We start from the raw sequence: 72,089 nt of genomic DNA, 5'->3' as shown, positions 1-72,089 counted from the left end.
TTTCAAAGTTTCTGGGTTTGAAGTTTGGTTGAGCTTCACTTTCTGCTGTTTGTTACTGTTTTATCAAGCTGTAGCTGACTCTTATTTCTAGCTGTGCTTCTCAAAATCAGAGGTTTATTTTCTTCTTCTTTCTGTTTTTCTGCTGCTGAGGTACCGACTGATCTCATTATAATGTGATCTTAACTTGAATTAATAGAATACCTGATGCAATGATAATTGTTGTGTTGAATTGATTTTATTTGTTTTATTAACTTGAATTAATAGAGGTGATTTTTTTTTTGGCAGAATAACTGTTGGGTTGTAATCTTCATATAGAGCTATGGGTGTAATAGTTTTAACCCCATCACTGAAATAAATAGATACTGAATTTGTAATTAATTGAGGTGTTTATTTACATGATTCGATTTAGCGTATTTGAACCAACGTGTAAATCGTTTTCTTTAAGTTTGGTAGTTCCTTAAAATTAAGCATGACTTGATCATTTGAGTAATATTGGGATTCTATGAACAACTCCAGCCCTGCAAGAATCGTGTCATGTGACTTATCTTTACATGAAAAATTGACTAAAAAAAATTGGAACTTCAATATATTGTGCTGGAATATTTTTTGGATTTTGAACAGTGTTTTCGTTCAGATTTATATTTACATGAAAAATTAACTAAATTTCGATTACTTTTGAAACTGTGATTATTTTTCAATTAGTACATCTGCCTATTTGTGAATTTCACCTTAGAACACTTCTGGGCCGAGTTTTATAGTTATTGGGCTTACACAAAGCCCATTCTCTATTATCTTTTTTTAGACTTTTTGGATGCAATATCTAGCTTTGATATCTGTCCCTTATTTTGCCTTAAAATGGACAAAAACCATGATCTCTTCGGTTAAGTTTAAATTTCTAGTTAAAAAATGGATTTGATTCATGTGAGCTTGAATGTTGGTCCACGATGTAAATAGAGTTTACTTTGATTGATTCACTGGTTGGGCTTACTCAATGCAATTGCGCCCCTTTTCCATTGTCCATAATATCAGACAACCTTCACGTGAGGTTCCAATCTAGAAAGGATTAAACCTTTGAATATTCCACGTTGCTTTAGGCGCGCTTTTGACTAATTGAATCTATTATCGTGATTGTGTACACGTTCGCGTGACATAATTATAATTTTTTAGAATAAATCAAAGTACGCGTTCGCGCGACTTTGGCCAAACACTCTTGATAATTAATAAAGCGTGATTAATTGTGTACACGTACACGTAACATGATTTAAGCGCCCCAAATAAAACAGATTTAAGCACATGTGATCCGTTTCAAAGATAAACCCATAACGTATTAATTAAAAACGGTAAAAGGCAAAATGCACATAGGTTCTAAAATACGTATTTAAACAATTAATTAAGCCAAGTATGATTAAAAGCGACCGTGCTACGAAATCCGGGAGCACCTCACACCTTCTCCCGAGTTAACTTAATTTCTTACCCGGCCTTCTATGTTCACAAACCATAAATAGAGTCAATTTCCTCGATTTAGGGTTTTAAAATAAATCGGTGACTTTGGAGACCATAATAATTATTCCAAGTTGCGACTCTAATTAAATAAATAATTCCATTTCGAATAATGGTAATTTAATTGGAAAAACTCTCTATTCTTCGGGAAAAGGGAAGTGTTACAATTTCAAGTAATAAATTAAATATATAAAGATATAATTTAAGTTATTATGTAGTAATTTTAATTAAAAAAATTAAACTTTCATATTAAATACAAACGATAAAAATAGCTCATAATTTATAAATGTACACGAAATTAGTCCTCTACAAACACCTTCAAATCAGTAAGGCAGCTCTAACTCCTTTTTATGATGAGCAGGTACTTGAGGAGCACGATATGTCATGTATCTATAGAAAGATAAACCAAAGCAGAAGCTCAAAACTAAAGCTCTAACTAACAATTCTATGTTCAACATGTAAGCAAGAACCTGCATTACTAATCCGAGCAATACGTCTATTCCCCCAATATCATACGCTATGTGCAAGAAGTGGGCATATATATAGAAATATGTGGTGCAGCATACTAATAGAGCGAGATACCCATAATTGAACTCCAAAAGGTGATGCAGGGCTGCTGCAATTATCATAGGAATGACCTCGATCATAAATTTCGCCTTGGCACCAATTAACCGGAAAGGCATGTCGCGATGCCAATAAATGACCGTGAAAAACGCTATCATATGAATTATACAGCCACACACCGGGACAATCGTGTCAAAAATAAAGAAGATCATGGAAACTTTTGGATCACCCATTAATAGCACGAATGCAGCGACCATGCTCAGCATGGAAACATTACTAAAATGAAGCCAATATATGTCATTACGCTCTCTGAGAAGCCCTGAAAGAAACACGGGAAAAACATATTCAGCATCTCAAAGAAAGTTAAGTACAAGATCGAGCACACCAAGACTATGAACCAGCACAATTGTAGAGTGCAACTTTTCACAAAAGAAAAATCACCACTTCAAAGTCCAAAGAGAAGCAACTTATCGTCTCCAAACAGTATCAGCAAAATAAATTGTGGCATTAATCTGCCACCCAAGCTAGGAAAACACCGTATACAGCTAGTCATTTTTATCTGAGCATGGTTAACCAGGATCTTCATAAGCGACTTAGGAATAGACTTGTAACAACTGACAGAACTTTATTTTAAAAAGAACTTCAAAGGAAATCCTATGACCAAAAGGTAACGGCAGAATCATGCACCTAGGTGATACACTATTATTACCTTCTCTCACAGAAAATATCATAAGCTAGGGGTAACGTCAACGACAAGACTATAACACACTGACTACATTGTCAAACTAATACATTCCTTCCTTAAGTTCCAGCTCTCTTGTACAATCTGTAATTTGTCCAATAGTGCACTAGAGAAGTGTTTGTACACCCCACTTCAGTTTGCTATTTTATCTTTAAAAGCACAATTTGAAAGATGCTAGGATTGATAGTACACCCTGCTAGTATTAACACTACCAAATTAACAATCTGTTGGTATGCGATATATTTCAAAATTTCAAGTCAAGAACGCCAATCACTATGTAAAAAAGACTTACTACTACTACCGGTTGATGGAACATAGTCTTTATCCGGAAACACCCTCTTTATCTTATTGAAAATGGAAACCACAGTCTTCAAGCTCTGCCTGCCCTTCTCACAGGTAACGGTTGCAATGTCGAGGGACAAGTCACGGGGAGAGGCACACAGAGGGAGAATATCACCCATATGCTACAGTTAGATAGATACTACTTTCACAGATTTTAACAGCTGCAAAAAAAAAAAAAAAAAAAGCTACATTCAGTCCTCTCTATAATAGCATAGCTATATAACAACACTTCACTATAAAAGTCAAGCCTTTTCCGGAACCAAATTTCATATTATGTTATAATATATATTCTCTATAACAGCACTTCGCTATAACATCCAAAAATATTCGGAACAAACGAGGCTGTTATAGAGAAGTTTGACTGTAAATGAGGGGCAAAAAACATAACCAATATATAATAACTCAAATGATCATACCGATGAAATATTCACAATTCAGTTAGAGATTTATGATCCGAAATTAACTTCAAAATCAATCAAATTACCAACCACAGTAAAAAATAAAAGTTCCAAACTTTGGAACATGTTTAACAAAATACAAAAAAAAAACTAGGAACCAAAGGTTGTATTTTGAATGTAAAATAAAAAAGATAAAAATAGTTATCCAAAAATATTGTAGCAGAGCATAGAATCAATGATACCACTTCGGAATATCTATTGTAGGGTACAATTAATTCTTATAATTGGACAACATGTTAAACAAATTATACAAATTGCAAAGCTATGATTTATTTATTTATATAAAGATAAAGAACAGAAATTGCAGAAACCATAAACCAAGGTTGAACATAAAATTCCAAACTATTATATATTGAATTAATTACCTGTGTCCTGGACTAAACGATCAAAACCCAGCAACCTGCAACTGTTGAGAATGTTAAAAGAGGGGAAACGAAGAAAGCTGTTGAGATATTTTTGTTCTTTTTTCCGCAAAGGTTGTAATAAAGTGTGAGAAAAAAATCGGTAGATTTGTACTAGCAAAAAAGGGTTCAGATTTAAATATAAGTGAAACGTGTCATCCTATGAAACTGGAACAATTTTGGATTCGGATTAAGAAAGATAAGTACTTCAACTCAACTTGGGATAACAATAATATTTAGAAACAATTACTCCAAATTTGAAAATAATTTAGCTAAATTTTTAATTTTACCCTTAATTTTTTTTTATAGTTACACAAATATTCTGGACTCCTTTTTGACTTATTTAGGACCACAAATACCAATTTTTTTTTATTTTTTCTTAAACTATGTACATAGTCAAACATATTCACATAAATTGGAACGGAAAAAATATTAAATGACAAAAGAGTCATTCTCTAGAGTCCTTTTTTATAGGGTTAAAATTAAAAATAAAAGTTTATGTATTATAAAAATTACAAAAATTATTTTATATGCTTATATACAATAAATTTAGATATTTATGAAAAATATATATTCACAAAATAATCTCATAATTACGTAATCTCGTATTATAACTCTCATATTACAGTTTTGGTATATATAATAGTAGCTATAAATTTGAAGTTATGAATTTAAAATTCTAAAAGAGATAGTTTATTGTGTTATGAATAAATTATTTATATATATTAAAATAGATTTTTAAATAAAAATATAAGATTTGAATTAAAACTACTGAGTTTTTTAATATAATTTTCCGCAAACCAAACGAGCCAAACGAGTCTTAAGGAATATTTGGTATGGTGTATTAGAAGAAATAATAATGGTGCAAATTCTGTACTTAGTTAGTTAGTTATCGAGCATTTAGCTATTACAAATTTGGAATATGTAAAATGAAACTGCATGCAATCACAAATAAAATTTCAAGAAAAATAATACTCCTTTTCGTTTTAATTTATGTGAACATATTTTTTTTTAATTCGTGCAAAAAAGTCTCTTTTCCATATTTGAAAATAATTTACCTTCATGCAATGATTTATAACCACACAAAATATGTGTCTTTGGAGCTACTAATTTTTAATTTCTTGGATATTCATTTTTATTGTTCAAATTGTGAAAGAGACGTACGGATGTCTGCTAAAATAGAAATATACTATGTTAATTTGCAACAAAAGCAAGAGGTTATGTATCAAATCATTTAAAAAAAATAAGTTAGGGTGCAAATTGTCAAAACTATAACACATCAGGGGGGGCAAAACGCACTGAAAAATGATGCGTACATATGCACCCATCAGATCAACGATCCGAGTTGGTTCATCAATCAGCTCAATAAGTTTTTAAATAAATGGTACGTGATATGAATTCTGATTAATTTAGCCAGTGAATACCGAATATCAAATAAAGCAACCAAGAAAAAAACATGGTAAAACTTCCTAAGGTAGGGAAGTATATTTACTCCCTAATAATCAAGATAAAAACAATAAATTACAACTTACAAGTAGCCACGCAGTGTGATGAGATATTGAAATATACGCTATGGGTCTCTCACAGACATATACGATTGTAGATATTGAAGGAAGTTAGTCCACATAAGTTATATATGTGGTATAAATACATATAAAAAATATATATGACATATTGATGGAATTTTTACATTGTAAATTATCACAATATAATATACTTGAAATATACTAAAGGTAAATTTTTTTGAGTTAAAACAAAATTGTACAGAAATAAAACTCAAAAAACTCAAAAATAATAGTACTAAAATTCTCATTGTGCAGAGGGAATTATTTTTTAGATATTCTTCTTTCAGAATATTTGATATATTTGGGTAAGTGTTATTTATGAAAGAGAAAAAAGAAATTATGGAAGAGTGAGGGAAAAGGAAATATAGTAAAAAGTGTATTAATGTATATGGATCCCTTAGTTAATGGTTAGCAACGTGAAAGTGCTAAAAAAGTAAAAACAAATGTGCCCTTTTTGAAATAAATAAAGTTTACTATCATTTATGAGAATAGTTTTTGAAAATGGAGTAACCATGTAAAAATCTCTATTAATTATAGAACTGTCAAAACAGACTAGCTTAGCCCAAGCCTCGCGAGCCTTTGAATTTGTTGGGCTAGGACTGGCCGATCCACCATTTGAATGGTCATTAAAATGGCTAGCCCATCCCACTCCTAAGAGGGCCATGGGCTAGCATATGTCCGCCCTTCATTTTTATTTCTTTTTTATAATATGTTTTTCAAATCTTTAAGAATTTCTTTGTGTCGTAGTCCCCTAATCACGTGAATAACTCATGTTTGCATATAGCTGTATAAGAAACTTAAACTCAAAACTGGCCGGAAATGCCCATTTTGAGCTCGCTCAGGCGGATGTTCCCGCTGATCTTTACTTTACAAATTGTCAGCTTCTGTCTTTCCATACGGAGTCTGGCACTTTTCTTGTCTGTTTTGTCTTTATGTGGCTGGTCTTTCTTTCCCTTTTTCTGATCGATATTTGACTATGAATCTCGTAATTAAAATGTAAATTCTCTATATCTTTATTTCTTTTTTTACGTTAGATGAATACTTTTTAAATTTTTCTTTTTTCAACTTTCTGATTACTCCAATAAATTTATATGATGAGGACTTTTAATTTGGATGTAGGACCATTCGCTAATTTGATCATCATAGTTCATAAAAAATTTAAAATACATGAAATTTGCAAGTGTTATCAATTTTTTTTGTGTGTTAAAAATTGATCTTCTCCTACACTGATGAATATTGTAATTGTTAATAATGTATTATAGTAATTCAAACTAATAAATGATAATATTTTCTTTTGAAATCATTATTGACTATTTTAAATTTTTCTAGTTCTCTATTAATGAAAAAAGAAGAACTAATCTTGTCATACTACAAATATGTCATAAATATGGATTATTATTATTAATAAAAATTAGGAAGAAAGAATGAAATAACATGCACAAACCTAACGTCCACACGCTCAAGTTATTTCATGGCTACAACTTGTCTGATTTCCTTATTTGTCTTAATATATTACTAGTTCCTATGTACGTATATTCGCACGCAGTATCCCGTTTAAATCATTAAAAAAATACCAATAATTTTGTCAATGTATGAGATTAACACAAGATTTCATCTTAAGATTCAAACATGGTAATGGCAAGAGAGAATACATAGTCACAGTTTTAATTGAATGTAAAACCTTAGAATTAGTGACATGGGTGACTATTAATGTATATAGCAACTTGCAATAAGGATATGAATCCTTGTGGAAATATTTTGATGCTTATAAAGTTCATCACTATATTTGTGAGAATGTAAGATATGTAATTTTACTCAATTTTCAAATATTCAAATTTTAATTAGTTAGATATGTATAAATATCGGTTCTAAACACATAAATAAACATATAACTGATACAATTATATGATTAAAAATGATAGAAATTATATTAAAAAAATCAAACAAAAAACTAACAAAAATTAATTTAAACATCTTTAACCAAATAGTAATTTACCTTAGAAAGAACGAAATGGCTCAAAAATGCCCTCCTTTCACCTATGGGTTCAAATTTACCCTTAATGTTATTTTTAGTAGGGCTGCTTAACGGGCGGATTGGGCGGTTAATTACTCTTAATGGTTTGGCTTAACGGTTATCGTCTTTTAAATGTATTAATCCACTAGCCACCCGATAAGATATCGGGCGGATTGGTAACGGTTTAGCTCTTATCGGGCGGTTATTGGGCGGTTTATCGGCCTAATTCAATCTATATTGCGTTCATTAATTTGTTTGTTGACCGCCTAGCATACAAATTCAGAATAGAAAATTACACATTGAGTCCAAACATACATGTCTGTCAACGCCTACATAAGAATGATGTAGTGTGTCATGTGTTGTAGAGTGAAAAAAGGTTGTAGCACAAAACTATTGTTCTTCTATTAAACATAGACAACAGGCATTAGCTTTAAAAAAATAAAAGCAGAGGTGAACCATAGACAGCAGCTTAAACAATCTTGTTATAGGGTGGGAGAATAAGCTAAGCTAAGCCAAGCCTGGATCTTCTGATGCATAGTATGTAAGGGTTCTGATTATTTAGGAATTAGGCGTTAGAATTTAGAGATGGAGTACTGGAAGAAGTGGAAGGGTTTTTGATATTTTATATATATATATATATATATTCTTAACGGGTTAACGGATTATCCGTTAAGAAAATTGAATAATCCGCCCCCAAACCGATAAGCTGTTAATAAAAAAAATTTAATCTGTTCCCCGTCCGTTAAACCGTTAACCCGATACCAATAAGCCATTAAGCTTCAGTTTCGGTTTGATTTTCGGTTTCGGTTCAGTTTTGAACACCCCTAATTTTTAGGCTTAAAAATGCCCTCTCATAACGGAAATATGACATGGCATTGATGTGCATTTTAATTAAACATGTAGAATTTATTTAGTCTGAAAAATAGTGACGTTTATTTTTTACTAAAAATTGAAAAAAATGAAAATATTTTTTTTTCCAGTTTTTACAAAAAAACTGCTTTAAAAAAAGTTGAAAAATATTTTCTAAAATAATATTTTTGTAAAAGCTGGAAAAAAAATTGAAAAGCAATTTTCTAAAGCAATGTTTTTGTAAAAGTTGAAAAACAATATTTCCTCTTCTACCTTCTTTGTTTGTCCATATGTTTTATGAGTTCATTTTATATATATTTTAGTTCTTCTAATGAGTCAATATATCAAAACTGAAATATATTTTTTTTCTTTCAGTTTTTAGTAAAAAAAACATAATTCATTAGTCTCGTAAAATGTAGTATTTATTTAGGAATAGATTGGCTTTCTGAGTTCTGGAAAATGACATTTTAATTAAACATGTAGCATTTATTTAGTCTGCAAAAAAGTAATTTTTTAAAACTAAAAACTGGAAAAAACGATGTACTAACTCATTAGAAGAACAAAAATATATAAAAAATTAACTCAGAAAGCATATGGACAAACAAGGAAGAAAGAAGAAGAGGAAATGTTTTTTTTCAGCTTTTACAAAAATATTGCTTTAGAAAACTGTTTTTCAGTTTTTTTTTCTTCCTGTTTTTACAAAAATATTATTTTAGAAAATATTTTTCAGCTTTTTAAAAATCAGTTGTTATGTAAAAACAAGAAAAAAAAAATATTTTCAATTTTTTCAGTTTTTAGTAAAAACAATTACTTTTTTCCAGACTAAATAAATTCTACATTTTTAATTAAAACGGAAAAGGGTCAGGAATGCCCTTAACGTATTAGAAATGACTCAAAAATACCCTCCTTCCACCTATAGGTTCAAATTTGCCCTTAATGTTAAAATGCCCATCAATGCCATATCATCTTTCCGTTAAGAGATGGGCATTTTTAAGCCTAAAAATAACATTAAGGACAAATTTGAACTCATAGGTGGAAGGAGGGCATTTTTGAGCCCTTTCTAATACGTTAAGGGCATTTCTGACCCTTTTCCGTAGAAAGAGTTCCAAGAAAATATACATGACTTCACACCATAACAAAAAATGGCCCATGTTTTTAAGTTTCACCCGACCTATCCCATATTGTGCATATTTTGAAAGCACTAGCAAATTCAAAATTTGTGTTCTTACAACCATTGCTTCTAAAAGTTATGGAGTTAAATCTTTGTTCTCACAACCATGGCTTTCACTCTCTTCTTCTCACATCTTCTACATATGCTTCAAGGGTCGTGTATTGTCTGCTCCCTCTGGTTGCAATATGTAAGAAAATTGAATAGTAGAAGTCCACCATTGAAGGCCATTCAAAGCTTTGCTTTCGAAAATAGGATTTTTTGAGTTTATTAGTTGTTTGGATTGGGTGTTGTTCCAATTAATTGAAAATATTAAAAGGAGTTCAACATTTAAATTTGAAGTGATTTGGAGTAGATTTGAGCAAGATTTGAGTTAAATTTCAGAAAAAGACGCAAGGGAGAAGACTTTCACGACACCAAATTCTATCCGTAGTCGTGATGGCACCTAGTCTCTAAGACTAGGTAAACCTATCAATGCGGAATAATAACAAATATCTGAAATAATTAAACTACAATTCAAACAATTTCAACTCCCAAAATCCGGTAGAAATAAGTCACAAGCTTCTAAGAATTTTATCCTCAATGTCTCTATATATCAAGGTCTAAAGAAAAATAAGGAATCAACATAAAAATGATAGAAGGGGACTCCAGAGTCTACGGACGCTGGCAGATATACCTCGAAGTCTCCGTGCACAGGTAACTCACTGATGCCTAGTCTGATAAGATGTACCTAGATCTGCACAAAAAGATGTGCAGAAGCATAGTATGAGTACAACACGGTGGTACCCAATAAATGCCAAGCCTAACCTCGGTAGAGTAGTGACGAGGTCAGGTCAGGCCCTACTGGAGAATAGATAATGACATGGAAAAATATTTAAACAATTTAATAAGATAAAATGACTATGGAAATGAATAAAATAGTATGTCACATTTAATGACACCAAATAATTTTAAATAATATCTCGTGGAATCAAAACATAATTTCTTTCAACTTTATGAAAATCACAACAATTAATCGAAGGCAACTATGACCATAAATCAATATCAACAAGGGCACTATCGAGGTACCGCCTCGTAGTCCCAAATCATAAATAAATTTACAATATCTCATTTCCTTATCTCACAGCGGGAGCCTTCACAATTTATTTGAAAGAAAATATTTTTTCCGAAATAGCATCCCGCGTTTTAGCCATCCTTATCACACCGCATGACTTCTAGTAGTTCCCCCTACTAGCCATGCATATCAATCCACCCTTATCTCACCGCATGCTTTTTAATACCCATACCTTATACCACCGCATGCGTATCAATATCACAATATATCACAATTTGCATCTCAGGTGCTCAAATAATTTAACTTGCCAAAATAATTCAACAACAATATATTTTCACAATAAAAAGCTCACGACTCATGTCAAATAATTCAACAATAATATTTTTCCATAATAAATAGCTCACGGCTCATGTCTAATTAATTCAACAATAATATTCTTCCACAATAAAGAGCTCATTGCTCCATCACAATGAGTACAAAAATATTCAGGAGTAAATAATTCAGAAAAATAATATTTCAAAATCTTTAATACGTTGCTTCAATATCAAGTTTAAAAATATCAAATACTTCATATTAATAATATTTAATTTAAAGAAAATCAACCTTCAAATAATACACAGAATAAAATAAACCATGTTTCAACTAAACAGGTAAAACAATTAGTAGGAAAAGGTCAAACAATTTGAAGTATATATCTCAGATCAATGATGAAGAATATAACAAGATAAAATAATTTAATAAATGCGCAACAGTGATCTACACAATATAAATCTTTCACATTTTGCCCGTATACACACTCGTCACCTCATGCACATGACTTTCAACATATTTCAATAATCACATCAATACCAATCATAGGGGAAATTTCACCCACACAAGGTTAGACAAGTCATTTACCTCGACTTGCTCCAATTTAACCAAGTATTATGCTTTTCCCTCAATATTTCGACTCCGATTGACTCGTATCTAGTCATAATTAATTCGATACAGTCAACAAAAATTATGGGAATTAATTTCATAAGAAAATACTATATTTTTCAATAATATCTGAAATTAGCTCAAAATTGCCCGTGGAGCCCACGTCTTGGAATCCAGCGAAACTTACAAAATCTGACAACTCATTCAATTACGAGTCCAACCATACCAGTTTCACTCAAATCCGACTCTGGATCAACACCGAAATTTCAAAAAATCGTTTCTATAAGATATCTAAATTTTTTCCAAATTTCTATCTCAAAACACTAATTAAATGGTGAAAATAATGATATATTCGTGTATATTGATCAAATCCGAGTTAGAATCACTTACCTCAATGTTTTTCATTGAAAATATATCAAATATCGCCTCTGCTCAAGCTCCAAGTTGTTAAAAATGGTGAATGGGACGAAGCCCCCCTGTTTTTATAACTTACAGATCTGTCCAGGCTGACCTCGATCATGGGGGAGTCTGATCATGGGAGTCCGATCATAGGATTCCTATCATGGAGTCCGATCATGGGGAGTCTGATCATAGTGAGTCCGATCATGGAGTCCGATCATGGGGAGTCTGATCATAGGGGAGTCCGATCATGGGGAGTCCGATCATAGTGAGTCTAATCATGGAGTCCGATCATGGGGAGTCCAATCATGGTGAGTCCAATCATGGGGAGTCTGATCATAGGGGGGTCCGATCGTGGGAGTCCGATCATGGCGAGTCCGATCATAGTGAGTCCGATCATGGAGTCTGATCATGGGGAGTCCGATCATGGTGAGTCCGATCATGGGGAGTCCGATCATGGGAGTCCGATCATGGGAGTCCGATCATAGTGAGTCCGATCATGGAGTCCGATCACTATTTGAACTTAAACTTTAAATTTTTTATCAAAATTCCATATCTCGGGCTAGGGACCTCGGAATTTGATTCCGGGCATACGCCCAAGTTACAAATCACGATACGGACCTACCGGAACTGTCAAAATACTGATCCGAATCCGTTTCCTAAAAATGTTGACCAAAATCAACTCAATTAAATTTTAAAGCTCTAATTCACATTTTAATCCATTTTTACATAAAGACTTTTCGGAAAATTATACGGACTGCACACGCAAGTCGATGAATGATAAATAGTGCTTTTCGAGGTCTTAGAATATAGAATTAATTATTAATTTTAAAGATAATATTTTGGGTCATCACAAAGACAACGTCAGTTTTTTGTATAATTATGTATAATCTTGTATAATAGTGTATATGAGTATATAAACACGTCTTATACACTATTGTATACTTTTATACACCTTCATACAAGTGTCTGTAGACGAACTTCATCCACGATTTTCAGTTGCAATTCTTATTCAAAATCAGTCCAAATCTCCATTAAATGACTTCAAATTTTACATACAACCTCCTTATACTATTTCTAACAAGTCTAAATAACACCCCCTCCAAATTTCTCACAAAATCAAATTCAGAATTTAAACCCACATATTTAAGCTTGTTAAAAGATTAATTTTCACCACCCAAATAGATTTGGTTTGTTGAACTAATATTTGAGTCACAGTTATTGATTCGAAAATTAACATAAAAGCTTGAGCAATATTTTTTAAAAATTAAATAGTAATTTCGAGAACCTATTGGAGTTGGATGTTGAATCTAGTAGTGGCGGACTCAGGATTTTATACAAGCGGGTTTAATCTTAGAAGTACATAACTTTAGTCATAAAATAGTAATTGTCAAGTGAGTTCAAATAAAATATTTATACAAAATTTATGCAGCTTTAATCGTAATTTATACATATACACAGTATTATTTTTTGACGAAGCGGGTTCAGTTGAACCCGCTTTCCACCATGTGCGTCCGCCACTGGAATCTTAGCCTATTATTTTTGGGCTAGTTGGTTGTAAATTGAAATGTGGGCTATAAAATTGAAAAGTATGAAGCCGAGTTGTTCTTATGTGAAATTTTCCCTTTACCTTAAAGATATAGTGTAAGCTACAATGTATCAAATGTTTTATACCTTAAAATAAACTATGTATCAATCAATTCTTTTCACGTGGTGGGGTTTCTTCATTTTTATAAATTGTGTTTTAGAGTATATCTCTATTGAAACTAAGGATATAGTGTAAGCTACAATGTATCAAATGTTTTATGACAAGGTTTGTATTAGTTCATCTTGCTTCATCAACAATCTCCACATCTTGTAGTCCTTCCTCTCTTTGAACTTGTGAAGAAGAATTGCCTCTCTGTATATCTTAGAATGAAGAAAAAATGCATCTTTTCATTAGTATTACATCATATATTTTCTTTTGATAACAAAAGTTGATACATCTATGAAAAATGAGATGAGCCAGACAATGATATTTGTTAACATAGAGTGACATGTACAGCTGCGTTAAAGACCTAAATTATGTGCAAAACTATCTTTTTAAATGAAAAGGAACTTGTAGAGAAAAGAGTAATCCAACATGCTAGTTCAGAAAAGACAGTGCTAGCTCTAATACATCATTCTTAAGTTAGTTCTGATATAGTGCAATAAAAGTTGACAATATAGTTACCTGAAGTCTCAAGCTGCTTTCTGCTTTTTGTTAAAAGGACCTGATTCACTTGTATTTTGTATACTACCAATATCAATTGTAGTATCATGAATAAGCTCATCCTCATATGGAGTACATGGCACCATTTTAATAACATCAACATCAAATAAGTTCTCTTCGTCAATCCACATAAGTTCTTCAGGAAGTAAAGGATATTCTCTTTCAATAATTCATTCATCATCCGAATCAACTTCATCAACTAAAATAGGATCAATCTTCTGCATTTATTTATTTTTGGAAACTTTCAGGAAAACCCGCAGCTACAGCCCCTTCCTTTCGGGTGAGCACTATGTGCACGTTGGGTAAACCACCACTGTGTAATAGCCTGCAAATCACACAGGGGATGTAAATCGCACTAGACAAGCCCTGTGCAACATATTTGACTCAAAAGGCACTGAGGGAGGATTGATCCCAGGTCATCTGGAGTTCGACTACCAAAGCGCATTCACCAATCAGCAGGAGATCGCATCTTCCTTGAATCCATGGCTAACTGGCTCCTAAAATCACCTCTCAAGTGATCGTAAGAATCTAACTGAATATCCACTCTTAATCTATCGTAATAATTTAACATTCGTCCCATGCACTCATATAGTTGATTTCAAACTTATTAGGGAATCTATCTTCAAATCGCAATTATGGATTCAAACAATACCCCGCAGCATGTAGTGGACGATGAAGTTGGCTCGTCCATCTTTCATCTATTCTTTTCCAAATGGGACCATACTTTCTTTCGTTATTACCACAATTGAGAGCTATAAGTCATCAAATGATACATATATCCCATACAACATACAAGGCTTCTCTTCTGAATCAACTTCCCTAGAACACTCACTAAAGGAGTAACACTCCTCACACAGTAAGCAATATGGGGCCAAAAGTTTTGATCAAATAGAACTACTGTAGCTCTTGTTTTCACTCCTTCATGTTTCTTAGCCCAAGTAGAAGTAATCCAAGCTTCGGAAGAGAACATAGATCGAAGGGCTTGTTTTCGTTTTTGAATATTTTGAAGAGTCAAATATGCAGTACCAAAACGAGTGACAGCAGGACTGATGTTTGACTATAATTATATATTTTTTGTGCCTTAAACTTAATAATATTTACTTTTTCTTGATAATTTGTTATTTTGCTACCATGTCTATGTGAATCTAAACTTCACGTTATAGGGTTGTGGTTGTCATGAATATTGAAATTTATTAATTATACTACCGTTAATTCGAGTTATCATCTTTTTGGTTATTTCTCTAATTTTGTGCATAATTGCTTAATTGTTTGGCCAGCAGTTGAGTTCTATCTACTATTTATAATATGCTTGGGAAGGCCGTATTTAGATTAGAGTAGAATTAGAGAGAGCTTGTTTCTGAACCCATGGCTCGGGGAAAGATTTCGCGGTTAGGATAGGAATATACCTAACAATCTTGCTTAGTTGAATATCGTATCATATTCGTTCATGATAGATTCAAGACCATAGGAATATAGAGTTGATATATTATGGATAGACATATAGTATTGTGGGAACATGCTATTTATATAAACGATCCGATCAACTAGCAATCATAGATAATTTGGATTAACATGTGTAATTACGAACTCAATAGGATTGAAAAACCGACCACAACCCTGGAATTTATATCTCCCTTGGTTACGTGTTTAAATTTTGCAATAGTAGTTGTAATAAAAAAAATTAAACTTGTGATCATCTTGGACAGTAAATTGATTTTATTTTGCTTAGTTAACGATTAATCTAAGTCTTTGTGAGTTCGACATCCGACTTTCGAATCTCTTTATTACTTGGCGGTCACGTATACTTGGGTGTACTTGGGGAACCAACTAGTTCATGGTTGCCGAGTTTCCATTATCCTTTTTCCGGCATTGACAAAATTCGAACCATTATCAGTTATCATTTGGACCATATTTTTCTCCCCAAATTCATCTACAAGTTTATTCAAGTGCGATGCAAGCATCTCACCACTTTTTATTGAATCGGATGCATCAATAGATCTTAAAAAATAGTACTTGTGGGGCTGCTCACAAAAAAGTTTATGAAATGTCTACTTTTCCCATCCGACCAACTATCTGACATTATAGAACAACCATATTGCTTCCATGAATTTTTGTGTTCTGCTAGCATCCTGTTAATGCTGCCTCTCATGTTAGACAAGAGTGGGATGCTCTAGTGGTGAGCACCCTCCACTTCAAATCAAGAGGTTGTGAGTTCGAGTCACCTCAAGAGCAAGGTGGGGAGTTCTTGGAGGGAGAGAGCCGAGGGTCTATCGGAAACAACCTCTCTACCCCAGGGTAGGGGTAAAGTATGCGTACGCACTACCCTCCCCAAACCCCACTAGTAGGATTATACTAGGTTGTTGTTGTTGTTGTTCTTTTAGCGTCCATGTTCTTAGGTCATGCATTGTTGGAGGCTAAAAACCTTGCCCAAAGTTTTCTACTCCTTAACATCGGCAAATAGTAAGGATCGTTTGCGACAATAAATGGAATCCGGCCACTTAAGAAGACAAATCGGCCAATCTGCTGACAAGCTAATTTTCTTTCCTCTTTTTTTCCATTTAGAATTCAAAGTAGCTTTGAGAATTAATAAAATTATCTATGGGACCTATGGGCTTTGGTGATAAAGCGTCATTACATGATGAGGTACCAGACTCACCCCTGACGGTGTTCATGGTTTGGTTTGGGTCGGTTTTTCCTAAAAAGAAACCAAATCAAGTAAGTCATTTTTTCAAATATTGAAACCAAACCAAACCAAACCAATTAAGTAGGTTTTTATCGATTCAGTTTTTTTGAGTTTTTCGATTTTTATGGTTATTTATTATTATTTTCTTAAATATGAGACATACACTACCAAACGCATATTCTGGCAACTACATTTTCAACGTAACGCTATCAAATTAATTGTTCTTTGAAAAATCTATCATTTACCAAGATATATTGATGATAATTGACTCAAATAGTGATGAATAATTTAATTACTCAATTAAAAATCGATTATTTTTAACATGAAATAAATTCTTATATTTAGCAAAAGAAAACTATCAATCAAACTAGAAGACAAAGAAGTAGATTATTATAATAGCAAAGAACTAGACTAAAAATACAAATGATTAATATGTACCATAAAATTTTAGAAACTTTATATAAAAATATACATATATATAGGTGTAATAATAAATTTAAATAGTTACTTTTATTGTCACGACCCAATTTCACCTATAGGTCGTGATGGCGCCCAACACTACAGCAAGGCAAGCCAACTAATAAGTCAAACGTACATTGGTTAAACTTTTATTCCAAGAAAATAATAAAATACCAACTTCTACCAATGTGTGTGCCAAGACCCGGTGTCACAAGTGTACGAGCATCTAGTAGATTATACAAAACTCCAAATACTGTCTGAAATGAAATAGACAGAATATAAATATAAGAAGAGACACTGGTGGCTGCAGAAACGGCTCAGAAATGCAGCTCACCACTATGCCTCGGGATGATGTGGGTATGTGATGATAGGTTCTCCACTAGTACCTGTCTCAGATCCTGCACAAAAAGTGCAGCAAGTATAGTATGAGTATGTAAACAACGTGTACCCAGTAAGTATCAAGCCTAATCTCGAAGTGGTAGAGACGAGATGACCGACTTTGACACTCACTATGGGTCAATAATAATTGAAATAAAACTCTGTCTAGCTTGAATCTATCCAAAATAATTCGATACAATCACTAAAAATTATAGAAAATAAATTTTATAAGAAAATACTACATTTTAAATAAAAATCCCGAAATTAATTAAAAATTCGCCCGCGGGGCCCACATCTCAGAATCCGGCGAAAATTATGAAATCCGACAACCCATTCAATTACGAGTCCAACCATACCAGTTTCACTCAAATCCGACTCTGAATCGATACCGAAATCATAAAATTTTGTTTCTATGAGATTTCTAAACTTTTCCATATTTCAATCTCAAAACACTAATTAAATTGTGAAAACAATGATATATTTATGTTCATAGACCAAATCCAAGTTAGAATCACTTACCCCAATGTCTTTTCCTTGAAAATCTGACAAAAGTCGCCTCTGCTCAAGCTCAAGTTCGTCAAAAATGGCAAATAGGACGAATGTCCTCTTTTTATAAAAACTGCCCAGCAGCCTTTGGAACTCGTCCTCGAACTAGACCTCGATCGCAGCTTCGATCACAAGCTCGAGCCTTAACCTCGGTCATGGCCTCGATCAGGGCATCGAGGTTAGGCCTTCGATCAGGGCACCGAGCATGGGCCTTCCATCAGAGCATCAAGGCTGGGCCTTTGATCAGGGCATCGAGCATGGGTCTCGATCTCTGGGTTCGATCTGGGGCTCGATCACAGCCCAGAATATACAACAGAAGGGAAAATTGCAGCAACTTTTTAAGTCCAACTTTTGATCCGTTAACCATCCGAAACTCACCCGAGGCCATCGGGACCTCAACCAAATATATCAGCAAGTCCTAAAACATCATACGAACTTAGTCAAACCTCTAAATCACATCAAACAACGCTAAAACCATGAATCATACCCTAATTCAAGCTTAATGAAACTAAGAGTTTTCAGCTTCTACATTAGATGTCGGAACCTATCAAATCAACTCCGATTGACCTCAAATTTTACACACAAGTCATAAATTACATAGCAGATCTTTGAAAATTTCCGGAACTGGATTCTGACTCCGGTATAAAATAGTCAACTCATCGGTCAAACTTCCAAACTTAAATTCTTATTTTTAGCCTTTTCAAGCCTAATTTAACTACGGACTTCCAAATAAAATTCCGAACACGCTCCTAAGTCCAAAATCACCATACGGAGCTGTTGGAATCATCAAAATTCTATGCCAGGGTCGTTTTTACAAAAAGTTGACCGAAGTCAAACTTAGCACTTTAAGGCCAACTTAAGGAACCATGTGTTTCGGTTTTACCTCAAACACTGCCAAATCCCAAACCAACCATCCCCGCAAGTTATAAATCATTACAAGCACATACATGAAGTTTTATTTTAGGGAACGAGATTCTAAAAGTTAAAAATAACCGGTTGGGTCATTACATTCTCCACCTCTTAAACAAACGTTCGTCCTCGAACGGGTTTAGAATTGTACCTGGAGTGCTGAATAAATGTGGATATCTGTTCCGCATGTCTTCCTCGGCCTCCCAAGTCGCTTCCCCGACTGGTTGGCCCCTCCACTGGACTTTTACTGCAGAAACTCTCTTGGACCTCAACTGGCGAACCTGTTTATCAACAATGGCAATTGGCTCCTCTTCATAACCCAAGCTATTATCTAGCTGAATTGTGCTGAAGTCTAACATATGCGATAAGTCGGCATGATACTTCCGGAGCATGGATACGTGAAAAACCAGATGAACTCCCGATAGGCTGGGAGGCAATGCAAGCTCATAAGCAACCTCCCCAACTCGTTTCAACACCTCAAATGGGGCTATAAACCTTGGGCTCAACTTGCCCTTCTTCCCAAATCTCATAATTCCCTTCATCGGCGAAACCTTCAAGAGAACTTTTTCACCTACCATAAATGATATATCACGCGCTTTCTGATCCGCGTAACTCTTTTGTCTGGACTGTGCTGTACGAAGTCGCTCCTGAATCAACTTTACCTTTTCCAAGGCATCCCTTACCAAATCAGTACCATATAACTTAGCCTCACCTGGCTCAAACCATCCGATAGGTGAACGACATCGTCGACCATATAAATCCTCAAATGGAGCCATTTCGATGCTGGATTGGTAACTGTTATTATAAGCAAACTCGGCCAAAGGCAGGAAACGATCCCACTGACCTCCAAAGTCGATCACACATGCCCTGAGCATATCCTCCAAAATCTGAATTGTCCGCTCTGACTGCCCGTTGGTCTGCAGATGAAAGGCTGTGATGAGCTCTACATGGGTCCCCAACTCACCCTGCACTACTCTCCAAAAATGTGAAGTAAACTGAGGGCCTCTATCTGATATGATAGAAATTGGCACACCGTGCAACCGAACTATCTCCTGAATATAAATCTGGGCCAACCTCTCTGAAGTATACGCAGTCACAACAGGAATAAAATGTGCCGACTTGGTCAACCTGTCAACAATCACCCAAACTGGATCAAACTTCCTCCAGGTCCGCGGCAACCCAACTACAAAATCCATAGTAATTCGTTCCCATTTCCACTCTGGTATGGTCATCTGCTGGAGTAGGCCACCTGTCCTCTGGTGCTCATATTTAACTTGCTGGCAATTTAGACACCAAGCTACATGCTCAACTATGTCCTTTTTTATTCGTCGCCACCAATAATGCTGCCTCAAGTCACGATACATCTTCGTAGCACCTGGATGAATAGAATATCGAGAACTGTGTGCCTCCTCCAGGATCTTTTTCCTCAGTTCATCCACATTAGGAACACACATACGATCCTGGAGTCGTAGAACACCATTTGCACCAATAGTGACTTCCTTGGCACCACCTCATAGTACCATTTCACGAAGAACCACCAAGTGTGGGTCATCATACTGGCGAGCCTTGATCTGCTCAAATAATGAAGATTGGGCCACAACACATGCAAGAACTCGGCTGGGCTCTAAAATATCCAGCCTCACAAGTCTGTTAGCCAAGGACTAAATATTCGAGGCTAATGGCCTTTCCTCTGCTGAAATGACAGCCAAACTACCCATACTCTCCGCCTTTCTGTTCAAGGCATTTGCAACCACATTTGCCCTGCCCGGATGATACAAGATAGTAATATCATAATCTTTTAGTAACTCCAGCCATCTGTGCTGTCTCAAATTTAGGTCTTGAGCTTCTGAAAGCTCACCTCACAATCATCGGACCATCGTAATGGAGCACCCTTCTGGGTTAATTTGGTAAAAGGTGCTACAATAGATGAAAAACCTTCCACGAACCGACGATAATAACCTGCCAAACCCAGAAAACTCCTGATCTCCGTCGCCAAAGTGGGATGATGCCAATTCTGAACTGCCTCAATCTTTTTGGGATCAACTTTAATACCTTTGCCCAATACGATATGTCCCAAAAATACTACAGACTCTAGCCAAAACTCACATTTAGAGAACTTAGCATATAGCTTTTGTTCCCGCAATGTCTGAAGCACTATTCTCATATGCTGCTCATGCTCCTCCTTACTACGTGAGTAGATCAAAATGTCATCAATGAAGACAATGACAAATGAGTCAATATATGGTATGAATACCCTGTTCATCAGATCCATAAACGATGTCGGGGCATTAGTTAAACCAAAAAACATTACCAAAAACTCATAATAACCATATCTAGTACGGAAAGCAGTCTTCGGAACATCCGAATCCTGAATTTTCAACTGATGGTACCCCGACCTCAAGTCGATCTTAGAGAATACCCTAGAACCCTGCAACTGGTCAAATAGATCATCAATATGCGGCAACGGGTACTTGTTCTTAATAATGACTTTGTTCAATTGGCGATAATCAATACACATCCACATTGTTCCATACTTATTTTTCACAAATAATACTGGTGCATCCCAAGGAGATACACTCAGTCTGACGAACCCTTTGGCTAGTAACTCTTCAAGCTGTTCTTTCAATTCTTTCGGAGCCATGCGATACGGTGGGATAGATATAGGCTGGGTATCTGAAGCCAAGTCAATACAGAAATCAATATTACGATCAGGTGGCATACTTGGAAGATCTGACGGAAATACATCGGGGAACTCCCGAACTACAGGCAATGAATCAATAGCCGGAGTCTTTGCAGTAGTATCCCGAACATAGGCTAGATAAGCCAAACAACCCTTCTCAACCATGTGTTGAGCCTTTATAAAAGAAATAACTCGATTAAATGAACTAACATGTGAACCTTTCCACTCCAGCTTAGGCAATGCTGGAATAGCCAAGGTAACAGTCTTGGCATGACAATCTAGAATAACATGATATGGAGATAACCAGTCCATGCCCAGAATAATTTCAAAATCGGTCATCTCAAGAAATAGGAGATCTGCTCTAGTTTCATAACCACAGAATGTAATAATACAAGACCGGTAGATCCGGTTCACAACAACAGAATCGCCCACAAGAGTGGACACATAAGCAGGAATACTCAAGGACTCACGAGAAACACCCAGGAATGAAGCAAATAGAGATGACACATATGAATACGTAGATCCTGGATCAAATAATACTGAGGCATCTTTTCAAAAAATAGAAATAATACCTGTAATCACGGCATCTGAGGCCTCTGCATCTGGTCTAGCCGAAAAAGCATAGAACCGAGATGGAGTGCTAACTGTCTGGCCTCCGCCTGGCTGACCTCCACCTCTAGGACGGCCCCTACCCACCTTTCCTCCACCTCTAGGTGGTTGGACTACTGGTGGAGCAACTAGTCAGGTAAGCATAGGCTGCTGACCCTGCTGTACTGGTCTACCTCGAAGCTAGGGGAAAAACCTCTGCATGTGACTAGGATCCCCGCAATCTTAACAACTCTTCGGTGCGATGGGCTGCTGACTTATTGTCTGGCCCTGGGAACCTGAATACCCACTGGGAGGACCCTGAATAGCTGGTGGGCGGTAAGAACTCTCTGGGATAGCACTGAGATAAGGTCGCACTGGAGCACCTCGAGGAGGTGGTGGTGCTGGATATGAGGGTCTGCTGGACTGTCCCCTCACGAACTGACCTCTCCCCCTGGACAGAGTACCTTTGAACTCTCCAGAGTACCTAAACCGCTTATCTCTCATAATCTGCTCTCGGCTCCGCTGACGTACACCCTCAATCCTCCGAGCTATCTCCACAATTCGTTCATAAGAAGTACCCATCTCAACCTCTCGAGCCATAGTGGCCTGAATACCAGTATGTAAATCGGCTACAAACCTTCGCACTCTCTCCGCCTCAGTAGGGAGTATCATTAGTGCATGACGAGATAATTCAGAAAACCTCGCCTCATAATCAGTCACTGACATCTGACCCTGCTGGAGCTGCTCAAACTGAAACTGCAACTCTTCTCTCTGGGAGGGTGGAATATACCTCCAGGAAGATATGGGTGAACTTGTCCCAAGTCATGGGAGGAGAATCTGCTGGTCTACCAAGAGCATAAGACTGCCACCATCTACGGGATCTACCCTCTAGCTGAAAAGTAGCGAAATTAACCCCATGGGATTCCAATAGCCTCATGTTGTACAGTATATCCTTGCAACGATCAATGAAATTTGGTGGATCCTCATGTCGCTCATCCCCGAAGACCGGAGGATATAGTCTAGTCCATCTGTCCAATAGTTTCTGCGGATCGGCGGCTACAGCTGGCCTGGGATCAGGTATAGCTGCTGCCACTGGCTGGACTCCACCCACGAGTAGTGCACCCTGAGTCTGATATACAGTAGGTGCATGTCCATGAGCCTGCGCGGTAGGGGTCTGTGCTCCCCCGCCCACCTGAGATGTGGTTGGGTCTGCCAGAAATAAACTGGCCTGAGTCATATTGTCCATGAATCGCAGCATACGACCCATGACATCCTGAAATATCGGTACAGATATAAAGTCCACCGGAGCTAGCTCTTCCACAGGCACCTCACCCTGCTCCTCAATAATGGGATTCCCTGTTGGATCCACTGGCGGCATAACCGGAATAGTCTTGGGACGTCCTCGCCCTCTCCCACGGGCTGGAGCCCTCTCTCAACCTCTGCCTTGGCCTCTAGCAACTGGGGGAGTAGCTCTTCCCTCGTCTGGAATCTCATTAGAGCGTGTTCTCACCATATGTGAGAGAATAAGAGATGGATATTTAGTACTACATCAATTGCACGATGGAATATGAAGAAAGGTAGTTTCCTAACACCATATAGCCTCTCGAAGATAAGTACAGACGTCTCCGTACCGATCCGCAAGACTCTATTAGGTCTGCTCATAACTTGTGAGACCTACGTGAACCTAGTCCTCTGATACCATGTTGTCAGGTTCCAATTTCACCTATAGGTCGTGATGGCGCCTAACACTACAGCTAGGCAAGCCAACTAATAAGTCAAACGTACATTGGTTAAACTTTTATTCCAAGAAAAGAATAAAATACCAACTTTTACCAATGCGTGTGCCAAGACCCGGTGTCATAAGTGCATGAGCATCTAGTAGATTATACAAAACTCCAAATACTGTCTGAAATGAAATAGATAGAATATAAATATAAGAAGAGACACTGGTAGGTGCAGAAACGGCTCAGAAAGGCAGCTCACCACTATGCCCCGGGATGACGTGGGTATGTGATGATAGTTCCTCCACTAGTACCTGACTCAGATCCTGCACAAAAAGTGTAGCAAGTGTAGTATGAGTACGTAAACAACGTGTACCCAGTAAGTATCAAGCCTAATCTTGAAGTGGTAGAGACAAGATGACCGACTTTGACACTCACTATGGGTCAATAATAATTGAAATAAAACTAGGATATTTAAATCAACATGATTTACAGAATTTACAAATAATTTATTTAATCAACGGAAATAATCAAATTCCTTCAAATGTAACAATTCTCAATATATTAATTAAATTCCTTCAATTCAGAAAAATTCTAATTTATCAATTAAATCTCATTTACAGGAGTAACAATTAATTCCATAAACAAGCAAGAATAATAATTCATTAAATTCCAATGATTTTCCAAATAAATTAATTAGCTTCTCAAGCTAAAATAAATTATTAAAGTATCGTGTAATTATTATTATTAAGCACGATTTCTGCCGAGGACGTACGACCCGATCCAGAGTGTCGTGTACACTATCGAGGGACGTTAGGCACGATCCATATATGCATCTATCCTGCCGAGGCGTTCGGCCCGCTCCACAAGAAAGGAGGACATTTTCTTATGTGCCTCCGGAAGGAGAGTATGTTTATTATAAGATAAATTTGGGAGGAGAACAATTTCTTTTAACAATTAATTGATTAAAACAGACAATCAAGCCTATGAGATTTCCATCCTTTAATATCTTTATCTAACAATTCACAATATATTCATATAGATATCAATTAATATAAACAAATAAAAGAATACAATTTACACAAGTAAGGCATGCTTTGAGTCCTAAACTACCCGGACTTTAGCATTAATAGTAGCTACGCACGGACTCTCTTTACCACACGCGTACGTAGCCCCCCCCACAATTAGCAACAATTATTTAATTTTAATCACCTATGAGGTAATTTCCCCCTCATAAGGTTAGACAAGAGACTTACCTCGTCTTGCTCCAATTTAATCCACAATTTGGCCTTTTCCACGATTATCCAACTCTGTCTGGCTTGAATCTAACCAAAATAATTCGATACAATCACTAAAAATTATAGGAAATAAATTCTATAAGGAAATACTACATTTTTAATAAAAATCCCGAAATTAATTAAACATTCGCCCGCGGGGCCCACATCTCGGAATCCGGCGAAAGTTATGAAATCCGATAACCCATTCAATTACGAGTCCAACCATACCAGTTTCACTCAAATCCGACTCCGAATCGATACCGAAATCTATAAATTTCGTTTCTATGAGATATCTAAACTTTCCCAAATTTCAATCTCAAAACACTAATTAAATTGTGAAAACAATGATATATTTATGTTCATAGACCAAATTCAAGTTAGAATCACTTACCCCAATGTCTTTTCCTTGAAATTCTGACAAAAGCCGCCTCTGCTCAAGCTCAAGTTCGTCAAAAATGGCAAATAAGACGAATGTCCTCTTTTTATAAAAACTGCCCAGCAGCCTTCTGAGCTGGTCCTCGAACTGGACCTCGATCGCGGCTTCGATCACAAGCTCGAGCCTGGACCTCGGTCATGGCCTCGATCAGGGCATCAAGCATGGGCCTTCGATCAGGGCATCGAGGCTGGGGCTTCAATCAGGGCATCGACCATGGGTCTCGATCTCTGGGTTTGATCTGGGGCTCGATCACATCCTAGAATATACAGCAGAAGGGAAAATTGCAGCAGCTTTTTAAGTCCAACTTTTGATCCGTTAACCATCTGAAATTCACCCGAGGCCGTCGGGACTTCAACCAAATATACCAGTAAGTCCTAAAACGTCATACGAACTTAGTCAAACCTCTAAATCTCATCAAACAACGCTAAAACCATGAATCATACCCTAATTCAAGCTTAATGAAACTAAGAGTTTTCAACTTCTACATTAGATGTCGGAACCTATCAAATCAACTCCGATTGACCTCAAATTTTACACACAAGTCATAAATTATATAGCGGATCTTTAAAAATTTTCGGAACTGGATTCTGACTCCGGTATCAAAAAGTCAACTCATCGGTGAAACTTTCAAACTTAAATTCTTATTTTTAGCCATTTCAAGCCTAATTTAACTACGGACTTCCAAATAAAATTTCGAACACGCTCCTAAGTCCAAAATCACCATACAGAGCTGTTGGAATTATCAAAATTCTATTCCGGGGTCGTTTTCATAAAAAGTTGACCGAAGTCAAACTTAGCAGTTTAAGGCCAACTTAAGGAACCAAGTGTTCCGGTTTCACCTCAAACACTTCCAAATCCCGAACCAACCATCCCCGCAAGTCATAAATCATTACAACCACTTACAGGAAGTTTTATTTTGGGGAACGGGGTTCTAAAAGTTAAAAATGACCGGTTAGGTTATTACATTTAATATCGGTTTGGTTTGGTTTTTTTCGATTATTTTTTGATTAAAATCAAAACCAAACCAAACCAAATTTGATCAGTTTTTAAAATTTAAAACCAAAACCAAACCATATCGATTTTTTGATCAGTCTGATTCGGTTTTCGGTTTGGTTCAATTTTTCGAGTTTTTACGAACACTTCCTCCAGTTGCAGCAATTCGAATTTCTTCTATAGTAGCATTTCGCGTAGCTTTTGAATTTTTCAACTCCAGTAATGCATTCTTACCTTCTTCTACTACATCAATAGGAACCTTGGGACAATACTTCATTCCTTTACGAGTACTTGCTAAATGATGTTTCAATCGGTTGATAGTGCCAGTACAGTTTTTGGTGCAAAACCTACACCTAAAATACTTTTCCTCTTGATTTGAGATTGTATACTTCCAGGCAATGCAGGATCTTTTCTGCTCATATCTTCAGACTCTATTTCATCCATTTTATGCATGTTTTAATTTTTAAAGAGTTCACCTGCTACTACAACAGAAATGAGTTAAAGGACTTATTCAACAAATTTTTTATTTAAGTTGAAAAAGTCTATTGGGCTTACGCCTCAACACAAAATCTCGCCTCAACCAAAAAGCTCACCCGGGTGGCGGGCGTACACCCCAAACTTGTGGCATACACCTTATGAGACTTTCCTCCCCAACCATCGCCTCAGAACTTGCCCCGTAAACGCCTTTTAAAACATTGTTTACAACCGTAATTGGAATCATGACCTTATTTTGATAAAGCTTGTTTTTGGGCATGTATTTGGATGGACGTAGACCTAACACTGTTGTATAGTGATGCAGGGTCCAATTGGATCCCTGTTGTATATGTATGATTTTCAATAATACAAAGCCATGTGAAGTTTGGGCCTTCCATCTGATCCCATGTGCAATTAATCCAGTGAAAATAGCATGGGCTAGCCAGTTTTCGGACTGATAATTAAAAAATAGCCATCATTTGTAAAGTCATTGAAAAATAGCACTATTTTGTTGCAACACAGAAAGTTCCAGCATAGTATACTGGAGATTGGTGCACCTGTGTATGAACTTCAAACATATTATGCTGGAACTCCAACACACGGAAAGTTCCAGCATAATACATTGGATATTGGAGCACTTGTGTATGAACTTCCAGCATATTATGCTCGACCACTATATTATGCTGGAGCTCCAGTATATTATGCTGGAACTCTAGTATATTATGTTGGAACCCCAGTATGTTATGCTGGAACTCCAGTATATTATGCTGGAATATTTTTCGAATTTTGAATAATGTTTTCGTTCACATTTATCTTTACATGAAAAGTGGTTAAATTTCCATTACGTTTGAAATTGTAACTATTTTTTAATTATCACTTGTAAATCTGGCTATATTTGAATTTCACCCGTTAATCCATGTTGAACCCAGTTTGCTAAGAGGAAATACCTTTAATTTGTTAAAACGTTTAATACCCAAATGTGGATTCACTTGTCCACTCAAAAGCCATACCCTAATCAGAAGTGCCCTTTCAACATTCTTAACAATTGATTTCAAATTAGTACGACCTTTAAGTCCAAAACACACTCTATAATCGTAGAACCTTCACACGTAATCTCAACTTTAGATAATAAATAATTGACCCATGAATCTGCGTACAATGCTTTAGGTGCGCCTTTAATCCACTATCGTGATTATGTATACGTTAGCATAACATAATTATGATTCCAAAAATAAATCGAGATATGCGTTCGCACGACTTTGACAAAATAATCTTAACAAAAAAGTGTTATTAATGGTGTACATGTACGCGTGACATAATGTTTAGCACACTAAATAAAACGGATTCGTATACACATGGTTTGTTTCAAGATAAATCTATAACGCCATAATCGAGTAATTAAAAAGCGAGAAAAGGTAAAAATGCACATATATTTTAAAATACATAATAATCTGTAAATTAAGCCATGTATGATTGTATAGCGACTGTGCTAAAACCACATAATTAGGTGGAAGAAATTGAAAAGTTTTGATTTTGACGGGTGAATTTGATGGATTCTTAAATCATGATGCTGCAATGAGTTTCTTATTTACTGTTTGCTTAGTTTCTTCGTTTTGTGGGATTTGTTTATAGAAGTAGAAAATGCAGAGATACACGTGAGATCATCTTTCAACTTTTGTTTCCAATTGTCCCTTTGTATTTATTTTTTTCTGCTTTTTTTTCTTTGCATTTGTTAACTTTACTAGAAGAAATCTTGTTAACATGTTCTCCAGCAATAGAAGTCAATTATTGTGATAGATTACAGTCTTGGACCTGACTTTTATTCACTGTCAATGTAATATAAACTTTTGTTAATAATACTTTCTTCAATATAAATGTTTGAGATTTATGTAGTATAATAGTAGTAGTACTAAGATGGTGTTGAAAAATGGTATTGTTTAATACTTACGGAATAGGTTGATTTGGGGATTTACTCCATTGCGGAATATATTTTGGTTGCGTTTATTTTGTGCTAGAGTTTAGTAAAATGATAGCGTGATGTGTGTGTAAAAATGGTGCAGGTGGGTGCAATGAGGAATTGGGAACAAGTTTTGTGGTTTCTACTTTTTGTATTCTCCTATTTGGGATGTGCAGGGCTCCTGATATATTTGATGGCCAAACAGTGGATCAAGACATCAGTTGGCTCAGTTTCACTGCAGGATTGGTCATGCTTGGGGCTTTCTGTATCATGGCGGTAACTTCAGAGTGTTTTGAAGGCTCACGTGCTTAATGGGCCTGGTTTGATCAAACCAAAATATGTGAAGTTCTGCAACATTGTAGGGTCGCTCGGGATGTTAGGAGTTATTTTTGCATTGGACTATAAAAAAGGTGATTTGGTTGTTCCTTTGCTGTATTAGGTTATTCTTATTGCATCGGTCTCCAGTTTTTCCATGCTTATGCTTTTGAGACTGGTTGCTACAGACTTCGGTTTATTTTACCCATTTTGGGTTCTACTGTTTGGTTTCTCCGTGAGAGAATATGGTAGATATGATTTGGAGACTATTATGCCATCGATTGTTTGCGTTATTCTAGTGTGCGTACGAGCCACTTTCGAGACCATGACTATTTGGTCTGTTGTTTCCTCAATTATTGTGTTAGTTTTTTGCAATGTATTTAGGGTTAGTTTCCTTTTATTTACTAGAGCCGTGTGGAGAGAAATTGGTAGAGGTTTGTCTTAAGTAATTTTGTGTCTTTATTTTGGCTTAGCATTGAATTTTTATTTGGTTAGTAATATAATTGTAATGTTGTTCGACCACTGAAAAATATGTTTGTAGATGGAGTAGACATCACAAGTCTAATACCTCCTCCATAAGCATGAATTGTGCAACTTTGTCGGCCCCATAATATATTGTATTATTAATAATTAATATTATTCCCACACCCAAATTAGTTCAGTAATAATGTTTGGTAGTTCGTTTTTGATTTAAATTGTAGATGGATTATAAATCTAAAGAGTTCGATTTTAACATTTACACTTAATTTATAACAATAGATTAACTTTAATGAAAGAATATGTATAACTATATTTTGATGCAATGTATTTTACCTAATGAAAAAGTTTTTGAAACATATTAGAACAACTAACAAGCTCAAAAGATTTTTCCACCGCCATGTTGCTCATAATTTCCTCCTCTTCATCTCCACCCCCACCCAAACCCCCACCCTTTTGAGCAAGGAGATATGGACAAAGTACCATATAGTAAAAGTGATATCTTTTGGCACATACTAGTATACTCTAGTGTAATTAACGCTGTTAATATTTATTTTCTTAGGCCTAATACAGTACTACTACTATCAATATATTGATATACAATATTATCCATCTATCGTTGTTTTTTTTTAATTATTATCCATTCTGTGATCATTTATTGATGGTTTTATGATTTGTAAAGGAAGTTATATGGCAAAATACATAAGTTGCCACCTAACCTTTGGCCCAAATCTCCCTTACACACTTTCTGTGGACGATAATAACACTACACACATAACCTTTATAAAGTATATCTAGTACACACCTTTTTTGACCAGGTCCTATAAAAGGTTCATCCGTGTATTTCACGCGTTTGACTTTAGTTTATAAACTTGACCCACTTATTTTTAACCCCTTATATTATAGTAACCAGTCCGACCCTACCCGATCCATCAATTAAAAAGGGTTGAAACTAATTTACCCCAAATTAACTCTCATTTCTCGATACATCTCGAAGGAGCTCTGGTGAAGGCGATTCAGGCGACTATCTCAAGCAAGGCTTTCATCTTGCATGGGAGGTGGATTTATGCGATTTTAGGTTAGTAATTTTCTTCTCCTTACATTACCCGTTTATTTTAGTAGTGGGTGGGTTGAACCTAGGTTTTTTTTTGAAATTTCTTCTATTTGCTTTAGGGTTTTCGGACTTTCTAAAAGGGGAATCTTTTGTCATTGTCGATATTACTGTGAAGTTGTCCTGTTGTTGCCTTTACAAATAGTTTTTTATAAAAATATTTACTTTGTGTTTGCAAACCGTGTGTAAAGTTAGGGTTTAAGTGATTATTGTAATAGCATTGCTTTGAACACTGTGATATGCTTTTGTCTTTGTCTCCACTTTTGTATTTCATCTGTATTTCTTTATTTTCAGTTGTTGCATGTGGCAGTCGATTTATTTATCCCCTTGTTTGTTTGCAGAAAATATCATTTAAATTGATTACACTCAAGTGGTACCATGATTGGGTCTTAGTTCCTGGTAACTTTGCTCATTATGTGGGTGGTAGTCAAACATTGACTTTAGATGTAGATGTGGATTTACTGTCTTTTATTGAAATGATGAACTACACTACGTTATATGAATTTAAAAATGTGGTTGAGCTGTATATTTGTCCAATGGATAGGACAGATAAAGTGGTCAATATTCTCATAGACAAGAATATATTAGATATTTGTAACGAATTGGAAGATGGGAATACCTTAGATATTTATGTGACTCATGTTGTCCTTTTAAATACTGTTGACATAAATGCGGCTAGTAAAAGGGTTGGTGGGAGTAATAGTAGAGCTTTTAAGAGAACAATTGTCTTAGAAGAATAAAAAGATAGTGAACCTGAACCTGCCCCTGCTCCTGCACCTTTAAGAGAACAAGAAAGTGAAGTAGATAGTGAATCAGATGATGATGAGGGTAAGGATGACAATGAGAATGAGAATGAGAATGATTCAGACTTTGATAATCTTGATAGTGATGAGAGTGATAGAGTAGATTTACATGTTCCCGATGATAATGATTATGGATCTGATGTTCATGAAGAATTTGCAAAGTGTAGGGATGAACTGAGGAAATATAGGTGGAAAATGAGTGAAAGGCCAAAAGATAAGTGTGATATTAACCTAGGTGATACAGGAGTTGATATTGTTTTTGATGAATTAAGAACTGGTAGCAAGCAAAATAGGTACACGGGCTTAGTAGGGACAAATGAGCCTTATTTTAGGACTTCTGATGCTGAAAGTTTTCCTTCAGATGCTAAAGATAAATTTGATGAAGAACATAAGGAGAGAATGTCTGCCAAGAGGAGGAAGAAAAACCTGATATTTGATCCAACTATCAAGAAAATAACCTAGGAGTTGGGGCTAATTTTTTAGAGTGTTAAGGATATTAGGTTGGATGTTCCTAAGTATACAATTTAGAAAAGAGTTCAAATTGAAAAGTATATTAATCAACCTGGTAGGGTGAGGGTAAAATGCATGCACCCAAAATGTCCATGGTTGTTGGCTGCAAGCAAAGATGGCAGATCCAACAATTTTAAGGTAAAAAAGTATTGTCCTGCCCACAAGTGTTACAGAACAAATAAAAACAAGCTTTGTAACTCCAAATACCTTGAAAAGCATTACAGGGATAAGATTGTGTCTCAACCAAATATGAAAGTTTGGGAGTTGGAGAAACTCATTAAGGATGAACTAGACATGTATGTTGGTAGGTCTACTGTCCATAGAACTAGAGCAAAAATTCTGAAGGAGATAATAGTTGATGTGCATGCTGAGTTCAAGAGACTCTATGATTATAGAGATATTCTGTTACAGACAAGAAGGTAGATGATCAAGGTGAAGGCAATATCGTCTTCAATTCATTTTATATGTGCTTCTATGCTGTAAAAAAAAAGGATGGTCTGAAGGTTGCAGAAGGATAATTAACCTTGATGAATGCTTTTTGAAAGGCATTTGTAAGGGTCAACTGCTTGTAGCAGTATCAAAGGATGTCAACAATTAAATATTCCCTATTGCTTGGGCCATTGTAGAGGTTGAGAACAGTTTCACTTGGACATGGTTTCTGAAATGTGTGACTCATGACTTAGAGCTTCAAGATGGAAGGGATCTCACTATCATGTATGATATGCAAAAGGTGATTTCATTGCTGTCAATATTTAATTTTTCTTATTTCTATTTTTGTTGGCAACTAATATATTCTTCTTATGTTACATGAATTTCTTAAAGTTGTATCAGAAGTGTTGCCTGAAAGTGAACATAGGTGGTGTTCCAAACATATATTAGCAAACTGGTCCAAAGATTGGAGAGGATTAGAGAGGAGAAACAACATCTGGAAGTGTGCTAGAGTATCATGTGTGGCAGAATTAAATTTCCACCTAGACAGCTTGAATATGCTTGGGAATGGGATATGTGAGAGCCTCTCGAGGTATAACAAGGAAACCTGGTGCAGAGCATACTTCAATTGTGATAGAAAATGTGATATAATTGACAACAATATGTGCGAGACCTTTAATGCTTGGATACTTGCTGCTAGACACAAGATATTCATCACAATGTTGGAGGAAATCAGAGCAAAGATGATGAAGAGAATAAGAAAGTTGAGGGAGTTTGCAGATACATGGATATGTGATATATCCCCAATTGCTATGAAAGTGTAACATGATAACATAGCCCAGTCTATGAGGTGTATAATCAAATAGAATTGTGAATATGGCTATGAGGTTGAGGATACCTCATTAAGAGTGGTATTAAAGCATTGTATGAATATGCAAACTCAGACTTGTACCTGCAGGTCATGGATGCTGAAAGGTATCCCTTGTACTCATGCAATTGTTGTTATGCACTTCAAGAACATTGAGCCAATTAACTATATATCTCACTGGTACCACAAATTCACTTATCTGAAGGCATATTCAACATTTATCCAGCCTATGCCAAACATGCAGATGTGGCCAACATCTATCAATCCACCAATTGAACCCCCACCAATTAAAAAGATGCCTGGCAGACCAAAGAAGAAGAGAAGAAACTGAACATCCTAAGTCTGGAAAGCTTTCAAGAATGGATATGGAGATGACATGTTCAAACTGTGGTGGCTATAGACACAACAAAAGGAGATGCCCCAAGAAACCAAGGCATGTATATTCTACTCTTGTAAATGCTTCATATAAAGAAAGATGTGGAGGGAGAGGAAGAGGAACGGGAACAACTGCTCCTAGAGTTTCAACTTCAACTACTTCTGCCCCTGCTGCTGTTGGTAGAGGAAGAGGAACTGGTAGAGGTAGGGAAAGTAATACACCTTCAGCTTCAACTACTTCTGCCCCTGGAATAGGAAGAGGAACTAGTAGAGGTAGTAGAAGAGGAACTAGAAGTTCTGGGTTTGGACTGTTTCAATCAAGTAGTGGGTTCACAAGTTTTTCTGTAAGTACTTCAAACTTAACTTTATATCTTGTTTGCTTTAACAACTTTACTAAATATTTTCTATTTTGGCAGTCTGGTGGAGGTAAACCAAGAGTGGTTTCTCATGGTGGTGAAAAGTGATCCTCAACACATATTCATGAATATGCCTACAAGCCAACAAGTGGAGTAAAATAGAAGGGTAGACCAGCCATTACTAAAAGACAACTTGAAAGAACTGTTGCATCCCATTCCTGAACTGTTGCATCCCATTCCAATCTAAGTCAAGTAAGTTCATCATCCCATCCATCCAAGAACAACTATATGTAGTTGTATATCGAATGTTGTTATTGTGACTGTTAAGTTATTTTGAAACTGCTGTTAGGTTATTTTGGAACTACTGTTAAGTGGTGTATTGAATGTTGTTATTTTCTTAAGGCAGGCTGCTGTTATTTTGGTATGCTGTTAAGATGTCAACCTATATTTTTGTTAAGGCATGCTGCTATTAGGGGACTGTAATGAACACCTTTACTCTATAATGAAATGTGTTTTAAATTAAAAATTTCTGGCAAATTCATCTCTTTAGTGTTACTACTTTAGTATTTCAGCATTTGAGCTGTATTTTAGGCAGCAATTTCAGCCACTATTTAACTGCGTAAGCAGTGTATTATCTGCATTTTCAGCTCACATAGCAACAACCACAAACCAAACAACATTAAAAATTACAAAATATTTCATTCATTTCTAACAAAGGGATACAAAATCTACCAAAAAGCTTCATTCATTTTCTTACATTATATAGAAATCTTTAGAACTACCAAAGACAATCAACTTCAATACAATTACAATTAAAATCAGTACACACAATCTCCTCCAATTTCTTTGATTCCTATTTTCCTTCAATAATGCATCAAACGCCCTCTTCTTCTTAAGCAGACCCAAAATCACAATTTTCAAGTGTTCTGGAGTTGGGGGATCAAACCACACAAAGAAATTACATGTTGGGCGACCGTCCCTCTGAAAATTAAAGAGAAAAAATTATTAAGGACTATAAAATCGATTATAAAAGTACAATTGATATTTACCTCATAAAATAGACATCCGTAAAATCGACGACACAAATTATCAACACTTCATGACTGCATCACCACAACTTCTTCACCACAATAATAATTTTTTTTTCAGATCATGCATTTCCCCTTACCCTAAAATTGAACCCTAGAAATTGAACCCTTATGTCAAAAAAGAGAAGGAAGTAGAAGAAGATTGTAATATTGGCAACACAAAAACGCATAAGAAGATCAAGAAGAAAAAAAATTCTCCAATTTCGAGCTTTCAAGGAGGAAGAAGAAGGTGAATACGGGTCCAATTTGCGAAGAAATGGGTTAAGGGCCCTTTTATTTGTTTAAAAATAGCCGTTGGGATTTGTTTCTGGGCGTTGATTAAAGTCAGAAATTGTCTACTTCTACTGTCAACGCGCTTCTACCATTTTGTGTTTCATACGCTTAGACCTGGTCAAAGGAGGTGTGTACTAGATACACTTTAGAAAGGTTGCGTGTGTAATGTTATTATCATCCACATAAAGTATGTAAGGGGAATTTGGGCCATATGTCACGTGGCAACTTATGTAATTTGCCAAGTTATATCTTCCGTTTTGGTAAAAAAATATTTACTTGGAAAATATTATCGCCAAACAGCAAAAAATGGTTTATATTTTTTAAAAAATATGTTCTTTCTTACCAAACCCACGTGTCTAGAATTATCATGCTTAATCAAAGATTCTTATAGGCAATACGGTGTACATCAAGCTTGCATAGCATTTAACTTTGCAAGAGCAAAACTTCAGCTGATTATGAGAGCGTGTTTGGCTAGTTGTATTATATTTTATATAATCTCAATTTTATGTATAGAACTCTATCCCGTCAAATTAATAAATGAGTTTTTGCATTTTCATACTACTTTAGTTTAGTAGTTGTTCTCTTATTGAAATCTCTATTACAAAAGGAATCACAATGACAACTTTTGACATTTGAGTTTCAAACCCATGTAGTACTTACTTTTTTTTTGGGTGAAAAAATAATTATGAACTCTATCTTTCGCTAATATATATATATATATATATAACTCATATTCAAGTGCTATGACAACCTAATGTATAAAGCATCATGCATTCACATAAGGTTCGAGAAATGACAATATATCTCAAGCGGTGTGATATAGATAAACTACCCTAATATAACTCATAATCTACTTCTCTTATTGAAATCTCTATTACAAAAGGAATCACAATGACAACTAATTTGAATCTCAAACCCATGTAGTACTTACTTTTTTTTTTGGGAGGTGAAAAACTAATTTGAACTCTCTCTTTCGCTAACAGTATATATATTATATATATAGAACTCATATTCAAGGGCAAGGACAACCTAATATACAAAGTATCACACATTCACTTAGGGTTCGGGAAATGATCATATCTCAAGCGATGTGATATAGATAACCTACGCTAATATAACTCATAGAGGTTGAAATATCCACAAGGGAAAAAGTCACCAAACAACTTGAAGCCACTACTTGTAAAGTCAATTCCCATGCATAAATAAAATGGCAGACAATGAGCCCCAATAAGTCCAAAAAATGAAGTTTATTCATCAAAATACACAAACAAATTATTCATACCACTATCTTCTGTAGGCTACAATTTTTGTAGTAATTGAAAAAACAAACATGTTCAAGCGACTGAAACAAAAATTCAAAATCCAACAACCAACCTTGGATTTCTTTTCTTTTAAATGTTCCTTTAGGTAGGGGCAAAGCTAGAAGGTAACATACAGGTTCAGTCGCATCGGATTAATTTTGTCCGGATCGTATATTTTATATTTAGAAATTCACTAAGTATGTACACTCAATGTCATTATCCTAGAATTTAGAACTCATAAAATTGAAATACTCGCTCCGCTGATTTAGGTTTCAAAGACCGAAAATTTGCAAGGAGAAAGAAATAAAGGAAACAAAGGGAACCGCGTAGAAGCGGGAAAACGGTCTGATTTATGCAAAGTGCAAATTCTGATTTATTTAATTTATAGGGAAAATAAAACAAGAAATTGCAAAAATGGAATCTAATCCTATATTCAATTACCTTGATACAAGATTTCAAACCGCGACCTGGAAATAGGGCTGTTGAACTACTTTACTGCTTTCAATAAAAGAACTTTATTCACTTAATAAAAATAGATACACAAGAGACTCTTTTTCTATTTTTCACTTAGACAACCAAAACTTTCTATTTTTGGGTCCCTCTCATAGAGGCAAATTCATTCAGTCTAATATTAAATAAAAATGTGCCGAATCCTGATGAAAACTGTGTCTAAATGTTCTTCATTTTCTCCATTGACGTACAACGGGTTACACAAAGATAAGGGTACAAGATAAGCTATAAAATAAAAAAACAGCTCGGTGCACGAAACATCTTACATTCATGCAAGGTCGGGGAAAGGGCCGCACCCTAAGGGGGTGTGATGTAGACAGTCTACCCTAATGCAAGCATCAGTGGCTGATTCCACGGCTTGAACCCATGACCTATAGATCACACGGAAATAATATTACCATTAAACCACGGACACCTTCAAATCAGACAGGCAGCTGCTCCAACTCCTTTTTAGGATGTTTTGGTACTTCGGGAGTACAATATATCATGTATCTATAGAAGCATAAACCAACGCAGAAGGTCAAAGCCAAAGCTCTAACTAACAATTCTCCGTCCACCATGTAAACAAGAACTTGCATTACTAATTCCAGCAATAAGTCTTTTTCCACAATATCATATGATACGTGCATGAAGTGACCAAACACATAGAAATATGTGGTGCAACCTAGTAATAGAGCGAGATACCCATAATTGAACTCCAAAAGGTGATGCAGGACTGCTGCAGTCATCACAGGAATGACCTCGATCATAAATTTTGCCTTGGCACCAATTATCTGGAAAGGCATGTCGCGATGCCAATAAACAACAGAATAGTGCGCAGTAAAATGAATTATAAAGCCACCCACCATGAAAAGGAACGTGAAAATTCCCGGAACATGTTCTAAATTCAGGAGGGCAGCGACTATACACAAGAAGGAAAAGTAACTATAAATAAGCCACCATATGTCTTCAAGCCTTACAAGACCCCCTGAAATAAACACAAGAAGAACATATTCAGCATCTCAAAGAAAGTTACGAAAACACAAAATCAAGCACACCAAGACCATGAACAAGCACAATTGGAGAGGGCAACTTGCAATAAAAATCACTACTTTCAAAGTCTAAAAAGAAGTAACTTCTCGTCTCCAAACTATATCAGCAAAGAAGTTGTGGCATTGTTCTGGCATCCAAGCTAGAAAAACACTATAATTACATCCGCTCCTACGAATATTCATAAATTTATGGCAATATCAATGGCAAGATTATGACACACTGACTACATTGTCCAACTTATTACATTGTGTATACATTCCTTAAGTACAGCTTCCTTCTGCCATATGAAATTTGTCCAATAGTCCACTAGTCTAAAAGTGTTTGTACACCCCACTTTAGTTGATTCCAGTATCAAGCATCATATACAAATGGATTCCATCTCAAAAAGCACCAAAACATTACTGTTATGTACTAAATTTGAAAGATCCTACAAGATATCTTAGGAATATTCACGGTACGTCCACTACCCTGTTAGGGCTAGACTTGATATTTATTAAGTACACGTGAATTATTGTACTCGTATTATCTGCACAAAAAGACTCTGTTCCTGGGACCCAGGAGATAGAGTTGGGCTGATACTTGGATACTTCGCTGAGCTGCCTTGCTTGGATTCGCAGCTCTAGCCCCCTCATTAAGACTACCAAGTTAACTATCTGTTCGTATGTGATAAATTGCTAGGATTAAACCACATAATTTCAAGTCAAGAAACACAATCTTTAGGTGAAAAGACTTACCATCTGATTGACCACCAAATGCCTCTGGAAGCCTAATCTTCTTGTAAATTGAAACCACGACCTTCAAGCTCTGAGTGCCCTTCTGATAGGAAACCGTCGCATTGCCACAGGGAGAGGCACATAGAGGGATAGCATCACCCATCTGGCTGCAGATAGATTTCATGTATTGATTTATATTTTGCCGTCTTACAAGAAAGGGATAAAATTAAGGAGAAGGATATGTTCAAGAAGCTGTTTTTTCACTAACAACTGCAAAAAAAGAATTACAACAACAACATCCAGTATATTCCCACAAGTGGGATTTGGGGAGGATAGGATGTACGCAGCCTTACCCCTACCCTGGAAGGACAGACAGAAAATTTCCGGAAGACCCTTGGCTGAAGAGAAGATGTAAGAAACACCGATAACAAGAAATAACAATACAGGATATTTAGAAAACTAAATCCAAAATAACAAAGGAGAACTAAAAAAGAATAAATGCAGATGGCAATTTGGCAAAAGAAGTTGAATATAAGGGGCTAGCAACATCACCAATATACAACTACTTCATAAGTAGGCCACAGATATCAAATGATCATAAAATATTCACACAATAAGACAGATTTATCAACTTCATAACACTACCTTAAACACTACTAAAGACTTAAAAGTTAAAACCCATATAATAAATTTGCAGAAACGTTACTGATTAGATCAACTAAAAAACTTCAAAGGGTCATCAGAAAACATAACCAATCATACCACTTTCGAATATTTATTTTTGTAGCAGAAATTAAACCATGTTAAACAAATTGCAAAAACCAGGAACCAAAGGTTGGATTTTTTGTTTTAAAATTTTATATGCTCGTTTAGGGTTTAAAGACTGAAAATTTGCTTCGAATAAACAATGGAGGAGGGGGATAAACAACTGTGTAGAAGTATTAGACAAAAACTGCAAAAGGTCTGAAACCTCAAAAATTATACAAATTTCAAAACTCTGACTAATTTATTTATTAAAAAAAGAAATAATAGATTAAATTCAACTACCTTGACGAAAAAGATCCAAACTGTGCTGCGACCTTCAACAGGAGAAGAGAAAGAACGCGAATGAGGGTTAAGGGAAAGGAGTTATATTCCTGCGAAAGAAAGGAACGAGAAATAGAAAAATAAAAAATTGCTTGGCGTTTTGGACTAATCCCTAAACGACGTAATTCCAAGAGTTCTTACACCATTAGGGGCCGTTTGGTACGAGGTATAAAAATAGTGCTGAATAGAGTGTATTAATAATGCTGGTATTAGTAATGGTGACATTTGTTATGCTAAAATTATTTTTTATCCACTATTTGATTTGGTGTATTAAAGTATTGCATAATTTTTAAAAAATTGGATGTTTACAAAAGTACACTCCACAAATTTTAACTTTAGCTATAAAAATTAACTTTACAGATAACAGAACAAGAAAGGAAAGGCTGAGGCTCTTATGATGGTCCATTTTCAAAGTATGTTGCTCAATGAAGTGAATCTAGGTAAAGTTGTGACGTTAATTCATAACTAGACGTGGATACATTCTGTGCATAATAATCACTTGTTTGGAATGATAACATGGCCAGTCACATGAAATTCCCACTATTTACACATAACAAGGGATCATGTAATATAACATGGTCAGTCACATGAAATTCCCACGTGACTTTGATCTCTGAAGAGGAAGATGATTTGGTTGCATTCACCCGTGCTTTTCCATGGCCAAAGCGTACAGAGAGAAATCCGTTTGTTAATAATATGGGGAAAATATTTGATATGTTCTTTTATTAGGGATTTGAGGGGGGCAAGTAGGTCTTTAACCATATTTATGTAAGTATTAAAAACCTTTGCATTACTAATGTCATGGTTTTCTATGCATTGCTTATACATAGCATAATATCAAGTATAATGTTTAATTAATACAAGTATTAGTTATACATAGGTTGAAAAAATATACCAAACGAGGTACTAGTAATATACAGAGCTAATGGTTGCATTATTTTTTCTAACACCTCCTACCAAACGACCCCTTACTATTTATAGTAGGTAATATGTTGGCAATTGGCATGAGTCACTTATGGTAATAGCCATAATTAAGCGGTAACTTTTTTATTTAATTAGTATCCATTCCTTTTCATTGCCGGGTAAGAATAGCCATAGTTAACGTGTAATTTTTATTTTGTAGTCATTCCTTTCATTGTGGGACTGTAGGTGGGAATGATAGTAAACAGCCAAGAATCCATTGGCCTATTAATAGATATGTTTCTTTTTGGTTCAACTGTTTCTGTGTCAACACATATTTCAAGAGATAAAAATCATAAAATCAAGAATTAAGAGGTTTCACACCGGAACAACAACAAACTCAGTGTAATCCCACAAGTATAGTCTGAGTGAATAATGTGCACGCAGACATTATTCCTACCTTGTGAAGGTAATAGATGTTGGAAAAATAAATATATCCCGCCAGGAATAATATCCATGGCAAATAATAATAACACAAGAGAGTAACAATAACACCAAATCGTTTAACGGGGTAAAATACAATACCCGAGCGGAGCAATATTACCATTATAATATTACAACTTAGTAGTGTCAAGAGACTACTACAACTTGAAAAGAAATAACACTCTTTATTTTAAAATATCTCACTACAATAATATTGTCACTCACTATTTATCTCACAGACAAAAATCTGTGGATTACTCTCACTGCTTTGCTTTCTATTTAGCTTCTCTTTGTTTTTGGTGTATTAAACATAGAGGGAAGCATCTCTATTTATAGGCAAAATTGCCAACCTCTCAGCCAATCAAATTTGCTCATTCAACAATTTGCAAATTGTTGAATCAGCCGCCCAACTTGCCTTCAGCTGCCCACCTTTACTATTTATAGTAAGGTTTAAATAATTAGAAAAAGAATAAAATAACCCAAAGTCGATCGTACCTTTTAGGTAACGAAAAATTCTTCTAGTGACTTTCAAATAGGTGGACGTAGGAGTTTTCATGAAGAGATTTACTACTCCAACTGCAAAGAGTATATCTGGCATGGTACAAGTTAAGTACCTCAAACTTCCCACAAGACTTTTGAAAAATGTGGGATCAACATTTTCTCCTACATCAAACTTGGACAATTTTGTCCCACTCTCCATTGGTGTGTTCACGGGGTTGCAATCGAGCATGTTGAACTACTTCAAGATCTCTTTCGTGTAGCTCTCTTGAGAGATGAAAATTCCATCCTCCATCTGCTTCACTTCTAGGCCCAAGTAGTATGACATGAGCCCTACATCTGTCATCTCGAACTCACGAGACATATCTTTCTTAAAAGCTTCAAACAAACTTGGGTTATTACCCGTGAAAATAAGATCATCAACATAAATACAAACAAGTAAGATATCTCAATTAGTATAAACTTTAAGGTAAAGAGCATATTCATGGAAACAACGAGTTAACCCATTGTCTTGAAAATACTTGTCGATGCAACTATTCCATGCTCGTGGGGCTTGCTTTAATCCATATAAAGCTTTCTTCAACCGCAATACTTTATCTTCATTGTTTTTTTACCACAAAACCCAATGGTTATTTAACATAGACTTCTTCTTCAAGATAGCCATTCAAAAAAGCTTATTTGACATCTAGTTGATGGATCTTCCACTTCATTTGCGCCGCCAAAGAGATAAGCAAACAAATCGTTTCCATGCGGGAAACATGTGCATAGACTTCTTCATAGTCAATGCCTTGCCTTTGCTTGTAGCCTTTAGCCACAAGTCGTGCCTTGTATCTGTCCACATCTCCATCAGCATTCTTCTTTGCCTTGTATACCCATTTAACTCCACTTGCTCGATGACCCTTGGGAAGTGTTGTTAACTCCCAAGTGTTGTTCTTCTTTATTGACCCGATCTCCTCCTGCATGGCTTGTCTCCACCTTTTGTCTTCAACGGCTTCATCAAAGTTCATTGGTTCACTATCAACAAAGAGACTATATAAAAAATCAAAATTAGTAACTTCTTTTGTATCCTCGTAGAGCTCTTGAATACTTCTTGTCCTTTGCGGTTGTTCATTTGAACTTTCTTGAGAAGAGGGAGATGCAACATTTGTCGGAGAAGGAGGTGGAGTTGTATCCTGCACAGGTTCCACGGTCTCTGATTCTTCTTCATCACCAAAGTATGGAAGAAAATCATATGAAGTTTCTTCCTGAGCTTCCCAGTTCCATGCCAATTTTTCATCAAATTCAACATTGCGACTTACCACCATCTTGCCGCTACTTGGGTTGTATAGCTTGTAGCCTTTTGAATTCGTATCATAGCCAACAAACACATACTTGACACTTCGATCGTCAATCTTCGCTCTCCCTTGATGTGACACATGAGCATAGGCTATGCTCCCAAAGATTCTCAAGTGCTTGACACTTGGCTTTCTTCCACTCCATGCTTCTTGAGGAGTTTGATCTCTAACATTCCTTGTTGGAGATCTATTATTCAAATAAACTGCACAAGAAACAACTTCGGCCCAAAATTCCTTGGGCATACTTTTAGCTTTCAACATACATCTAGCCATATTAAGAATCGTTCGATTCTTTCTCTCTGTAACTCCATTTTGTTGGGGTGAATAAGGTACAGTTAATGGGCGACGAATTTCATGAGATTGACAAAAGTCATTAAATTCTTTGGAAGTGAATTCGCCTCTTTTATCGGACCTTAAAGCTTTTATTTCATAGCCACTTTCTTTTTCTATAAGTACTTTGAAAATTTTAAAAGCAGCAAAAGTTTCAGAATTTTTGTTCAAGAAATACACCAAAGTCTTTCAACTAAAGTCATCAATGAAAAGTAGAAAGTATTTACTTTTACCAAAAGAGGGTGGATTGATTGACCCACACACATCAGTGTGAACAAGCTGGAGCGGTTTGGTTGATCTTGACATGACCTCTTTTAGAAAACTCCTCCTTGCATGTTTTCTAAGAAGACAAGCTTCACACAATTGATTGGGATGGTTGATTAGTGGTATCCCATGCACCATGTTCTTTTCTCCCATTGATTTGAGCGCTTCAAAATTCAAGTGCCCAAATTGCATGTGCCAACACCATGATTCACCTTGCACATTAGCCTTCAAGCACTTTGCATCAATTGTCTTAAGATTTGGAGAAACTAATCTATTATTTGCCTTATGCACTTTAGCAATTAGAATTCCACTTGAATCTCTAAGCCAAAGATGCATATTTTTCATGTGAATATTATATTCCTTTTCAAAAAGCTGGCCCATACTCAAAATATTACTTTTTAATGTTGGCACATAATAAACATCTTGAATTAGCTTGTGACTACCATCTTTACAGAAGATCAGAATCGTACATATCCCTTCGATTTGAATCTTTCAGGAATCTCCAAAGGACACATTACCTCTCACCGTGTTGTTGATCTCCACAAACATCTCCTTGCATCCACACATGATTGCTTGCTCCGTTGTCCAAATACCACGAGTTGCAATCATCCTTGTCTTCTTCCTTGAGTGCCATCAACAGCGTTCACTCAACTTCTTCTTTCTTATCGTCAACAAGGTTAATTTTTTATTCAACATTACTACGATATTCCCAAGAGTAATGGCCAAATTTTTGACAATTATAACACTCAATTTTGGATTTGTCATACCTTTGTCCATTATTTTCTTGGTAGTAGCCACATCCTCTTCCTCCTCTATGTTCACGACCATAACCTCTGAATGTCTGGTGGATTTTAACTTGATTGTTGAAGTTGTTACCGATACTTCTTCCTCTTTCATGACCACCACGGCCTCTGCCTCGCCCGTTTCTTCGATAACTCTTTTCACCTCCATAATCCTTAAAGGATGCATGAGTTTTAATAAGTTGCTCCAATGGCACTTCTTGTCTCCTCTTGATCTTTTCTTCATGGGCTTATAAAGAACCCTCCAATTGCTCTATCATCATAGAGTCTAAACCTCAATAGCACACACCACAAAATCAAATTTAGGTGTTAAAGTGCGAAGGATCTCTTCTACCACACGGGCATCTTTTATGTCCTCCTCATATCTTCTTAATTGATTTACAACAGCCTTCACTTTTGAACAATAATTCGAAATGCACTCAGATTCTTTCATTTTTAAAACTTCAAAATCAGCCCTTAGTGTTTGAAGTTTTACCTTCCTCACCTTGTCAACTCCTTGAAGAGAATTTTGTAAAATCCCCCAAGCTTCGTTTGAGGTGGTAGCATCAGCCACCTTCTCAAACATGGCATAATCCAAACATTGGTGGATGAGAGTGAGGGTTTGTTGATCCTTCTTTCTCGTCTTTGCCAAGACCTCTTTTTTATTTTGAGGCAGAGCTTCCTCATTATCGTTTTTTGCATACCATTTGTCTACGATTTCCCACACATTCCGAAAGCCAAGAATGGCTTTCATACGTAGACACAATTTCTCATAATTATCTTTTGTGAGACGGGGGTACTGAAAAGACAGCGAACCATTATTTGTCAAGGCTCTAATACCACGTTGTTGAGAAAATAAATATATCCCGCCTAGGAATAATATCCACGGCAAATAATAATAACACAAGAGAGTAACAATAACACCAAATCTTTTAACGGGTAAAATACAATACTCCAGCGGAGCAATATTACCATTATAATATTACAACTTCGTAGTGTCAAGGGACTACTACAACTTCGAAATAAATAACACTCTTTATTTTAAAATATCTCATTATAATAATATTGTCATTCACTATTTATCTCACACATAACAATCTGTGGATTACTCTCACTGCTTTGCTTTCTATTTAACTTCTCTTTATTTTTGATGTATTAAACATAGAGGGAAACATCTCTATTTATAGGCAAAATTGCCAACCTCTCAGCAAATCAAATTTGCTCATACTCAAATTTCTTTTTCTATAAGTACTTTGAAAATTTTAAAAGCAGCAAAAGTTTCAGAATTTTTGTTCAAGAAATACACCAAAGTCTTTCAACTAAAGTCATCAATGAAAAGTAGAAAGTATTTACTTTTACCAAAAGAGGGTGGATTGATTGACCCACACACATCAGTGTGAACAAGCTGGAGCGGTTTGGTTGATCTTGACATGGCCTCTTTTAGAAAACTCCTCCTTGAATGTTTTCTAAGAAGACAAGCTTCACACAATTGATTGGGATGGTTGATTAGTGGTATCCCATGCACCATGTTCTTTTCTCCCATTGATTTGAGCGCTTCAAAATTCAAGTGCCCAAATTGCATGTGCCAACACCATGATTCACCTTGCACATTAGCCTTCAAGCACTTTGCATCAATTGTCTTAAGATTTGGAGAAACTAATCTATTATTTGCCTTATGCACTTTAGCAATTAGAATTCCACTTGAATCTCTAAGCCAAAGATGCATATTTTTTATGTGAATATTATATTCCTTTTCAAAAAGCTGGCCCATACTCAAAATATTACTTTTTAATGTTGGCACATAATAAACATCTTGAATTAGCTTGTGACTACCATCTTTACAGAAGATCAGAATCGTACATATCCCTTCGATTTGAATCTTTCAGGAATCTCCAAAGGACACATTACCTCTCACCGTGTTGTTGATCTCCACAAACATCTCCTTGCATCCACACATGATTGCTTGCTCCGTTGTCCAAATACCACGAGTTGCAATCATCCTTGTCTTCTTCCTTGAGTGCCATCAACAGCGTTCACTCAACTTCTTCTTTCTTATCGTCAACAAGGTTAATTTTTTATTCAACATTGCTACGATATTCCCAAGAGTAATGGCCAAATTTTTGACAATTATAACATTCAATTTTGGATTTGTCATACCTTTGTCCATTATTTTCTTGGTAGTAGCCACGTCCTCTTCCTCCTCTATGTCCACGACCATGACCTCTGAATGTCTGGTGGATTTTAATTTCATTGTTAAAGTTGTTACTGTTACTTCTTCCTCTTTCATGACCATCACGGCCTCTACCTCGCCCGTTTCCTCGATAACTCTTTTCACCTCCATAATTCTTAAAGGATGCCTGAGTTTTAAGAAGTTGCTCCAATGACACTTCTTGTCTCCTCTTGATCTTTTCTTCATGGGCCTATAAAGAACCCTCCAATTGTCTATCATCATAGAGTCTAAACCTCAATAGCACACACCATAAAATCAAATTTAGGTGTTAAAGTGCGAAGGATCTTTTCTACCACACGGACATCTTTTATGTCCTCCCCATATCTTGTTAATTGATTTACTGCCTTCACTTTTGAACAATAATTTGAAATGCACTCGGATTCTTTCATTTTTAAAACTTCAAAATCAGCCCTTAGTGTTTGAAGTTTTACCTTCCTCACCTTGTCAACTCCTTGAAGAGAATTTTGTAAAATCCCCTAAGCTTCCTTTGAGGTGGTAGCATCAGCCACCTTCTCAAACATGGCATCATCCAAACATTGGTGGATGAGCGTGAGAGATTGTTGATCCTTCTTCCTCGTCTTTGACAAGACCTCTTTTTCATTTTGAGGCAGAGCTTCCTCATTATCGTGTTTTGCATACCCTCTGTCTACGATTTCCCACACATCCTGAAAGTCAAAAATGGCTTTCATACGTAGACACCATTTCTCATAATTATCTTTTGTGAGACGGGGGTACTGAAAAGACAGCGTACCATTATTTGTCATGGCTCTAATACCACGTTGTTGAGAAAATAAATATATCCCGCCCAGGAATAATATCCACGACAAATAATAATAACACAAGAGAGTAACAATAACACCAAATATTTTAACGAGGTAAAATACAATACCCAAGCGGAGCAATATTACGACTATAATATTACAACTTCGTAGTGTCAAGGGACTACTACAACTTCGAAATAATTAACACTCTTTATTTTAAAATATCTCACTACAATAATATTGCCATTCACTATTTATCTTACACACAACAATCTGTGGATTACTCTCATTGCTTTGCTTTCTATTGAGCTTCTATTTGTTTTTGGTGTATTAAACATAGAGGGAAACATCTCTATTTATAGGCAAAATTGCCAACCTCTCAGCAAATCAAATTTGCTCATTCAACAATTGCCGCCCAACTTGCCTTCAGCCGCCCACCTCCTTCTTCAACTTTTCAATCCTTTACTTTGTTTCATTTATGGGTCCCACAATATAATATAGAGTTTATTTTCGATAGATACTCTCGGTTCAAGGAACAGTGAGAACTCCTATTTACAGAGAAAGCAGCTCGCTTTTCATTATCACAGGAAGTAACTACATTATTTACTTATTCTATTCAATGAACATAACATAGAGAACGGAAAGAAAGGAATGAAATATAGATTAGCCACCTTCGTGCAAAAAAGCTTGAAATGCCAGTTTTATAGAAATGACATTTTGTGACCTGAACCTACACCTACCTGTTCATTAATACTACAGCATCAGAAAAGGAAGCAAAGTTGAGTAGTTACCTGTTGCAACTGAGGTGTTAGGAATTGAAGTAGGCAAGGCGCTAAATTCTCATTGGGGCCTCTCCTATCAGCCTGAGCAGTTTTTGACACACTATTGAAGCATGTACAAACAATGTGATTGCAGTCTCTTGTTGTAGGAGATCCAGTAAAATATGTAGTAGTCTTTGGGGAATTGCAGTCCATCCTAAATGCATGTCAAATAAAATACGCATACCTAATCAGTTCGCAACAATTTACTTATTGAAGTATGGAGCCGTGAAAGGGAATCTTGGCGTAATTGAGTTGTTGTCATGTGACTAAGAGGTCACGGGTTCGATCCGTAGAAACAGTATTTTCGCAGAAATGCAAGGTAAAACTGCTGCGTACAATTAGACCCTTGTGATCCGGCGCTTCCCAGGACCCCGCACGCAGGGGCGAAGCTACGTGCAACCAAGGGTGGTCAACTGACCACCCTTCGTCGGAAAATTATACTCCGTATAAGGTAATATATTACTTGTTATTGATTAAAAATATACTTTTAACACCCTTACATAGCCCATTGACAAAGTTTTGAACACCCTTATTAAATTTTTTGGTTTCGCTACTGCCCGCACGTAATGAGAGCTTAATGCATCGGACTGCGTATAAGAACCACGGAGAAAGTCCAGAGGAGAAGACAACATTTTTTTATGAGGTCTCATCATTTTTGAAGTGACAAAGCAGCAATAAGTAACTGCTAATAAAAGTGATTGATATCCTGACATGATTTGGTTTAGACATCTACGCACTCTTGCTATGAGCTAAAGAAGATCTAAACTATAGCAAAAGCTTTCAGTATAACACAAAATAAAGCTTAAGAATGACCAAACAACATGATTTGGACTTACTTCTTTAGATTGTTCCTCAAGTCAGACCTGTTCCTTTCATTTTACATACAACAACAACAACCCAGTAGAGAGGGTAGTGTGTACGCAGACCTTACCCCTACCCTGAGATAGAGAGGCTGTTTCGATAGACTATCGGCTCCCTCCCCCAAGAACTCCCTCGTTGCTCTTGGGATGACTCGAACTTACAACCTCTTGGTTGGAAGTGGAGGGTGCTCACCACTAGAGCAACCCACTCTTACGAGGACATTTTATCAAACAACTTGTATGCATTCACCAACAACAGTTAAATAAAGAGCAAAGAGCCAAAGGATTAAAACATTAGATTTTTAAATGTATAACACGATCCATGACAATATAAAATATAATACTATCAGTGTAATTTTAATTGTTATAACAAATTATATAAAAATATGTTATTATATAGATACTGTCACTACACATAGTTTAAACTAAAAAAAACCAAGTATTTGACTTATAGGTTATATATAAAAATTATATAAATCTTATACACTTTTTCGTCTATCAAATATAAATAGTTTCTATCGCGGGCTAAAAGGGATAATATATATCTTGACTATCCATCATCAAGATCTAACCAAACAACACATTTTCTAAAATTTCCCTCTTTAAAAAGACGCTCTCTTTAACTTTTGTCTTCTTCCACTTCTAGATCCAATACATTTTACGGCAAATGGCCAAATATACCTCTGTATTTTCGAAAATAGTCTAAGAATGCCTCTCGTTATATTATTGGGTTATCTATACGCCTGCAGTCATACTTTGGGTTCAAATATACCCCTCATTTAAAACGGAGGGACACATGTCATCGTCATGTTGGTCAATTCTAAATATCTCCTAATTAATTTAAAAGACTCATTACCCATACCCGAAAAGTAATTTTCTAAAGCAATTGGTTTTTGTAAAATCTGAAAAAAAACTGATTTGTTTTACTAAAAACTGAAAAAAAAAACGAAAATATTTTGTTTTTCCAGTTTTTACAAAAATACTACTTTAAAAAAACTGAAAAGTAATTTTCTAAAATAATATTTTTGTAAGAAATGAAAAAAAAAAATTTTTTTTACTAAAAACTGAAAATATCGAAAATATTTTTTTCTAGTTTTTAGAAAATTATTGCTTTAAAAAAATTGCAAAATAATTTCTAAAACAAATGTTTTTGTAAAAACTAAAAACTGAAAAGCAATTTTCTAAAACAATGTTTTTGTAAAAACAGAAAAAACAAATGTTATCTTTTTTTTCAGTTTTTAGTTAAAACGATTTCAGTTTTTTCCTGTTTTTAATTGCTTTAGAAAATTGCTTTTCTGTTTTTTATTTTTAGTTTTTACAAAAATATTATTTTACAAAATAGTTTTCAGTTTTTTTAAAGCAGTTTTTTTGTAAAAACTGGAAAAATAAATAGTTTCATTTCTGCCGAGGACGTACGACCCGATCCAGAGTGTCGTGTACACTATCGAGGGACATTAGGCACGATCCATATATGCATCTATCCTGCCGAGGCGTTCGGCCCGCTCCACAAGAAAGGAGGACATTTTCTTATGTGCCTCCGGAAGGAGAGTATGTTTATTATAAGATAAATTTGGGAGGAGAACAATTTCTTTTAACAATTAATTGATTAAAACAGACAATCAAGCCTATGAGATTTCCATCCTTTAATATCTTTATCTAACAATTCACAATATATTCATATAGATATCAATTAATATAAACAAATAAAAGAATACAATTTACACAAGTAAGGCATGCTTTGAGTCCTAAACTACCCGGACTTTAGCATTAATAGTAGCTACGCACGGACTCTCTTTACCACGCGCGTACGTACGTAGCCCCCCCCACAATTAGCAACAATTATTTAATTTTAATCACCTATGAGGTAATTTCCCCCTCATAAGGTTAGACAAGAGACTTACCTCGTCTTGCTCCAATTTAATCCACAATTTGGCCTTTTCCACGATTATCCAACTCTGTCTGGCTTGAATCTAACCAAAATAATTCGATACAATCACTAAAAATTATAGGAAATAAATTCTATAAGGAAATACTACATTTTTAATAAAAATCCCGAAATTAATTAAACATTCGCCCGCGGGGCCCACATCTCGGAATCCGGCGAAAGTTATGAAATACGATAACCCATTCAATTACGAGTCCAACCATACCAGTTTCACTCAAATCCGACTCCGAATCGATACCGAAATCTATAAATTTCGTTTCTATGAGATATCTAAACTTTCCCAAATTTCAATCTCAAAACACTAATTAAATTGTGAAAACAATGATATATTTATGTTCATAGACCAAATTCAAGTTAGAATCACTTACCCCAATGTCTTTTCCTTGAAATTCTGACAAAAGCCGCCTCTGCTCAAGCTCAAGTTCGTCAAAAATGGCAATTAAGACGAATGTCCTCTTTTTATAAAAACTGCCCAGCAGCCTTCTGAGCTGGTCCTCGAACTGGACCTCGATCGCGGCTTCGATCACAAGCTCGAGCCTGGACCTCGGTCATGGCCTCGATCAGGGCATCAAGCATGGGCCTTCGATCAGGGCATCGAGGCTGGGGCTTCAATCAGGGCATCGACCATGGGTCTCGATCTCTGGGTTCGATCTGGGGCTCGATCACATCCTAGAATATACAGCAGAAGGGAAAATTGCAGCAGCTTTTTAAGTCCAACTTTTGATCCGTTAACCATCTGAAACTCACTCGAGGCCGTCGGGACTTCAACCAAATATACCAGTAAGTCCTAAAACGTCATACGAACTTAGTCAAACCTCTAAATCTCATCAAACAACGCTAAAACCATGAATCATACCCTAATTCAAGCTTAATGAAACTAAGAGTTTTCAACTTCTACATTAGATGTCGGAACCTATCAAATCAACTCCGATTGACCTCAAATTTTACACACAAGTCATAAATTATATAGCGGATCTTTAAAAAATTTCGGAACTGGATTCTGACTCTGGTATCAAAAAGTCAACTCATCGGTGAAACTTTCAAACTTAAATTCTTATTTTTAGCCATTTCAAGCCTAATTTAACTACGGACTTCCAAATAAAATTTCGAACACGCTCCTAAGTCCAAAATCACCATACAGAGCTGTTGGAATTATCAAAATTCTATTCCGGGGTCGTTTTCACAAAAATATTGTTTTACAAAATATTTTCAGTTTTTTTAAAGCAGTTTTTTGTAAAAACTGAAAAAATAAATAGTTTCATTTTTTTCAATTTTTAGTAAAAATAATTTCAGTTGTTTACTATTTTTACAAAAAATACAGCTTTTGAAAATTGTTTTTCCAGTATGGGTAATGTGTGTTTTTAATTAATTAAGAGATATTTAGAATTGGCCAACAGGACGATGACATGTGTCCCTCCGTTTAAATGAGGGGTATATTTGAACCCAAAGTATGACTGCAGGGGTATAAATAACCCAATAGTATAACGAGGGATATTCTTAGACCATTTTCGAAAATACAGGGGCATATTTGGGCTTTTGCTGTACATTTTTATTATCACTTTTCAAACCCCATGTATGCTAATCACTAGCGATAAATTACCTTCAGGCAGAGGCGGACCCCAGATTTGAGCACAACGGGTGCACCATGTATGCTAATCACTAGCGATAAATTAAATTCGGCGTGCAACTCTTTGAAAACTTAATGTTATGATAACTTATCGTTCAAGTATAAATAAAAAGAAGTTGTAAAGAAACAGAAAATACTGAACAAAGAGAGATTCTAGTATTTTAATAAAAAAGGGTATGTTTAAATTATCAAAATTTACTAAAGAAATCAAGAATATGTGTATGTTAATAGTCAAATAACTGAAGAAGAGTTTCAAACTCTTAGTTGTTTGTATTCTAAGAACTAAGACAAAATGGAGAAAAGGCTGAAGAGGGGTTTCGAACCTACGTGATCTAGACAGGAAGCAAACTTAAATGCTGAACACAATCACTTTTTCATCCGCCTTTTTGTATTTTGGGGGCACATCTTAAATATTTAAAGGGTCCCATATATATATGGACATATATGTATAACATATATATACATTATTTTTGCCGAGGCTAACGAGGTCCCGTGACCCCTTAACCCACAATGTAGTTCCGCCTCTGCTTCCAGGCAATGCAGGATATTTTCTGCTCACATCTTCAGACTCCGATTCATTCATTTTCTGCAGGTTTTGATTTTTGAAGAGTTCACGTGCTACTACACCCCAAAATTGTGGTGTACGCCTACTACTACACCCGAGGCGACGAGCCTACACCCCAAAATTGTGGCGTACGCCTTATGGGACTTTCTCCCCCACCATCGCCTCAGGATATTTTTGATATGCCTCGCCTCGGGCCTCGCCCCAAAAATATATTTTACCTTCCTCGATTTACGTGCACAATCCGGGCAAGTTTAAGGAAAGCTTTTATGTTGAAAACTAATGAAAATAAGAAATTTTGCCTTAAAAGTTTATTTTAGTTGACTTCAGTCAATATTTTTGGTAAATGGACCCAGATCCGTGCTTTGACGGTCCCGGTAGGTCCGTATCAAATTATGGGACCTGGGCGTATGTCCGGAATCGAATTCAGAGGTCCCTAGCTCAAGTTATGAATTTTTGATGAAAATTAAAAGTTTGAAAATTATTTATTTTTAAGAATTGATTGATATTTGGCATTGTTAGTATCGGGATCGTATTTTCATTTCAGAGCCCGGTATAGGTTCAATATGATATTTAAGACTTGTCTGTGAAATTTCGTGAGAAACGGAGTTGATTTGACGTGATTCGGTCGTCCAGTTGAGAAGTTATGAATTTTAAAGTGTTTTTGAGAATTTCATTTGATTAGGTGCTAAATTCATAGTTCTAGGTGTTATTTTGGCTATTTGATCGCGCGAGCAAGTTCGTATGATATTTTTAGACTTGTGTGTATGTTTGGTTTGGAGTCCCAAAGGCTCGGGTGAATTTCGGATAGGCCACGGGATGTTTTGAAGTTAGATAATTTTTCCGGTATAACTGAACCTGTTGCAGGCCTTTGATCTCGCAATTGCGAGATCAGGCATCGCAAATGAGAACATAACAGGGTCCGCAATTGCAAGAATTTCATCGCAATTGCGATCAGAAGCCTGGGCCAGCAGTTCTCGCATTTACGAGGTTACCTTCGCAATTGCGAACATCTACTCGCATTTGCGAGGTTCAGTGGTCGCAAATGCGACACTTTCCTCGTATTTGCGAAGGCAGCGACTTTGTGAAGGGCATCGCAATTGCGATTGTTCTTTCGCATTTGCGATGCTCAGGTCGCAATTGCGACACCTGCAGCTGAGTAAAAGGGGCTTAGACAGGATTTTTCATTCATTCTTCATATTTTCAAAACCCTAAACCTTAAGAGGCGATTTTCCAACGACCAAATTTCCTCCAAATCATAGGTAAGTGATTCCTAACTCTTTTCTTTCAATCTTTTACATCTTATAACAAGATTTCAACCTAGAATCTAGAATTTTATGGTGAAATTAGGAATTTTGGGTAGAACGTAGGAATTTCGAAATTTGAGGATTTAGACCCCAATTTGAGGTCGGATTCCAAAACTAATTACATATTCGGGCTCAAGAGTGAATGGGTAAAAAGATTTTGGTCCGGACCTCGGGTTTTGACCAAGCGGGCCCGGGGTCGACTTGTTGACTTTTTGGAAGAAAAATTAGAAAATTTAATTTATGTAATATAATTGATTCCTTTAGCAATATTTGATATTATTGAGTCATTTTTGAATAGATACGAGTGATTTGGAGGTGAATTCCAAAGGAAAAGATATGATTGAGAATTAAGTGGCCTTTAGAGCGAGGTAAGTGTTGTGTCTAACCCTGACTTGAGGGATTTAGGAACCTTAGATTAATTGCTAAGTGAAATTCATGTGAGTGGCGTATATGTGAGGTGACGAGTACCTATGCGCCGCCAATTTACCTATTTTTCCATGTTTCTCTGTTTTTCTGATATTGTCGCATTCCTATGCCAACTTGCTGCGTGTGATACTAGTGTTGTTCAAATTATCGTTCTAATCATGTTTACGGAATTTTCTAGTGATAATTGAGTTTTAATTTCAAGTTGAGATTGACATTATGGAATCAAATGTTGAAGCAAGGTTTGTACTTGTTATTCTATCTCCCTGTTGTTATTTATGCATTGCATTATGGTAAGGGAGAGTGTTAATGCACAAAGGGTGATGCCGTTCTATATTGTGAGTGTTAATGCATAAAGGGTGATGATTTGTCATATTGTGAGTATTAATGCACGAAGGGTGATGTCGTGTCATATTGTAAGTGTTAATGCACGAAGGGTGATGTCGTGCTATGATATGAGAGTAAAAGCACAAAGGGTGATGCTGTGCCGTTTCTATTAATTTTATGGTGAGATTGAGAGTAAAAGCATGAAGGGTGATGCCGTGCATTTTTCTTTACTGTATTGACTATTCATGTTGATTCGTGGTATATTGACTGCTCTGGTGATCATTTTGTTGTAGTTCTTTATCTTGAATTCCCCCTCAGTATGTTTCCCCTCCCGACATTTCCAGTCTAGTTCTTCATTCCTGTTATTTGCGTATACATTGTTAAAATTGTACAGGTTAATTGTAGGTGCCTAGCCATAGCCTCGTCACTACTTCGTCGAGGTTAGGCTCGACACTTACCAGTACATGGGGTCGGTTGTACATATGCTGCACTCTGCACTTTCTGTGCAGATTTTGATACCGGCTCAGGTTGATAGAGATTTTCTATTGGTCCACTGTCCGAAAACTCAAGGTAGATCTGTCGGCGTTCACAGACCTTGAAGTCCTCGTCTATCTTTTTATGTCCTACTATTTTCTTTCATCTAGTCAGTTGTATTTCTTTCAGACTATTACTTGTAGTAAATTCTAGAATGGTCGTGAATTGTGACTCCATATCCGGGTGGTAGTAATTAATACAGTTTTTATGATATTCCGCACTTATTATATTTTATTTTAGTTAATTATTGTTATTTACTTAATGGAAATGAGGAAAGGGTTTAATGATTCTCTAATGTTGGCTTGCCTAGCAAGTGAAATGTTAGGCGCCATCACGGTCCCGTCAGTGGAATATTTCGGGTCGTGACAGTTGGTATCAGAGCACTAGGTTGCCTAGGTCTCACGATTCACGAGCAAGCTTAGTAGAGTCTGGAGGATCGGTACGGAGACGTCTGTGCTTATCTTCCAGAGGCTATGAAGTTTAGGAGCAAGTTTCACTTCTATTCTTCTCTGTCGTGCGATTTTGCTTTCTCAATACTGATTGAACCTTTCTACTCTTATTTTCTCGCAGATGGCGAGAACACGTACCGATTCCTCAGCTGAGCAGCAGCCAGAGCCTCCAGTGAGAGCTCCTACGCGGGGCAGAGGTCGAGGCCGAGGTCGTGCCAGAGGCCGAGGCAGGGGCAGGGGCAGGGCTTAGCCTAGGGCCCGAGCAACAGCCCCAGCAGTGGAGCCTTAGATAGAGATTGACGAGGAGGTTCCAACCCAGACTGTTCCTATCAGGCCAATTCATGTTCCGGAGGGGTTCATTGCTACCCCAGTACTACAGGACGCTTTGGTCTGTTTGGTGGGACTTATGGAGAGTGTGGCCCAGACTAGCACATTTCCTATGGCACCGGCAGTCTCTCAGGCTGGAGGAGGAGCCCAGACTCCTACCACTCCCGCTCCGGGGCAGATAGCTCCCCAATATCAGGCTCCAGCAGCTCAGCCAGTCATATTAGTTCAGCCGGTATTGCTGCACAGGTCGGAGATGGGCCAGCTATGTCTTTTGAGGCTTTATGGAGATTGGACAGGTTTACCAAGCTCTTCCCTGTTCACTTCAGTGGTGCTCCTTCAGAGGACCCCCAGGAGTATCTTGACAGTTGTCAAGAGGTTCTACGGAACATGGGTATAGTGGAGACTAATGGGGTTGATTTTGCTGCATTTTAGATAATTGGTTCTGCCAAGAAATGGTGGAGAGATTGCTTGTTGATCAGACCAGCTGGGTCGCCTGCTCTTACTTGGGACCAGTTCTCTCAGCTCTTCATAGAGAAGTTTCTGCCTATCACATTGAGAGAGAAGCGTCGCCGTCAGTTTGAGCGTCTCCAGCATGACAGTATGATTGTTACTCAGTATGAAACCCGTTTTGTGGATTTGGTCCGTCATGCTATTCTTATGCTTCCCACCGAGAGAGAGAGGGTGAGAAGGTTAATTGATGAACTCGTTCAGCCTATCAGATTGCAGATGGCTAAGGAGAATGGGAGTGAGATTTCTTTTCAGGCGGCTGCTAATGTCGCCAGACGAGTCGAGATGGTTCTTATTCAGGGAGGTCAGAGGTCTGACAAGAGGCCTCGTCATTCCGGTGAGTTCAGCAGTGCCTCATCTACAGGCAGGAGTACTTTTGGTAGAGGCCATCCTCCCAGGCCATATCATTCAGCACTCCATGCATCAAACGATGCCTCAGGTGGTAGTGGCCCTCAGATGCATTATTCCGACCAGCTAGCCTACAGTGCACCACCAGCTCCTATTAGTGCACCTCCACTCTAGAGTTATCATGGTGGTTATTCAGGACGACAGGGTCACTATCAGGGTCAGTAGTCACAGCAGTCGAAGTTATATTATACTTGTGGTGATTCGAGGCACATTGCTAGATTTTGCCCTCGGGCAACAGGCAGCTCACAACATCATATTTCTCATGTCATGGTTCTGGCACAAGTTTCTGCACCACCTGCTCAACCAGCTAGAGGCAGGGGTCAGGCAGCCCCAGAGGTAGAGGCCAGACAGTTAGAGGTGGAGGTCAGGCCGTTAAAGGTGGACACCAGCCAGCTAGAGGCCGTCCCAAGGACGTAGTTCAGGGTGGTGGGGCCCAGCCCCGGTGTTATGCTTTCCCAGCCATGCCTGAGGATGAGTCATCTGACGTTGTTATCACAAGTACTGTTTCAGTTTGCAGTAGAGATGCTTCAATTCTATTTGATCCGTGATCTACTTATTCATATGTGTCATCCTATTTTGCTTCCTATTTGGTTGTGCCCCGTGATTCTTTGAGTGCTTCTGTGTATGTGTCCATGCCAGTGGTAGATGCTATTGTTGTAGATCGTGTTTATCGTTCGTGTGTAGTCACCATTGGGAGTCTTGAGACTCGTGTAGATCTTCTACTTCTCGACATGGTTGATTTTGATGTCATACTGGGTATGGATTGGCTGTCACCTTATCATGCTATATTAGATTGTCACACCAAGACGGTGACCTTAGACTTGCAAGGGTTTCCGCTATTAGAGTGGAGAGGGAATCTTGTCCATTCTGCCAATAGGGTTATCTCTTATGTGAAGGCTCGACATATGGTCGGGAAGGGGTGTCTAGATTATTTAGCTTATGTCCGCGATTCTAGTGCGGAGGTTCCTTCCATAGATTCAGTGCCGATTGTTCGTGAGTTTCCAGAAGTGTTTCCTGCAGACTTGCCGGGGATGCCACCCAACAGGGACATTGATTTCTGCATTGATTTGGCTCCGGGCACTCAGCCTATTTCCATTCTGCCATATCGCATTGCCCCACAAGAGTTGAAAGAATGGAAGGAGCAGTTGCAAGATTTGCTTGATAAGGGCTTCATTAGACCTAGTGTCTCACCCTGGGGTGCACCTGTGTTGTTTGTGAAGAAGAAAGATGGATCGATGAGGATGTATATAGATTATCGGCAGTTGCACAAAGTCACCACCAAGAACAAATATCCATTACCGAGGATTGATGATTTATTTGACCAGCTTCAGGGTGACAAGGTGTTTTAAAAGATTGATTTGAGATCTGGCTACCATTAGTTGAGGATTAGGGCATCTGATGTTCCTAAGACAGCTTTTCGGACTCGGTATGGGCATTATGAATTTCTAGTGATGTCATTTGGGCTGTCAAATGCCCCAGCGACATTCATGTATTTGATGAATCGAGTGTTCAAACCCTACTTGGATTCCTTTGTGGTTGTGTTTATTCACGATATCTTGATCTACTCCCATAGTCGAGAGGAGCATGAGCAGCACCTTCGGATCGTTCTTCAGACTCTGAAAGATAGCTAGTTATATGCTAAGTTCTCAAAATACGAGTTTTGGTTGAGTTCAGTTGCTTTCTTGGGTCACGTTGTGTCAGCGGAGGGTATTCATGTGGATCCTAAGAAGATTGAGGCAGTCCAGAACTGTCCTAGACCCACATCAGCTACAGAGATCCGTAGTTTCCTAGGTTTGGCGGGCTATTACCATCGATTTGTGGAGGGGTTTTCATCTATAACAGCCCCATTGACCAGATTGACCTAGAAGGGTGCCCCGTTCAGGTGGTCAGACGAGTGTGAAGCGATCTTTTAGAAGCTCAGGACAACTTTGACTGCGGCACCAGTATTGGTGTTACCCACAGGTTCAGGATCTTATACAGTATATTGTAACGCATCTCATATTGGTCTGGGTGTGGTATTGATGCAGGGTGGCAAAGTTATTGCATATGCTTCAAGGCAGCTGAAGGTTCATGAGAAAAATTACCATGTTCATGATCTAGAGCTGGCAGCCATTGTTCACGCGCTGAAGAATTGGAGGCACTATCTTTACGGCATGCCATGTGAGGTACTCACTGATCATCAGAGCTTGCAATATTTGTTCAAGTAGAAGGAACTCAATTTGAGACAGAGGAGGTGGCTGGAGCTATTGAAAGACTAAGATATCACCATATTGTATCATCCCGGGAAGGCCAATTTGGTGGCAGATGCTTTGAGTAGAAAGTCAGTCAGTATGGGTAGCCTTGCATATATTCCAGTTGGTGAGAGACAGCTTGCATTGGATGTTCAGGCCTTGGCCAACCAGTTCGTAAGGTTGGATATTTCCGAGCCCAACCGTGTTTTAGCCTGTACAGTCGCTCGGTCTTCCTTGTTTGAGCGCATCAGATATCGACAGGATAACGATCCTCATTTGTTTGTCGTTAGAGACACAGTGCGGCACGGTGGTGCCAAGCAGGTTACTGTTGGAGATGATGGAGTTTTGAGTATGCAGGGTCATATTTGTGTGCCTAATGTGGATGGACTTCATGAGTTGATCCTTGAGGAGTCCCACAGTTCCCGGTATTCTATCCATCCGGGCGCCACCAAGATGTATCAGGACTTGAGGCAGTATTATTGGTGGATGAGAATGAAGAAGGACATAGTTGCCTATGTAGCTCGGTGCCTAAATTAACAGCAGGTAAAGTGTGAGCATCAGAGACCCGGTGGTTTATTTCAGAGGTTAGATATTCCTGAGTGAAAGTGGGAGCGTATCACAATGGACTTTATTGTTAGACTCCCACGGACTCAGAGGAAATTTGATGTAGTTTGGGTCATTGTGAATAGGCTGACTAAGTCAGCGCATTTCATTCCTGTGGCAGTTACCTATTCCTTGGAGCGGTTGGCAGAGATTTATATTTGTGAGATCGTCCGTCTTCACGGTGTGCCCGTGTCTATCATTTCTGATCGAGGTACGCAGTTTACCTCACACTTTTGGAGGGCAGTCCAGCGTGAGTTGGTACGTCGGTTGAGTTGAGCACAACATTTCATCCTCAGACGGATGGGCAGTCTGAGCATACTATTCAGATCTTGGAGGATATGCTTCGCGCCTGTGTTATTGACTTTGGAGTTTCTTGGGATCAGTTTTTGCCATTAGCGGAGTTTGCTTACAATAACAGCTACCAGTTGAGCATTCAGATGGCTCCCTATGAGGCATTATATGGTAGACAATATAGGTCGCCAGTTGGGTGGTTCGAGCCGGGGGAGGATCGGTTATTAGGTACAGATTTAGTTCAGGAGGCCTTGGACAGGGTCAAGATTATACAGGATCGACTTCGTACAGCTCAGTCCAGGCAAAAGAATTATGTTGATCGTAAAGTTCGTGATATTGCATTCATGGTTGGAGAAAGAATATTGCTTCGGTTATTGCCCATGAAGGGTGTTATGAGATTTGGGAAGAATGGCAAGTTGAGCCCTAGGTATATCGGGCCATTTGAGATCCTCGAGAGAATGGGGGAGGTAGCTTATTAACTTACGTTGCCTCCAGGGTTATCCTCAGTTCATCCGGTATTCCATGTGTCCATGATCCGGAAATATCATGGTGATCCGTCCCACGTATTAGATTTCAGCTATGTCTAGTTGGACAAGGATTTGACTTACGAGGAGGAGCCGGTGGCCATTCTAGACCGGCAGATCCGTCAGTGGAGGTCAAAGAGTTACCCTTCAGTTCGAGTGCAGTGGAGAGGTCAGCATATTGAGGCAGTTACTTGGGAATCTGAGTCCGATATGCAGAGTAGATATCCCCACCTTTTCACTAGCCCAGGTAATTATTTTTTCTATGTCCGTTCGAGGACGAACGGTTATTTTAGAGGTGGAGAATGTGATGACCCAAAAGGTCATCTTATGTTTTAGAACTCGAATCTACGCTCTTAAGACTTAAAAATCCCCTTTTTACCCTCCTCAATTTGCGTGCGCAGACCGGGCAGTTTTTCGGAAAGTTTTTATGTTGAAAATTAATGAAAATAAGAATTTTTGCCTTAAAAGTTGATTTTAGTTGACTTCGATCAATATTTTTGGTAAACGGTCCTGAATCCATGCTTTGACAATCCTGGTAGGTCCGTATCGAGTTATGGGACCTGGGTGTATGCCCAGAATCGAATTTAGAGGTCCCTAGCTCAAGTTATGAATTTTTGATGAAAATTAAAAGTTTGGAAATTATTTGTTTTTAAGAATTGATTGACTTGTCTGTGAAATTTGGTTCTGGAGCCCGGTATAGGTTCAATATGATATTTAAGACTTGTCTTTGAAATTTGGTGAGTAACAGAGTTGATTTGATGTGATTCGGACGTCCAGTTGAGAAGTTATGGATTTTAAAGTGTTCTTGATAATTTCATTTGATTTGGTGCTAAATTCGTAGTTCTAGGTGTTATTTTGGCGATTTGATCGCGCGAGCAAGTTCGTATGATGTTTTTAGACTTATGTGCATGTTTAGTTTGGAGCCCCGAGGGCTTAGGTGAGTTTCGGATAGGCCACGTGATGTTTTGAACTTGTTGCAGGCCTCTGATCTAGCAATTGCGAGATCATGCATCGCAAATGTGAACATAACAGGGTCCGCAATTGCGAGGCTTTCATTGCAATTGCAATCAGAAGCCTGGGCCAGCAGTTCTTGCATTTGCGAGCTTACCTTCGCGATTGCAAAGGCAGTCTGGGAAGGGCAAGTTCGCAAATGCGAACATCTACTCGCATTTGCTAGGTTCAGTGGTCCCAAATGCGATACTTTCCTCGCATTTGCGAAGCCAGCGGGAATATGAAGGGCATCGCAATTGCGATTGTTCTTTCCAATTTGCGTGCTTCGCATTTGCGAAGCTCAGGTCGCAATTGCGACACGTGCAGCTCAGTAAAAGGGGCTTAGATGGGATTTTTCATTCATTCTTCATATTTTCAAAACCCTAAACCTTAAGAGGCGATTTTCCAACGACCAAATCTTCCCCAAATCATAGGTAAGTGATTCCTAACTCTTTTCTTTCAATCTTTTACATCTTATAACAAGATTTCAACCTAGAATCTAGAATCTTTATGGTGAAATTAGGATTTTTGGGTAGAACTTAGGAATTTCAAAATTTGAGGATTTAGACCCCAATTTGAGGTCGGATTCCAAAACTAATTACATCTTCGGGCTCAAGAGTGAATGGGTAAAAAGATTTTGGTCCGGACCTCGGGTTTTGACCAAGCGGGACCGGGGTCGATTTTTTGACTTTTTGGAAGAAAAATTAGAAAATTTAATTTATGCAGTATAATTGATTCCTTTAGCAATATTTGATATTATTGAGTCATTTTTGAATAGATACGAGTGGTTTGGAGGTGAATTCCAAAGGAAAAGCTGTGATTGAGAATTAAGTGGCCTTCGGAGCGAGGTAAGTGTTGTGTCTAACCCTGACTTGAGGGAATTAGGAACCTTAGATTAATTGCTAAGTGAAATTCATATGAGTTGCGTATATGTGAGGTGACGAGTATCTATTTACCTGTTTTTCTATGTTTCTCTATTTTTCTGATATTGTCTCATTCCTATGCCAACTTGCTGCGTGTGATACTAGTGTTGTTCAAATTATTGTTCTTATCATGTTTACGGAATTTTCTGGTGATAATTGAGTTTTTAATTCAAGTTGAGATTGATATTATGGAATCAAATGTTGAAGCAAGGTTTGTACTTGTTATTCTATCTCCCTGTTGTTATTTATGCATTGCATTATGGTAAGGGAGAGTGTTAATGCACGAAGGGTGATGCTTTATCATATTGTGAGTATTAATGCACGAAGGGTGATGCCGTGCCATATTGTAAGTGTTAATGCACGAAGGGTGATGTCGTGCCATGATATGAGAGTAAAAGCACAAAAGGTGATGTCGTGCCGTTTCTATTAATTTTATGGTAAAATTGAGAGTAAAAGCACGAAGGGTGATGCCGTACATTTTTCTTTACTGTATTCACTATTCCTGTTGATTCGTGGTATATTGACTATTCTGGTGATCATTTTATTATAGTTCTTTATCTTGTATTTTCCTCAGTATGTTTCCCCTCCCGACATTTCCTGTCTAGTTCGTCATTCCTGTTATTTATGTATACACTGTTAAAATTGTACATGTTAATTGTAGGTGCCTTCCTTTAGCCTCGTCACTACTTCGTCGAGGTTAGGCTCGACACTTACCAGTACACGGGGTCGGTTGTACTGATGCTGTACTCTGCACTTTCTGTGCAGATTTTGATACCGGCTCAGGTTGATATAGATTTGTTATTGGTCCATTGTCCGGAGACTCAAGGTAGATCTGTCGGCGTTCACACACCTTGAAGTCCTCGTCTATCTTTTTATGTCCTACCGTTTTCTTTCATTCAGATAGTTGTATTTCTTTCAGACTATTACTTGTAGTAAATTCTAGAATGCTCATGAATTATGACTCTAGATCCGGGTGGTAGTAATTAATACAGTTTTTATGATATTCCGCACTTATTATATTTTATTTAAGTTAATTATTGTTTTATACTTAATAGAAATGAGGAAAGGGTTTAATGATTCTCTAACGTTGGCTTGCCTAGTAAGTGAAATGTTAGGTGCCATCACAGTCCCGTCGGTGGAAAATTCCAGGTCGTGACATCCCATGTGCAATTAATCGAGTGAAAATAGTAAGGGCTAATTAGTTTTTGGACCGGTAATTGAAAAATAGCCAGCATTTGTAAAGTCATTGAAAAATAGCCATTATTTTGCTGCAACACGGAAAATTCTAACATAATATACTGGATATTGGAGCACGTGTGTATGAACTTTCAGCATATTATGCTCGACCAAAATATTATGCTGGAACTTTAGTATATTATCCTGGAACTCCAATATATTATACTGGAATATTTTTTATATTTTGTATAGTGTTTTCGTTCAGATTTATCTTTACATGAAAAGTGGCTAAATTTTGATTACTTTTGAAACTCTGACTATTTTTCAATTATCACTTATAAATCTGGCTATGTTTTAATTTCATCCATTAATCCATGATGAAACCATTGCTAAGAGGAAATACCTTTAATTTGTTAAAACTTATAATACCCAAATGTGGATTCACTTGTCCACTGAAAAACCATTCCCTAATCAGAAGTGCCCTTTCAACATTCTTAACACTTGATTTCAAATTAGTACGACCTTTAATTCCAAAACACACTCCAATGTAGAACCTTCACACATAATCTCAACTTAAGATAATAAATAATTGACCCATGAATGTGCATAGAATACTTTAAGCGTGTGTGATGACCCAAAACTATCATTTTTAAATTTAATAATTAATTATGTATTTTAAGACCTCGAAAAGCACTATTTATCACTCCTCGACTTGCCTGCGCTGTCAGTAAAAAATTTTGGAAAGTTTTTATGTGAAAAATGGATTAAAATGTGAAATAGAGCTTTAAAACTCAAACTGACTTTGGTCAGTATTTTGAGAAAATGGACTCGGATCAGTGTTTTGACTGCCGGTAGGTCCGTATCATGATTTGAGTCTTGAGCGTATGCCCGGAATAGAATTCCAAGGTCCCTAGCCCGAGATATGGAATTTAGATGAAAAATTAAAAATTTCAAAGCTTAATGATTTTTAAGAATTTCCTGATGTTGGATTTATTGACAACGTGTCCGAATTTTTGTTCTGGAGTATGGTATATGTCCACTATAATATTTATGATTTGTCTGCCGAATTTGGCGAGAAACGGAGTTGATTTGACATGATTTGGACGCCCGGTTGTGAAAATATAAGTTTTAAAGTTTTCTTGAAATTTTTCTTTGATTTGGTGTCCGATTCGTAGTTCTAGGTGTTATTTTGGCGATCTGATCGCGTGAGCAAGTTCGTATGATATTTTAGGACTTGTGTGAATTTATGGTTTGGAACCCCGAGGGTTCGGGTATAATTCGGATCAGGATCGGCGCATTTTGGAACCATGAAACTGCTGAACCTACTGCTACTGGTTTCCTTCTATGTAATCGCGTGACTGTATCCGCGATAGCGAAGGCTTAATGGTCACGGAAGAAATTTGTACTATGCGATCGCATAGTGAGGTCTGCGATCGTACCTTGACAGCAGGCAAAGCACCGCGAACACGAGGGCCAAGCCGCGTTCTCGTAGAAGGAATGAGGCATAAGATGAAGCACAAAAATTGTACTACACGATCGCACAATGATGTTCGCGATCGCGGAAGGTTAAGAAATTGTGCTTCTTGTTAACGAGAGCACTGCCGCATTCGCGTAGAGCAAAAAGCTGGGTAGCCAAAAATGTGCTTCGCGATCGCGAAGCATTATACGCGATCGCATAAGGTAAAATCTGGGCAAACAGCTGGAAATGGGATTTCATCACATTTTCAACCATTTTTCATTTTTGAGCTTGGGTAAGGCGATTCTTGGGCGATTTTTGCAAGAAAATATTGGGGTAAGTATTCTTTATCCTATATTGATTATATTTCATGACTCCATACTCATTTATATCATGAATCCGTGAAATATTTGGAGAAAAATCAGATTTTTATAAAATCTTCCAAAAACAAAAATTTAAGATTTGAAGGTCCATTTAATATCGGAATTTGATAATTTTTATATGGTTGGACTCGTCTCGGAATGGGTGTTCGAATTTCATAAGTTTTTCTGAGGTTTGATATGTGGGCCCCACTGTCAATTTTTAAAAGTGAATTTCGGATTTTATCCGAAAAATTAGTAAATTCATATGGAATTAATTTCTACGATTTGTATTGAATATATCGAATTATTTGTTAATAGATTTTAAGCTTTTGGAGTCAAATTTAAAAGGGAATGTTGTGGTCGAGTAATTGATTGAAATTGAAAAGCGAGGTAAGTGTTGTGGTTAACCTTGACTTGAGTGAATAGAACTCTTAAATTATTTGTTATGTGAAATGCATGTGAACGACTTATACGCGATATGACGAGTGTCTATATGTCATCAAATTAATTGTTTGCATAATTATTTGAAAATCCTAAATTTGTTTTAATACATGAACTAATTGTTATAAAAATTATTTCTCTCATATTCTTTGTCAATACTAGTTCTTGAATTACTCCAATAATTGCTACATCCTTATTTGACTAATGTGCATTACTTGCTACTTGACATTTACCATATTAAATATTAAACTGCCTATTTTCTCCCTGATTTTCACAATAAATTATTATTTGTCATTGTTTGTTTCATAATTAAATCATAATTATTGTATGCTTGTTATCTTAAAATGTTATATTAATTGTTGCATTTATTGGGAAAATTTCTTCTATAAGAATTGGTAAATGAATATATTGGAGAAGCGGGTTACACGCCGCAACAGAATTGATTGAAATGAATATATTGGGGGATCGGGTTGCACGCCGCAACAGACTTATTAAAAGTCCATATTGGGGGATCGGGTTGTATGCCACAACAGACTTATTAAAAAGTCCATATTGGGGGATCGGGTTACACGCCGCAACAGACTTATTTAAAAGTCTATATATATACACACTTGATTAAAATAAATATATTGGAGGATTGAAAATAAATATATTGTGGGAACGGGTTGCACGCTGCAACGGAAGTTGGTTGAAATAATAATTGGTTATGACTGTTGAATTGGCTTCAACTATTAAAAATGAGTTACCTGATTCATTTCTATTATTGTTGTTGTTACTAATATTACGTACAGGTTAATGTAAGTGACATGGCTTAGCCTCGTCACTACTTCGTCGAGGTTAGGCTCAACACTTACCAATACACGTGGTCGGTTGTATTGATAATACACTCTGCACTTCTTTTGCAGATTTCGGAGTTGATCTCAGCTACTCAGAGGAGACTTGAGGTATAACTGCACATCGTCCGCAGTTCTCAAGTCCCCATCTATCTTATTTTAACTGTGTATTTGTTTTCAGACAACTTTATTTTATTCAGACCTTTATTTGTATTATTCTAGAAGCTCGTGAACTTGTGACACCAATTCTGGGATGGTATGGACGCCGTTATTTTTATGGATTATTCACTACATTTCAGACTTTACTTCCGCATTTGTTTCTTTGTTATTAATAAATTTAAAAATTGTTTAAAAATGGCTAATATTATTCTAAAGTTGGCTTGCCTAGCAAGTGAAATGTTAGGCGCCAATCACGGTCCGAAGGTGGGAATTTCGGGTCGTGACAGCGTGCCTTTAATCTACTATCGTGATTATGTATACGCTCGCATAACATAATTATGATTCCAAAAATAAATCAAGATATGCATTCGCGCGACTTTGGCCAAACAATCTTAACAAATAATAAAGTGTTATTAATTGTGTACGCGTACGTATGATATGATTTTTAGTATACTAAATAAAACGGATTTGTAAACATGTGGTTCGTTTCAATATAATTCCATAACGCCATAATCGAGTAATTAAAAAGCGGTAAAAGGTAAAAATGCACATATGTTTTAAAATACATAATGATCCGTTAATTAAGCCAGATATGATTGTAAAGCGACCGTGCTAAAACCACTGAATTAGGTGGAAGAAATTGAAAAGTTTTGATTTTGACGGGTGAATTTTATGGATTCTTAAATCCTGATGCTGCAACGAGTTTCTTATTTACTGTGTGCTTAGTTTCTTCATTTTGTGGGATTTGTTTATAGAAGTAGAACTGGCAGAATCATCTTTCAACTTTTATTTTCAATTGTCCATCAAGCTTGCATAGCATTTAAATTTGCAAGAGCAAAACTTCAGCTGATTATGAGAGTGTGTTTGGCTAGTTGTATTATATTTTATATAATCTAAATTTTATGTATAGAACTCTATTCCGTCAAATTAATAAATGAGTTTTTGCATTTTCATACTCCTTTAGTGGGCGTTTGAACATAAGAATTGTATAATTTCAAAATATGGGGAAACATTTTTTCAAGTAAAAATAATATTTGAAATTTAGAGTTGTGTTTGGACAAAAAAATAATTTGGGATTGTTTTTGAAGTTTTGTGAGTGATTTGAGTGAAAATTTTGAAAAACGGGTTTTTGGAGTTTTTCAAATTTTCGAAAATTTATAAAATACATCTTCAAATGAAAATTAAAATTTTTATGAACAAACGCCTTTTTAAAAAATATGAAAATATTTTTGAAAAAAAGAAAAAATAATTATGTCCAAACGGGTTCTTAGTTGAGTAGTTGTTCTCTACTTCTCTTATTGAAATCTCTATTACAAAAGGAATCACAATGACAACTAATTTGAATCTCAAACCCATGTAGTACTTACTTCTTTTTTTTTGGGTGAAAAACTAATTATGAACTCTCTCTTTCACTAACAATGTGTGTGTATATATATATATATATATATATATATATATAACTCATATTCAAGGGCAAGGACAACCTAATATACAAAGCATCACACATTCACTTAGGGTTTGGAAAATGATCATATCTCAAGCGGTGTGATATAGATAACCTATGCTAATATAACTCATAGACGGAACGTGACACGGGCTTTTCAATAAATGAACTTTATTCAATAAAAAAAAATTAGATACACAAGAGACGCTTTTTAAATGTTTTGTCCAATTTTTCACTTAGACAACCAAAACTTTCTATTTTTGGGGTCCTTTCATAGAGACAAATTCATTCATTCTAATATTTAATAAAAATGTGCTGAATCCTGATGGAAACTGTGTCTAAATGTTTTTCCTTTTCTCCATTGACGTACAATTGATACGGGTTACAAAGTGATAAGGGCACATGATAAACAATAAAATAAAAAAACAGCTCGGTGCACGAAGCATCTCATATTCATGCAAGGTCGGGGAAAGGGCCGCACTCTAAGGGGGTGTGATGTAGACAGCCTACCCTAATGCAAGCATCAGTGGCTAATTCCACGGCTTGAACCCATAACCTATAGATCACACGGAAATAATATTACCATTAAACCACGGACACCTTCAAATCAGACAGGCAGCTGCTCCAACTCCTTTTTAGGATGTTTTGGTACTTCGGGAGTACAATATATCATGTATCTATAGAAGCATAAACCAACGCAGAAGGTCAAAGCCAAAGCTCTAACTAACAATTCTCCGTCCACCATGTAAACAAGAACTTGCATTACTAATTCCAGCAATAAGTCTTTTTCCACAATATCATATGATACGTGCATGAAGTGACCAAACACATAGAAATATGTGGTGCAACCTAGTAATAGAGCGAGATACCCATAATTGAACTCCAAAAGGTGATGCAGGACTGCTGCAGTCATCACAGGAATGACCTCGATCATAAATTTTGCCTTGGCACCAATTATCTGGAAAGGCATGTCGCGATGCCAATAAACAACAGAATAGTGCGCAGTAAAATGAATTATAAAGCCACCCACCATGAAAAGGAACGTGAAAATTCCCGGAACATGTTCTAAATTCAGGAGGGCAGCGACTATACACAAGAAGGAAAAGTAACTATAAATAAGCCACCATATGTCTTCAAGCCTTACAAGACCCCCTGAAATAAACACAAGAAGAACATATTCAGCATCTCAAAGAAAGTTACGAAAACACAAAATCAAGCACACCAAGACCATGAACAAGCACAATTGGAGAGGGCAACTTGCAATAAAAATCACTACTTTCAAAGTCTAAAAAGAAGTAACTTCTCGTCTCCAAACTATATCAGCAAAGAAGTTGTGGCATTGTTCTGGCATCCAAGCTAGAAAAACACTATAATTACATCCGCTCCTACGAATATTCATAAATTTATGGCAATATCAATGGCAAGATTATGACACACTGACTACATTGTCCAACTTATTACATTGTGTATACATTCCTTAAGTACAGCTTCCTTCTGCCATATGAAATTTGTCCAATAGTCCACTAGTCTAAAAGTGTTTGTACACCCCACTTTAGTTGATTCCAGTTTCAAGCATCATATACAAATGGATTCCATCTCAAAAAGCACCAAAAAATTACTGTTATGTACTAAATTTGAAAGATCCTACAAGATATCCTAGGAATATTCACGGTATGTCCACTACCCTGTTAGGGCTAGACTTGATATTTATTAAGTACACGTGAATTATTGTACTCATATTATCTGCACAAAAAGACTCTGTTCCTGGGACCCAGGAGATAGAGTTGGGCTGATACTTGGATACTTCGCTGAGCTGCCTTGCTTGGATTCGCAGCTCTAGCCCCCTCATTAAGACTACCAAGTTAACTATCTGTTCGTATGTGATAAATTGCTAGGATTAAACCACATAATTTCAAGTCAAGAAACACAATCTTTAGGTGAAAAGACTTACCATCTGATTGACCACCAAATGCCTCTGGAAGCCTAATCTTCCTGTAAATTGAAACCACGACCTTCAAGCTCTGAGTGCCCTTCTGATAGGAAACCGTCGCATTGCCACAGGGAGAGGCACATAGAGGGATAGCATCACCCATCTGGCTGCAGATAGATTTCATGTATTGATTTATATTTTGCCGTCTTACAAGAAAGGTATAAAATTAAGGAGAAGGATATGTTCAAGAAGCTGTTTTTTCACTAACAACTGCAAAAAGAGAATTACAACAACAACATCCAGTGTATTCCCGCAAGTGGGATCTGGGGAGGATAGGATGTACGCAGCCTTACCCCTACCCTGGAAGGGCAGATTGGATATTTCCGGAAGACCCTCGGCTAAAGAGAAGATGTTAGAAGCACTGATAACAAGAAATAACAATACAGGATATTTAGAAAACTAAATCCAAAATAACAA

At 36.7% G+C, this 72,089-nt stretch overlaps 2 protein-coding genes and 1 long non-coding RNA gene across 3 annotated transcripts in view; all 3 read right to left on the bottom strand.

Moving 5' to 3' along the window:
• Nucleotides 1-1,756: 1,756 nt before the first annotated feature.
• LOC104108421 (uncharacterized) lies at nt 1,757-4,115 on the bottom strand. The gene is made up of 3 exons (XR_011411192.1): nt 3,972-4,115; nt 3,099-3,309; nt 1,757-2,383 (listed from the first exon to the last, which is right to left on the bottom strand). It is a non-coding gene; the product is annotated as an uncharacterized lncRNA (long non-coding RNA).
• A 33,784-nt stretch (nt 4,116-37,899) lies between these two features.
• LOC138899457 (uncharacterized) lies at nt 37,900-40,681 on the bottom strand. Its single transcript, XM_070185924.1, has 3 exons — nt 40,535-40,681; nt 39,509-39,654; nt 37,900-38,709 (listed from the first exon to the last, which is right to left on the bottom strand). Exons 2-3 carry the CDS (start codon nt 39,648-39,650, stop codon nt 38,165-38,167), a joined length of 687 nt encoding a protein of 228 aa, XP_070042025.1. The 5' UTR covers nt 39,651-39,654; nt 40,535-40,681; the 3' UTR covers nt 37,900-38,164.
• A 29,329-nt stretch (nt 40,682-70,010) lies between these two features.
• LOC138899462 (uncharacterized) overlaps nt 70,011-72,089 on the bottom strand; it is a 2,760-nt gene continuing 681 nt past the window's right edge. The window contains exons 2-3 of the mRNA XM_070185933.1: nt 71,634-71,779; nt 70,011-70,834 (exon numbers count right to left, since the gene is read on the bottom strand). Coding sequence (XP_070042034.1) covers nt 70,290-70,834; nt 71,634-71,775 — 687 coding nt within the window. The 5' untranslated portion in view covers nt 71,776-71,779 and the 3' untranslated portion in view covers nt 70,011-70,289. The remainder of the gene's footprint in view (nt 70,835-71,633; nt 71,780-72,089) is intronic.

The sequence above is a fragment of the Nicotiana tomentosiformis genome, chromosome 9 (genome assembly GCF_000390325.3).
Source record: "Nicotiana tomentosiformis chromosome 9, ASM39032v3, whole genome shotgun sequence".
Taxonomy (NCBI): Eukaryota; Viridiplantae; Streptophyta; class Magnoliopsida; order Solanales; family Solanaceae; genus Nicotiana; species Nicotiana tomentosiformis.
This window is presented reverse-complemented; position numbering and strand designations above follow the sequence as displayed.

Excerpts from the sequence above, each read along its gene's own strand:
- LOC138899457 (XM_070185924.1), bottom strand. The coding sequence starts at position 39,650 with ATGGGTGATGCTATCCCTCTATGTGCCTCTCCCTGTGGCAATGCGACG. Across the intron at positions 38,710-39,508 it reads ATTTGGTGGTCAATCAGATG|GGGGTCTTGTAAGGCTTGAA; the intron begins GTAAGTCTTTTC and ends TGTTTATTTCAG.